The following is a 72,089-nucleotide window of genomic DNA, read 5'->3' on the forward strand; positions in this document are numbered from 1 at the left end:
TCCAAAATATCGCACACCTAAATTTTTTTAGAACTTAAGCCAGGCAAGCTATTTTGCGATGATTCAGGATAAAAGGACTGGCATTAAGAATGATGACATGGGAGATTGGTTCAATAGGGCGGAGTAGAAGGATGTGTGCTCACTCCCTCCTGCGAGAGCACACAGGATTCACAACTAACTCCTGAACAATCATCGACAGGAAGACACTGGAACTCACCAAAATAGATACCCACATTGAAAGACAAAGGAGAAGCCACAATGAGACAGTACGAGGGGCAAAATCACAATAAAATCATATTCCATAACTGCTGGGTGGGTGACTCACAAACCGGAGAACACTTATATCACAGAAGTCCACCCACTGGAGTGAAGGTTCTGAGCCCCACATCAAGCTTTCCAACCTGGGGGTCCGTCAACAGGAGGAGGAATTCCTAGAGAATCAGACTTTGAAGGCTAGTGGGATTTGATTGCAGGACTTTGACAGGACTGGGGGAAACAGAGACTCCACCCTTGGAAGGAACACACAAAGTAGTGTGTGCATCGGGACCCAGGGGAAGGAGCAGTGACCCCGTAGGAGACTGAACCAGACTTACTTGCTAGTGTTGGAGGGTCTCCTGCAGAGGCAGGGGTTGGCTGTGTCTCACCATGAGGACAAGGACACTGGCATCAGAAGTTCTGGGAAGTACTTCTTGGCGTGAGCCCTCCCAGAGTCTGCCATTAGGCCCACCAAAGAGCCGGGTAGGCTCCAGTATTGGGTCGCCTCAGGCCAAACAACCAACAGGGAGGGAACACAGCCCCATCCATCAGCAGACAAGCAGATTAAAGTTTTACTGAGCTCTCCCCACCAGAGCAACACCCAATTCTATCAACCACCAGTCCCTCCCATTAGGAAACTTGTACAAGCCTCTTAGATAGCCTCATCCACCAGAGGGCAGACCGCAGAAGCAAGAAGAACTACAGTCCTGCAGCCTGTGGAACAAAAACCACATTCACAGAAAGATAAACAAGATGAAAAGGCAGAGGGCTATGTACCAGATGAAGGAACAAGATAAAACCCCAGAAAAACAATTAAATGAATTGGAGATAGGCAACCTTCCAGAAGAAGAATTGGGAATAATGAAGATGATCCAGGACCTTGGGAAAAAACTGGAGGCAAAGATCAAGAATATGCAAGAAATGTTTAACAAAGACCTAGAAGAATTAAAGAACAAATAAAGATGAACAATACAATAACTGAAATGAAAAATACACTAGAAGGAATCAATAGCAGAATAACTGAGGCAGAAGAATGGGTAAGTGACCAGGAAGACAGAATGGTGGAATTCACTGCCACGGAACAGAATAAGGAAAAAAGAATGAAAAGAAATGAGGACAGCTTAAGAGACCTCTGGGACAACATTAAATGCAACAACATTCACATTATAGGAGTCCCAGAAGGAGAAGAGAGAGAGAAAGGACCTGAGAAAATATTTGAAGAGATTACAGTCAAAAACTTCCCTAACATGGGAAGGGAAATAGCCCCCCAAGTCCAGGAAGGACAGAGAGTCCCCAGCAGGATAAACCCAAGGAGAAACACACCAAGACACATAGTAATCAAACTGACAAAAATTAAAGACAAAGAAAAATTATTGAAAGCAACAAGGGAAAAAAGACAAATAACATACAAGGGAAATCCCATAAGGTTAACAGCTGATTTCTCAGCAGAAACTCTACAAGCCAGAAGGGAGTGGCATGATATATTTAAAGTGAGGAAAGGGAAGAACCTACAACCAAGATTACTCTACCTGGCAAGGATCACATTCAGATTTGATGGAGAAATCAAAAGCTTTACAGACAAGCAAAAGCTAAGAGAATTCAGCACCACCAAACAAGCTCTACAACAAATGCTAAAGGAACTTCTCTAAGTGGGAACCACAAGAGAAGAAAAGGAACTATAAAAATAAGCCCATAACAATTAAGAACATGGTAATAGGAACATACATATCGATAATTACCTTAAATGTGAATGGATTAAATGCTCCAACCAAAAGACACAGACTCGCTGAATGGATACAAAAACAAGACCCATATATATGCTGCCTACAAGAGACCCACTTCAGACCTAGGGACACATACAGACTGAAAGTGAGGGGATGGAAATGATATTCCATGCAAATGGAAATCAAAAGAAAGCTGGAGTAGCAATACTTATGTCAGATAAAATAGACTTCAAAATAAAGAATGTTACCAGAGACAAGGAAGAACACTACAAAATGATCACAGGATCAATCCAAGAAGAAGATATAACAATTGTAAATATATATGCACCCAACATAGGAGCACCTCAATACATATGGCAACTGCTAACAGCTATAAAAGGGGAAATCGACAGTAACACCATAATAGTGGGGGACTTTAACACCTCACTTACACCAATGGATAGATCATACAAACAGAAAATTAATAAGAAAACACAAGCTTTAAATGACACAATAGACCAGCTAGATTTAATTGATATTTATAGGACATTCCATCCAAAAACAGCAGATTGCACTTTCTTCTCAAGTGCGCATGGAACATTCTCCAGGATAGATCACATCTTGGGTCACAGATCAAACCTCAGTAAATTTAAGAAAATTGAAATCATATTAAGCATCTTTTCTGACCACAGTGCTATGAGATTAGAAATCAATTACAGGGGAAAAAAATGTAAAAAGGTAAACACATGGAGGTTAAACTATACATTATTAAATAACAAAGAGATCACTGGAAAAATCGAAGAGGAAATCAAAAAATACCTAGAGACAAATTACAACGAAAACACAACAATCCAAAACCTATGGGATGCAGCAAAAGCAGTTCTAAGAGGGAAATTTATAGCAATACAAGCCTACTTCAAGAAACAAGAAAAGTCTCAAATAAACAACCTAAACTTACACCTAAAGGAACTAGAGAAAGAAGAACAAATTGACAAGATTCGACACCCATTTATGATAAAAACTCTCCAGAAAGTGGGCATAGAGGGAAACTACCTCAACATAATAAAGGCCATATATTACAAACCCACAGCAAACATCATTCTCAATGGTGAAAAACTGAAAGCATTTCCTCTAAGAGCAGGAACAAGACAAGGATGTCCACTCTCACCACTATTAATCAACATAGTTTTGAAAGTCCTAGCCATGGCAATTAGAGAAGAAAAAGAAATAAAAGCAGTACAAATTGGAAAAGAAGAAGTAAAACTGTCACTATTTGCAGATGACATGACACTATACATAGAGAATCCTAAAGATGCTACCAGAAAACTACTAGAGCTAATCAATGAATCTGGTAAAGTTGCAGGATACAAAATTAATGCACAGAAATCTCTTGCATTCATATACGCTAATGATGAAAAATCTGGAAGAGAAATTAAGGAAACACTCCCATTTACCATTGCAACAAAAAGAATAAAATACCTAAGAATAAACCTACCTAGGGAGACAAAAGACCTGTATGCAGAAAACTATAAGACACTGATGAAAGAAATTAAAGATGATACCAACAGATGGAGAGATATACCATATTCTTGGATTGGAAGAATCAATATTGTGAAAATGACTATACTACCCAAAGCAATCTACAGTTTCAGTGCAATCCGTATCAAATTACCAATGGCATTTTTTACAGAACTAGAACAAAATAATCTTAAAATTTGTATGGAGACACAAAAGACCCCAAATAGCCAAAGCAGTCTTGAGGGAAAAAAACGGAGCTGGAGGAATCAGACTCCCTGACTTCAGATAATGCTATAAAGCTACAGTAATCTAATCAATATGGTACTGGCACAAAAACAGAAATATAGATCAATGGAACAAGATAGAAAGCCCAGAGATAAACCCATGCACCTATGGTCAACCAATCTATGACAAAGGAGGCAAGGATATACAATGGAGAAAAGACAGTCTCTTCAATAAGTGGTGCTGGGAAAATTGGACAGCTACATGTAAAAGAATGAAATTAGAACACTCCCTAACACCAAACACAAAAATAAACTCAAAATGGATTAGAGACCTAAATGTAAGACTGGACACTATAAAACTCTTAGAAGAAAACATAGGAAGAACACTCTTTGACATAAATCACAGCAAGGATCTTTTTTGATCCACCTCCTAGAGTAATGGAAATAAAAACAAAAATAAACAAATGGGACCTAATGATACTTAAAAGCTTTTGCACAGCAAAGGAAACCATAAACAAGATGAAAAGACAACCCTCAGAATGGGAGAAAATATTTGCAAATGAATCAATGGACAAAGGATTAATCTCTCAAATATATAAACAGCTCATGCAGCTCAATATTAAAAAAAGAAAGAACCCAATCCAAAAATGGGCAGAAGACCTAAATAGACATTTCTCCAAAGAAGACATACAGATGGCCAAGATGCACATGAAAATCTGCTCAAAATCACTAATTATTAGAGAAACGCAAATCAAAACTACAATGAGGTATCACCTCACACCAGTTAGAATGGGCAGTATCAGAATATCTACAAACAACAAATGCTGGAGAGGGTGTGGAGAAAAGGGAACCCTCTTGCACTGCTGGTGGGAATGTAAATTGATACAGCCACTATGGAGAACAGTATGGAGGTTCCTTAAAAAAATAAAAATAGAATTACCATATGACCCAGCAATCCCACTACTGGGCATATACCCAGAGAAAACCATAACTCAAAAAGACACATGAACCCCAATGTTCATTGCAGCACTATTTACAATAGCCAGGTCATGGAAGCAACCTAAATGCCCATCGACAGACGAATGGATAAAGAAGATGTGGTACATATATACAATGGAATATTGCTCAGCCATAAAAATGAACGCAATTGGGTCATTTGTAGAGACGTGGATGGATTTAGAGACTGTCATACAGAGTGAAGTAAGTCAGAAAGAGAATAAAAATATTGTGTATTAATGCATATATGTGGAAGCTAGAAAAATGGTACAGATGAACCGGTTTGCAGGGCAGAAAGAGAAACACGGATGTAGAGAACAAACCTATGGACACCAACGGGGGAAAGTGGCGGGGGGGTAGTGGTGGTGTGGTGTGATGAATTGGGAGATTGTGATTGACATGTATACACTAATATGTATAAAATGGATAACTAATAAGAGTCTGCTGTATAAAAAAAATAAAATTCAAAAAAAAAGAATGATGACATGAAAAACAAAATGATCACAAGATTATAATTTTAAAAATTCTCCAGGGAAAGTGCACAGCTGCCTTTAGATCCTGGAAAGATGACAAAGGTCTTATCTTTTAGAAGATTTGAGCTTTAGGAAGAAGATGTGAGATAAAATGAGAAAAAGGAGAGAACAAATTTCCTGAAATAGTGGTCAAATGGTAAAAGTTTAAGAGTTAATTAGTGAATATGCTTCTATGGTTGGAGAAGGTAGTTGGATAATATGCGAATAGGTAATGATTGCAGCCCTAGGCTATGGTCAGTATGCCTTGGCATTGTTTTGCCTTCAGGAGTTGAAGTTTCCTGGCAGTCACAGAGTCAAGTGAAATCTGACGCCATGGAAAGATATAATGATGTTATATAGCTATGTGACCCAATTTTACAAAAGATCCAGCTGATACTTTTATAAGAAAACATAAAATTGAAATTCAAACACCCTGGGGAAATGTGAAAGCTGTTCAGAATTAACATGAATGAGTATTTAGAAGAATCTGGGTTGGGGACAAAAAAGCATAGTGTAAACTTGTAGAACTATACATCAATGAACACAATTATGCAAAGAAGCCTTTAGTTTAGAGGAGCTTATGGTGACAAATCCACACAGCACACCCTGTCAGATCTAGGGATGCTGTCAGCAGGAAGCTGAAATTAAATATAACCAAGGTAGACTTGAAAATCTTGACTTTTCAGCAAAATATGTTGACAGGCATTGAAACTGTTCAACAGAAATATAAGAGCTTTATTTGGGCTTAAGTGTATGCAAGTCATATTGCTTCTGATCCAAAAGCAAAAACAAGAATGGTAAAGAAGAACATGAAATATGTTCATTGGGAAGATAGTCAAATAACAGGTTGAAAATAAGAAGGAAACCAAATATTCTCTTTCACCAGTTGAAGACATGTCAGAAATACCGTGAATCACTGTCTAAGTTTAAGTCAAGCTCTTGCATGTTAGACTTCACAACTGCTCAGTTGAATTTATTGGCTTGTAACTTACTAAATGCATAAAGCTATTTATAGTAAATCTGTGCAAATAAGGCAGTTGTATGTGGGTGGAGAGGGGGGAGGGGGAGGGAGAGGGAGAGAGAGAGAGATTGAACACCATTTTACCTGCATACCCCCAATCATGAATGCTGTCAAACTCCCTATGTTAGCAAGGAAGACATAACTTAATGGCTTAATTGGTACAAGTCTCAGGGTAATCAATGATTAAATTCTAATTAATTCGTTTTGTGTATATTTCTATAGACAACTGCACTCTTAGCCGTACTGAGATTTTTGGTTATAATATAGAATTATCCAGAGCCATTCAGTCTTTTCATACAGAGTGATTTTTGCTTTTCCCTTATGCAATGTCCCTCCTACAAACTACAGATTAGAAAGAAATTGAGGCTTCTGAAAGAAACATCAAAAGAGCCTCAGTAAAAGACTGTATCTAGTCTTAACTGTTAATAGTACAGGAAATAGACTCATGGGTACAGCTTCCAGTGTAAGCTAACATCATCACCTCAGACAGACATTTGTCAGACTGTGCAAGTAACTCCAACTTGTACAAGGATTCCTGCAAGGATTTCCAGGACTCTTTTACCCAGAAGCAGATGACTTTGTAAGGAAGTAGATTATTTACCCAAGATCAACAAAACATGAATTAATTACTGGGTCTAAATGTACCAAAAGAACTAATCAAATTGTGGTTAATATTCTCTTTAGTGTGCATATGAGAAAACTCCTTTTCTTTTTAATATACCTTGACTCCTCAATTTAACAGGGTCTATTTGTACAAACTGAAATGAAACATTGTTTAAAAGGTATTTCATGATACCTGAGTCTTTGGAATACTGAAAAGACATCCTGGGGAAGTCTTACTATAGACTGTAAGCCAATTAAACATCAAGAAAATCTAAGAATAATGACTCTATAGAAAATAATATGGTAAATTCCCTGGTGGTCCAGTGGTTGGGACTCCATGCTTCCACTGCAGCGGGGCACAGGTTCGATCCCTGGTCTGGGAACTAGGATCCCACATGTCATGTGGCACGGCCAAGAAAAAAAAAACATATGTGTTGATTGGCTTACAAAACTATTCAGCATAATGTAACAATGGTTAAACATAATGGAAAATGCTTTTATTAAATTCCTTTATTTTTCATGATCTTGTAGTTACTTACAAATATTCAGTAAGAATCCTTATTCTTCCTACCAGAACATAATAATATATTATATTGTAATTACATTGTAATATATGACCATGCAACAGATCTTGTTAAATTTGGTGTGCAAACTCACTTTAAGGCATAAGAGCCATACTTCACTTATAGAAATGATGCCTACAAAGTCCTTTCAGAAAAATGGTATCTTACCTGGTATACGGCTTATGGAATCCCAGGCTTACAGATACTAAAAGATGTCCCTTTCTATAGGCCACAACATTGACAAGTATGGGGATCTTAGGGAAAGAGGACCCATACAGTTTTAGGTGCAGCAGATAAATCCTGGTAGAGGTAGTCTGGATAATTATTAGTTCTTGATCTCAGTAAAACTGGTAAGAGAATAAAATAGTTCTTGCATTCCCTCCAAAATAAATTACAACCCCAGAGGCTTTACAAGGCTTCCAGAAAGAAGTTAACTCATAGCCTTAGTATCTAATTATATTAACTATATGTTAACAAGGATGTTTATGGGCATTAATCAACATTTCTTTTTACATCTATGCAAATAAAACTTGTCAAATAAAATAAAAATTCAAAATAATTGTATTGAACCAGAAAATTGCCAAGCACTTAGGTGAATGGAACCATGCCTTACAGGTAGAAATTTGACTACAGAGAGGAACTAGGGTAGTAAAACTGACATTTTGCCCTTTCACCATTATGAATAAACATGTACACCATCTGCAGTCAAGAAAATAAACACGTCTAAAACCTGAGATAAACAAAAAACCTGTGGTCACCCAGTTTAGCTTTGGTCCCCCCTGCAAAAATGAAAACTTAATCATTTCTTGTAAACATGGACTCTAACAAACAACCTTATTTTTCCTTCCACACTTATTAACTGCTATTCTTCTATAAAATACAGCTTTCCCTCCTCCATCTTTTCTTTAAGAATAGCACATGGATTATACTATGTGTATACTACATATATATTATATGGATTTCTCTCTCATTCAGTATGTAATAATATAATCATTATTCTTTTTGATGCGCCATTGGTCTCCAGTTTAAACAGGGGAACTTTTCAGGCTGGCTTCTGTGATCTTTTGACATGCCTCTACTAGTCTTTGGACACAACAAAATGTTGCAGGCTCACTTATACTTTTCTCTCCCAACACAAAATCAGGCATTTCTACAAGGGATCCCAGACAAATGGTATTTAGAAACTGACCACTAGATGAGCTCATTGCTGTGAGGTATCACTGCTTCTAGACCTTATCAGTGGGTATCATTTTGTAATAGGGAAGAACAAATTTGACTCCAGATTGGATCTGGTTCTTTTACTTTAAACTTTGTATTCTATTGCTTTTGCTACAAGTTAATAACTAAAATAATGTTGCCTATAGCCTGAAATATAAAGACAGCCCATTCTCAAGGCTCTGAACTTTAAAAGGCATAATGTCTTGTTGGAGGTTTATAGGAACACTGTGATCAGACCTACTCAGACAGCTGCAAGAACAAATGATTCTGGCACCAAGAAATTTTCAATAACCAATCACTTTCCCTCCCCTTTCAGTATAAAAGAAGCCTGAATTCTAACTCCATAGGATGGTTCTTTGGGACATTAGTCTGCTATCTTCTCTGTCTGCTGGCTATCTGAATCAAGTCACTTTTTCTTGTCCTAACAACTCATCTCTCAATTTACTGGCCTGTTGTGCAGCACACGGTAGGAGAGCTCGGACTCGGTAACAGTTAGTTGATATGGCTATCTCCAATTCCAATCCAACACTATAAGGCTCTTCCTCAGCTCCTCCCATTTCATAATTTTGTCCTCCATCTCCCAAGTTGATAACCTTGATTCCTGACAATATCAACATTTTTACTTATTTGCTCTATCCTACTATACACACAAGACAGCTTCAGAATTATTATACCAATTCTACGACCAACCTTAAACCTATTAAGTAAAGTTCAAGATGTCCTTAGGATATATCCCACTATGGGTGTACAGACAAGCACTGCTTTCAAAATTTACTTGAATTAATTATATTCTATGTGGTTATACTATCATTTGATATATAATTAAATTCTTTTGTTTTGCTTTTATTTTTAAATTTTAAGATTAGCTTTTTCATCCTCTTTTGGAATATGTAAAACAGTGACATCGTTTAAAAAATGAAAACTGTAAGATACACTTAGAAAAAATCCCCTCTCATCTCCATATCTTAGACTCCATTCCTGTGCAACCCTAGATAAAAACATTTTCATTAGCTTCTGGCCTATCCTTCCTGCAAGATAAGCATATCTATTTCCCCTTTTCCTTACATAAAAGATAGCATCCTGTTGAGATAGGCTGGGACCTAGGACCCTTTACTGGACGGCTTGCACCTGGACAAACATCTCCTAGAGCAACAGAATACAAAGAAGCTATAATTGACTAAAAATAACTGCACACCTTCACTGTTGGGACAATTATGAACAATACGCTACAAAAAGGCCACAAACCAACTGCCATTTCTGAGGTGCCTGGAGCAAAAGCAGGGTACTGCACCTGATCCCTGCACACAACACCACCAAGGGGGTGGGCAGACCACCTAAACTAGGTCCCCTGACCAATCCATGGACTGCCCCTGTTGTTACTCCTTTTAACGACCCAAGCAGCTTCTCTCTGGGAGCAAGCAAGGGCACCTGTTTCTAGGTTTCACTCCCCTGTGCTGCAGCACAAGCCCCAGTAAAGCCATGCCTGAAATTCTCATCTGGCCTCATCAATTTCTATTGACTGAAAAGTCCAAAGACCGGGATTGGTAACACTGTGTACCTGCTCTTTTGTACCTTGCCTTTTGTTTTCCACATAAAAACACATTCTGGAAATAAATCCATATTGATTCATAGAGATATTCCTCACATTTATGGCTGCAAAGTACTCTAGGTATGTTATGTATTAACTGGTCATTCTTAAATATGGGAAATGGGGTCCAATCATTATGAAATCATCAACCTTTGTGATCACACTCATTTCACAAGCACAGACAGCGTTAGGAGGGGGAGCGTGGTTTTGAGAGCCATCTGATTTAGAGGAGAGTATGAGGGCAGGGATAGATCCCAGAAGAACCCAGCTGTAGGCGAATGCTGCTCAGCCCAGCAGCCAAACCTCCTTCCTCTGCCCCAGTTGGTCCTAGTGCAGCTCCAGCTTTATCCCCAGGGATCTTCTCAGAATTCTGGCACCCTCTCCAAGTTCTCTCCCCCAAGAGGCTCTCCTTCCCCCTCCCCAATTAAATTGCCTCTGCGCTGGCATCTGAAGCATCTTTCTTTCATTTTTTCTTTTCCTTTCTTTCTTAGACCCAAGCTACACCTGTATATATTCTTTGTAAGTTACATGATAAAAGAATGTACAAGGAAAAATTTCAATTCTTCTCCTCCACACTAACTTCCCTAAGAGTAACCGCTGTTAACAGGACATAAACCACAGCTCTGGCTCATTTATAATTCCCCACTGAATCTGACTAATATACTTCAGTCTAAGGGGCAAGACCTTTTCTCTTCTTCTCTCCCTTTCCACACAATGAGTGTAAGATCCCACTCTCTACTCAAGAGTTATGAGTGTCCAGACGCTCAGATGTTGGGTTGTGCACAGATGGTGGTGGGAGACCTGCAGCAGAGTCTCTGGGCCACTGGAAATTTTAAAATGAGAAGGCTGGCTGCAGAAGGTGGGACATTCTATGACCCATTCATCTTTCTTCTGCCTGAATCCTAAAACATTAGAAAGTTGCTTTTTCAAGCCTTTTTTTGGCTTGTAGCCAAAAGGGAGGAGCATGCTTTTTTCCCTCCATGAATGTATTTTAGTCGGTAGTTTGTCGGACTTTTAATTTCAAGGTCCTGAGTATCGCCCAGCGTTCTTTGAATTTTCCGGTATCTACTGCACCCCATCATTGTGCGCGGTACTGGATGTAGCCACGAGGGGGCGATATGAGCCACTGATTATTCCCAATTGAAGGTCTAAAGGAGCAGAGTGCTGACGGTTCACTTTCGTGGCATTTGACCAATCTCCCAGGAGCTGCGCCGAACCCAAAGTTCTTCATCTTGGAGTCACCCCCGGCTCCAGGGTGGTCCCGGGCGGGCAAAAGGCCCGCGCTGCCCAGGCCTCGAGCACTGGCTATAGACGCTCAGCCACTCCCTCGAGCAAAGTCCCCTAAAGGGTCCTGACCCGAGAAGCAGTCGGGCTTCTCTCGTTGATGGAAAATGTTCCTCACCTTCCTGTCACACTGTGGCCGCTCTTCCCCATGTTCTTATAGCCTAAGCTGTGTACTGGGGCGGGCGCAGGGAAAGTGAGGACGAGTGATAGCAAAGCAGATGCAGAAAGCGGGAAAGATGAGGAGGAAGACAGCAACGAGCGCAGGAAGGAGAGAGGGCTCTCGAGAGTAGAATCGGAGGCGGAGGAGGAGGCAATCCCACGAAGTCCCAAGGGCTGTCCTGAGGGTCTTCAGAGCTCCCAGGGCAGCGGGAAGAGGACACTTGGAAAGAAGAGGAAAGGAACATTTTTTTTTTCCTCGCGGGAATTTTACCTCAGGGCAGAAAGCTCTAGAAATGGCGGCAGAGCAGGTGGATTTAGGGGAGTCCTAAAAGTTATTCCCTGTCGCTCACCCCGAATGGATTTCATCTCATTCTATGACCAGCATACCTGAAGAGACGGCCGAGGGCAGGCGAGTCAGGCGCCTCCTGGCGTCGCGGAGGAAGTGGGCTCGGGGCGGAGTGACGAGAGCGCCCGGCGGGAGGCCGCTCCTGGGCCCGCGGGGCTGTGCGCGGCCTGGCTCAGTGGAGGGAGCAGCGGAGCGGCCGTTAGAGGGTTCCATGGTGTAATGGTGAGCACTCTGGACTCTGAATCCAGCGATCCGAGTTCAAATCTCGGTGGGACCTTTCTGTTTAGTTAGAAGAAGGATTTTTTACTCCTCAGATGGGACGCGCTTTCCCGCTCCCGCGTCCCGGAGAGGCGCGGTCCGCGCGGTCCACGCGGACGTGGAGGGCAGGTGAGGGGACGAGCCCGCGGCGTCCCCGCTGGACCCTGGCGACTCTGCCTGTCGCTGGCCATCGGAGGCCCCGGCCCCTCCGCCCAGGGGCGCAGCGACCGAGCCGGTGGCACCCCCTCGTCGGGTCACCCTGGGTCTCGGGGGCAAAAGGCAGAGGCTGCGCCCACTGACTCCTGCCCCGCGAGGGGGCTTCGCACCGCACGTCTTGTAACTAACTGCGCGCTTGTCCCTGTGAGTAAAGGGTCGCGGTGCGGGGCTGTGACGTCGCTGAGCAGCCAGGGTGACAGCGTCTTAGCTTTCGGGTCGAGGGCTCCATACCTGGATGGGAAGTACTGTATTGTATTCAGGTGCCCTATTTATTATTCCGAATATTAATGGATCCTATCCCAGTTTATACCCATTTTATTCAGAACTGCTCGCTCCTAAGTCTCCGTTGGACACGAAAAACCGCTGTTAGGCTAAGATTTGAACCTTCACTCCAGGAAACCTCGTCCTTTCATCCCAAGCTCAGCCAGAAAGGGGAGCCCGGGCTGCGGATTCCGGCGTCTGAGGAGAGCAGGGATCCCTGACCCACCTCCCTCCAGGCCTTTGAGACACGTGCAGATCTTATAGTCAAGGCTAGACTGTAGTGAATATGCCGTGTTTGGTTTGATTTGAGTTGGGAACCACATTCATTTTTTTAAATCATTATAAGATTAATTTTTTAAATGTCGCCTCTAGACATCGAAAACACAATGTAACAAATGAACCCAGCCAAATGCCCCCAGTTAGACAGAGGAGAAGTTTGTTCTTGGAGCCGCAGGCGCTCTCCTCAGAGTGGGCGGCACCGGGAGCATCAGCGAGGGCGCAGCTGAAGGGAATGCTGACTCCGGGCCGTGGGGGTCTCGGGCGGAGTCTGGGCGTCCTCAGAACGTGGAGTCCTCCGATGAGGTATGCGCCTCGCCACCTCTCCCGCCTGCTCTGTGGCCAGTAGGGGGCAAGGCACCAAGTCCAAAAGGTAGAACCATACGGTGTTGCCGGGGGTGATCAGGCACGGGAAACCCGTTTTCTGTTAGGATTCGAGTTCAGACCCAAGCAGGCAGGCTCCCATCACCGCACCAATCACACCACGACCACTGTGCTCCACCAGGGACCTACGGAACTGTGGTCGGATCCACGTTAGCCCAGCCGTCTTTCTGGTTTGCAGCTTTCCTCCTTCACGGCTCTCAGACCCGACACCTGCGCCCGCAGGCTGAGGCCGCAGCACCGCCTTGGGTGGGGAGTTCAGAGCAGGTCGGGGTGGTGCCCTCCTGGCCTTTCTAGGACTTATATCTGGTTCTAAATCAGCTGCTAGAAGAAAGGTTTTGAAGAACAGCTGATCTGAAAAATCTAGGTTCATCGAGGACTAAAACCTTACAGGTGGCATAAGAATTCTTGGTCTACCCACCACGCCGGGCCCCGGCGGCGGAATGCATCCTCCGCGAGGTATTTATTGGGCGACTGCTGAATGCCAGGCCCTGCTCCGGGCGAGGGGCTGCCTGGTGAACAAACTCCCGGTTGTGCCTCGTGGAGCCCTTCTCTGGAGGCGCCCAGAGGGGGCAGAACGGTGGGGGCACAGCCGGTTGCTGTCCTTCCCCCGTACGACCACCCGGGCCTGGAGGGGAACTTGCGGTGAGCGCGACGGGTGAGGCCGATCACGAGTGGAAAATGGAGGACTTGAGCCTGAGAGAGGCGGCAGTCGTCTCGTGTAGAGGTGCCGCTTTCGAGGCAGCCAGGAGCAGGCGAGGATGGTCGTGGGCCCGGTGTGGCTTCGTCGGAGACCCCAGCTCACTCGGGCTCGGTGTCCACGGCCGGACGTGCCCGACGACGAGACTCAGTGTCTATGGCGCCAGCGAGGTTGGACAAGATACATTTGAATCTCTTTTCCGCTGGGGTTGGAAGGGACGAGGAATACATTCTGATTCCAGGATATTACAAGAAAACCTCGTAGCCGCTCGTCTCTGTGGCGCAATCGGTTAGCGCGTTCGGCTGTTAACCGAAAGGTTGGTGGTTCGAGCCCACCCAGGGACGAAGATTGGTCTTAGATATGCGATGAGCGAGGTCTCAGCTGTCGCTTTTATGCGTCTGCCCTTTCAGTTCCTCCCCAGAGACCCTTTCCCGGAATCTCCACTCAGCTGATCTCCGCCTGCTCCCGGTTTTTACCTGGTACCCCCTGGTCTCTTTGCACCACCTGAGGGCTGCCCTCACTAAGTCATCTGCCTTGTACGTTCCAGGACAACTGCCAGAGGATGAAGGCACACGCACACGGGTGGCGGCCATCCCTTACTCAAGCTGCGACGTCATAAATCAAGCTCCATGGCACCACCTGCGCGGAGTATTCACCGCCCCATCTCAGGACGCCTCCGCCCTTTCGTTTGGGACTCGCTTTCTACGCCAAGTGTTCTGCAAAGTCAAGACAATTCCTATTCAAAATTTTTTCTTCTGTGTTTTCGAATTGCTCATTGTTAATCCCTTGTAGTACGTACGTTTTCCTTTCAGACAGTGTAGTTTTCATCTCTTTACGTTAGAGCAGGTCTTTTGTTTTTAATGTTTTTCCGTGTGTACATTTAACTGTTTTAAGTTACGGAATACAGGTGGAATAAATGTTTTAATGTCCTCCTCTGGTGATTCTAACATCTGTATCAGCTCTGGGTCATTTGCAAATGACCGATGTGTCTCTGCATTATGGGTCATTCCTCCTGCCTCTTTGGCTACCTCAAAATCTCTGATAGACCAGGCATTGTGAATGGTGCCTTGTTGGAAGCTGGACAGTTGTGTTCCTGTAAACGCTGAACTTTGCTGAGGGATGCAGTTAAGTTACTTGCAAACAGCTTGATTTGCGAAGTGGTTCCGAGCAGCGCTCCGTCTGGGGCTAACCAGCTTCCGCTACTCAGGCAAGATGGTACCGCGTACGAATTACGATTTTTTGTTGTTGTTTTTCCCTTTAGTCTACCTGCTTGTAAAAAGCACGACCTGTGTGAGTCTGATCTTGTCAAAGATTTCTCCCGACCTTAGGGAGTTTCCTCCTACGGCCGCACTGCTCAGTACTGTGCTGCACAATGAACAGATCTCCTTTGCAGTTCTGATTTACTTTTAGTATCTTTCTCATCTCTGTGAGTCTGTCTGCTGAAAGATAACTCCTGCGGTTTTCCTGCTGTCTGCTCCGTGCTCTCAACTCAACAAGGTCCACTGGGCTCCATTTCAGTTTGCCCTCGTGCGTATTGCTTGCAAACTCTCCAAGCAATAAATTGGACCCATAGTTTCCCATCCCTCAGGATAACTCACTACCATTTTTCATCAGACTCTTAGTCTCTTACTTTTTAAAAAATTAATTTCACTGATTTCCGGCTGCGTTGGGTCGCCGTTGCTACGCGCGGGCTTTTTTCCTATTGCGGCAAGCGGTAGCGGTGGCTACTACTCATCGCCGTACTTTCTGACGGAGTGACTTGTGTTGCTGCGGAGCAAAGCCTTCAAGTGCGCAGAGTACAATAATTCCAGCACGGGGACTCCTGGTAGGCTCGCACCCGTACTCCGCGCCGCGCGGGAAACCCTTAACCACTGCACTGCCAGGACAACCCGCATACTACTCGCCTTTTAAAAAACCTGTGTTTCACATCTTCTGGGAGATTTTTATTGCGAAAGCCTAACTTCTAAAAAAAAAAAAAGCTGCGGAAACGCTAATTACTGCAGAATAAGGAGCAGCCAGAGTAAGAAACTAAAGCACTAAAATAATTTTTCAAAAACGGTTTCTGTAAAACACCTCACCACTTGAATGGAAAGTTCATACGCGATTCCCCACAAAGAATAAATAGAACCAGTGCCTACTCTTCCCATACAATACCTACTTTTTTTTTTTTTTAGAGTATGAAGGCCTCTTACCGCCGTGGCTCCTTTTGCTGCACAGCACAGGCTCCACAGGCGCGGGCCTAGCGGCCACGGCCCACACCGCTCCGCGGCACAAACCTGCGTCCCCCACATCGGCAGGTGGACCCCCAAACACTACGCCATCAGGAACACCCATTATCTACTTCTTAAAGCGCTTAAAAAGCCCGAAATGAAAACAGAAAAACCCAAGCCGCGTGTTACACGGGCTGCAGAAATTATTTCTATTATTGGACACCAACTGCAGGGGGAAAGCGCGCACGCAGTCCCCCACTACCACAAATTATGCAGTCGAGTTTCCCGCATTTGGGGAAATCGCAAGCGTCAGCACACCCGAAGTGCAATGAGTGAGCCTCATCTTGGGAAAACCACCTTAATGATCATGGTATCTCCCCTGCCAGGTAAGTATGAAGTAGTTTCCCCGCCTCCCCGTACAGCCTTAGACGCCTACACTGTACACACACGCTCCCCACCCACCCTCCGCACCCCCTCCCCTTCCACGCCTCTCAGCCCCTCCAAACGACTCTGCTAATAAAATCCAAGCAACTTCTCCCGAAAACTTCCACAGCCCGGGAAGTGGCTCGCGGGGAATTGTACCCATAAGCTGCAAGATTTACATAAGCCAAGCCCCATTCCTGACCTCTAAGGCGGCTCCTCTCCTCCAACCCCCGCCCTGTCCCCGCCCTGCCGAGATGACCAATGGGCGGGCCGGCTGCTGAAGGGGAAGTGACGTCACAATGTCCGCCCACTTCGGGAGCCCACCAAGCCGAGGTAACACGCCTCTTATCCTTTATCTGAGATACAGCCGGATTTTGCCAGTCTCCTCGAATTCTTACCTTTTGTCCTGCGTTACACGCCGGGGAAAGGAATTCTGGGATCGTGTGTTATGCTGATCCAAAAATTTTTTAAGAAATAAAGAAGTTGTAAAACAATGGATACAAGTATATATGTATGTATCTTGTGTATAGACATACAGATTCAGGGTTTCATCTCAGAGTGCTACTCGGTGCATTTTCTGTGCACGTCCTTCTATACTTCAATCTCGTGGTATCCCAGGTACCATGTTTTTCCTTTCCCCCCCCATACAGAATACAAGGAATGAAGATTCTGAAAAAGAAGCTGATGACCAAGATAAGGGATAGAAAGATGACTTGTTTGCTTGAAGAGAGGTTGGTTGGTTGGTTGGTTGGTTGGTTGGTTTTCTCTTACTGGGTAAGACTGGGTTAGACCTGAGGGCGGGGAGGGGGGAGACTGCAGAAAGCAGCCAACTTGTGTTTTCAGACCAGAGAGCAAGGAGTGGTGTAACTTGATCCTTGAGGGTGCCTTTGGCTTAAGGGGGAAGTTGACTCTTCTGGAGAATCTTGGAGTCAACAACAAAGGAACTCAGCACCCAGCTAACTTCCAGGAAGAAGCTTCCTTTCCTCCCCTGCTTTCCCCCTTTCCCCCCCTTTCTCTGTCTGCAACCATCAGAAATAAATTCTGGCTCATTTCATCTGAAATATGCTTTATTCCAGGGATAGTAATAGCTCAGAGAATCTCCAGCAAACTGGAGAACGAGACTGTACAAACAGGGAAGAATAAGAAAGGCCAATGGAAGGGAGCACACAGACCAAATGGGAAGGACACTAGTGCCCCCTGCTGAGTGACAGACCCTGTAGCTTTGCACAGGTGACACTACTGGCCCTGGACACTAGACACCTCCAATGGTTCCATGACTTCTGCTGCACCTGGTCGGTGTTAAACTAAGGATCTTGAGGTAGGGAGATTCTTCTGTTGCAGGGGACAGAAAAAATTTCCCCAGGGCCTACTCCTTGTGTCTCTCAACTCCTGTCAAATGCTGGAGTAGTTGTTGCTGATGGGGATTGGCCAGCTCTTGGTAATAGACCCACATCTTAGCCCCTAGGAAAACTAAGAAAGCAAGTATGTGATCCTTAAAAGTTGCAGAATGTGGGAAGTTCCTCATACAAAGGGGGCTCAGATACTAGATGGCTTAGATATGGCAAAAGACCCCCCCTGTACCCAGCACCCTGCAGCCAGCCCTGTGGATAACATTATAAATCCAGTGCCCAAGCCACTGCAACCCTGCCTCAAATATACACGTGTGCACGACCCAACCTCGGAGCATACTAGATGTTTATCCCTGAGCACAGGATGAGGGTTTCAACCTCTTCTACAGGGATGGTGGGTACATCATCCAGTATTATTTACATTATCTCCACTGAGAATTGAAAAGTTTGAAAGTTCATATTTCTGGGGGTAGAGTAATTGATCTAAAGCCATGGTAAGAAATAGCCACCAGAACTGGTTCTAAATCCTCTCTATCCACCAATGTCCAATGTAGGAGTTTCCTGTTGCTACTGTAACACATTACCACACAGCTAGTGGCTTATAAAAACACGCATTTATTATCTTATGGTTCTGGAGGTCAGAAGTCCAAGATGCACCTCACTGGGCTAAAATTAATGTGACAGTGGAGTTGAGGTTCTTTCTGGAGGCTCTAAGGGAGGACCTCTTTCTTTGCCTTTTCCAGCCTCTAGAAGATGCTCACATTCTACTCACACAGCCCCCTTCCATCTTCATAGCCAGTCACGGCTGATCAAGTTGTTCTCAAAACACATTATTCTGACACCAACTCTCCTTCCTCCCTCTTTCACTTATATGGACCCTTGTCATTGGACCCACCAGGATAACCCACCCCCCTGCCGATGTCAAGGTTCTTAATTTAATCACACCTGCAAAGTCTCTTTTGCCATGTCAAGTAACATGTTCACAAATTCCAGGGACCAGGATGTGGACATCTTTGGGGAAGCATTATTCTGCCACCACAGCCAGTCTCCTCAGTGAACACATTTCTGCAAACATATCAGTCAGTGGTGGCCCCTCTCTTCTGAAAGTCAGCCAGGTGAAAGCAACTGAGTCCACTGCCTTTGAGTGTCAGCCAGTCAACAGCTGTGCCCCGTGTTGAGGCATTTGAGTCAGAGAGAGAGAAGAAGAAAGTCTGTGGGGAGAGGAATCTGAGGCCCCAGTGCCTGGGAAGTTCCCAGGGACCAGAGCTGAGAGCTGCAAACGCCTTCATGGGAGGAGGAGGCTGGAGAAGGTGTTAGGAACTGAATGTATGTGTTCCACCACCCGCCCCCCAAATTCATATCTTGAACCCTAATCCCTGTAGGGCTGTATTTGGAGAAGGGGCCTTTAAGGAAGTAATTAAGATTAAATGAGGTCATAGCCTTGGGACCCTGATCTGATAGGATTAGTGTCCTTACAAGAGGCGATACCAGAGAGCTCGGGCTCCTGCCCTACCCCAGCTCAAGCAAGGAGAAAAGGCTATGTGAAGACGCAGTGAGGCATCTGCTATCTGCATGCCATGAAGACAGCTCGCATTGGAAACTGAATTGGCAAGAACATCAATCTTGATTTTGGACTTCCAGCCTCCAGAATATGTGAAAACAGATTTCTGGTTAAGCCACCCAGTCTATGGTAATTTTTTATGGCAGCCCAAGCTGACTAATACAGGAGGTTACTTAGCCATTGGCCCAAGAAGCTTCTCCTACCTGGCCTTTGTGGGATCTGCCCCAGTTTTGTTCATTCCCTGTAATTAGTACTCACAACCTGTTTTGCCCTTGTTAGGCCTGATCGGTGACTTTAGAATGAAGTTTGATCACCTGGTTTAGGATTTCATAGTGCAATTTACTCCATGTAACAATGACCTGCACCAAGGATCTTCTTAGAATTTCTTTTGAACGAGTTTGACATCTTCCCAAATATCAACCTAGTGTGACTTGGACAGCTGGATTGAGATTCTGCAGAGTGACCCCATGACTCCATGTGGCCTTCATTTCCTTTTCTCATGAGAGATTTCCATGCTTTGGACTCTCCAGAACCACAGACCAGGGTTTAGCTGCTGGTGAGGAATCTGTGCCTAGCTCTGGGGAAACCTAGGGAGAAAGGAAAGAATCCCCAGAATCAAGGCATGGGAGGCTGCTCTTGTGGGGATAAAGGAGTCTGGAGGATGAGAGAGGAGGCTGGGGTGTGAGTGTGTCCAGCATGAGGTCAGGGGAAGTTCAAGAGAGGGCAGCTGCCATTCTGGGACCAGAGGCTAGAACCTCCATGGCATTCACACTCTGGTCATCGTCCTCCTTATTCTTCTTCAGCTTCCGCCTTCCCCTTCCTCGCCATCCTCCCCTACCTTCTCCCCAAGCGTTTTTGTTCCCACTCCTCCTCCTTGTCCCTGCCCCTCTTGCTCCCATCCTCCCATCCCTTCCCCCCCAGAGCAGGCCAACATGGGGAGGGGCTGCCCCAGTCTGAGAGGACGATGAGGGAGTATCTTCCACCAGCCTGAGAAACACGAACACATTGCTCTCTGGTCAGAACCTGGTTTGGAGGAGACAGAGCAAGATGGCTCTGCCTGAAGAGCTCATCCTCCACAGCCAACCCAGGCAGCACGGGCCTTAGGCCGACCCTGGGGATGTGTGACCAAAAGTGAGGAAGCTCTCTACTGGGACCTGGAACATCTGGTTCAGGAGGCCCCAGACAGGTTAACCTTTTGATGCCTGCTTCTTTACAAGGCCAAGTTCCAAGGAAAGGGGCATGGAGTCCCCCCCTGTCCACCTGGTGTTTATGCAAGGGTGGGTCTGAGAAAACCCATCTGTTCCACGGAGACCAGCTGAAAGTTCATATTCAGAAGTTAGTGGGGTCCCAGGTGCACCGACTCCACCACCACCTTCACTTCCTCTACCACAGGCTCTTAGTCTTGGATGAGATTTCCACCGTCAAAGTCAACCTGGGGGTGGGGGGAGGGTGGGGAAGCAACATCTGGGAAAAGAAAAACCTAACTAACCTAAACTGACTAGTTCTTTTTTGTTTGTTTGTTCTTGCGGTACGCGGGTCTCTCACTGTTGTGGTCTCTCCCGTTGCAAAGCACAGGCTCCGGAGGCACAGGCTCAGCAGCCATGGCTCATGGGCCTAGCCGCTCCGCGGCAAGTGGGATCTTGCCGGACCGGGGCACGAACCCGTGTCCCCTGCCTCGACAGGTGGACTCTCAACCACTGCGCCACCAAGGAAGCCCTAAGCTGACTCCTTCTTGTGCAATAGTATGGTCATCAATGGAGCGTTTCTAGGGTCCCGATTTGACTTTGTCTTGCTTTGCTGTTCTACATTGCACTTTCACATACTGTCTTAATTTTCCTAATCTTTGTTGAAAGTAGACAAGTTTTTTTTCTTTATTCCAATATCAGTTGGCACCTTGGTTAGTAGTGTCCTCAGCAGCAGAATAATGCCCCCTCTAGGTTGTCCCTGTTGTAATTCCCCAAACATGTGAGTACATTACATCACATAGAAAAGGAAACTTTGCAGCTGTGATTAGGATAAAGACCTTGAGATGAGGCGATTATCCTGGACTATTCAGATGGGCCCCCTGTAATTACACGGCACCTTAAAATTGGGAAGCAGAAAAGAAGGTCAGGATGATGCAAAGTGAGAAGGACTCTACCTGCTGTTGCTGGTTGTGAAGATGGATAAAGAGGGCACAAGCCAAGGAATGTGGGTGACCTCTAAAACCTTTTCAGAAAAGACAAGGAAACAAATTATCCCCTAGAGTCTCCAGAAGGTAAGGCAGCCCTATTGACCCCTTGATTTTAGTCCAGTGAGACCTTTGTTGGACTCCTAACCTACAGAACTGTAATATAGTAAATGTGTGTTCATTTAAGCCGCTAAACTCATGGTCACTTATTACAGCAGACATAGAACACCAATTTAATAAGTGTCTAGCACATTCACCTTAGCAATAATAAGATGGGGGACATATGAACACTGTATAAATTTGCAGGTTGTCTGTCTGTCTTTGGCTGACAAGTCAAGACATATTGGTACATGTTTGAAACATTACATTAGGTATGTTTTTTCCTTTCCATTTTTTTTCCGTAAAGAACTCTCACCCTGTTTCCTGCTCAGGTGTACCCAAGATGGTTCTCATTGCAATTACAGCAAATTGAAGACATTGGTGGCGACACATTTGCTTTTAAGAACAGGTTCTAACATGTAGAGGGAAACAATATAATTTATGGAAAGTTAAATACTGTAGAATCCTCCATTCCAAAGATACATTTTTTGCAACTTTTTTTTTTTTTTAGGGTGAAGAACTACTTTTCAAAGGTGAAACACAAGAATGCCTTTTAGGAATTTTTACTAAAAGTAATTGATCCTGACCAGGTCTGAGATTTACTGCATTCATATGCTGTTGTTTTCATAAATGTTACATCCATAAAATGAAGTTCTTAGAAGTAATATTGAGTTCTCCACTGACTACTGATTATACCATCAATACCTTCCAGCCCTGGCAGACAGGGATGAAGGAAGAATTGGCGGGATGCTTGAATAATCACAGGGCAAGAGGTCCTCAAATTTTAATACTTTATCTTTAAGTAATACTTCATAGATTGGCTGACTTTTCATCCATTCTGCTAACTCTGCCAGTGAGTTCCTCTGCAGTGACAGCTAAAGGCGCTCATGGAAAATACTTAAATAACCAAGTGTAAAAGCAGAAGTCGAGGTCACTTCATCTACTACGAAAGGAGAGCATGTGTCTACCTCAGGTCTGAGTCTTTTGATGGATCTTTTTGTGATTGATGGTGGTGGTGGTGACAATGGTTGAGTTTTTTGTTCATGTTGTTGCTTAATTTTTCAACCATTACTAGGAAATAATTGTGCAGTGAGTGCTTGATTTTAATTCTGGAAAGCAAAAGAACATAACTAAGGACTTTTCCCAAGGAATGCTTTGAGATCTTTATGTCAATTTGTGGTATGACTTATACACCTTTCAATTAAAGATTCTTAAAGGAAAACAAGCTTATTTATAGGTTTGAATCAGTCTTATAGAACAATAGGTTTTCAACTGGGATCTGCAGCCCACCCGCATCAGAAACATGTGGTTTGTGTTTACGTGAAAAACACAGACTCTAGGGCCTCACACCAATGAAACCTCTGGGGATTGGAGCCCAGGAAGGAGTTTCTGTAATCTCCGCAGCTGATTCTGAGGCACTCTAAATGTAAGAACTGCCCTTTAGTACTTTTAGATAGGGGATTGTTACAAAATGACAAGAGGGTAAATCATTCTTTTAAACTTAGACTTCAAGCATTAGACAGTAAGGTGAGCTCTTCGTGACAGTTTGTCTTTCCTATTCTTCCCCACTCAGCCTAGGGACTCGTGCAGAAATTAGAAACAAAGTAGGGGGGAAAAGTCTTATTTCTTTGTACACATATTTTTTAATTTTATTTTATTTCTTTTTTATACAGCAGGTTCTTATTAGTCATCAATTTTACACACATCAGTGTATACATGTCAATCCGAATCTCCCAATTCATCACACCTCCACCCCCACCCCCACCCCCCGCCACTATCCCCGCTTGGTGTCCATAAGTTTGTTCTCTACACCTGTGTCTCAATTTCTGCTCTGCAAACCAGTTCATCTGTACCATTTTTCTAGGTTCCACATATATGCGTTAATATACAATATTTGTTTTTCTCTTTCTGACTTACTTCACTCTGTATGACAGTCTCTAGATCCATCCACGTCTCTACAAATGACCCAATTTCATTCCTTTTTATGGCTGAGCAATATTCCATTGTATATATGTACCACATCTTCTTTATCCTTTCGTCTGTCAATGGGCATTTAGGTTGCTTCCATGACCTGGCTATTGTAAATAGTGCAGCAATGAACATTGGGGTTCATGTGTTTTTTTGAGTTATGCTTTTCTCAGGGTATATGCCCAGTAGTGGGATTGCTGGGTCATATGGTAATTCTATTTTTAGTTTTCTAAGGAAACTCCATACTGTTCTCCATAGTGGCTGTATCAATTTACATTCCCACAAACAGTGCAAGAGGGTTCCCTTTTCTCCACACCCTCTCCAGCATTTGTTGTTTGTAGATATTCTGATGCTGCCCATTCTAACTGGTGTGAGGTGATACCTCACTGTAGTTTTGATTTGTATTTCTGTAATAATTAGTGATGTTGAGCAGATTTTCATGTGCATCTTGGCCATCTGTATGACTTCTTTGGAGAAATGTCTGTTTAGGTCTTCTGCCTATTTTTGGATTGGGTTGTTTGTTATTTTAATATTGAGCTGCATGAGCTGTTTATATATTTTGGAGATTAATCTTTTGTCAGTTGATTTGTTTGCAAATACTTTCTCCCATTCTGAGGGCTGTCTTTTCGTCTTGTTTATGGTTTCCTGTGCTGTGCAAAAGCTTTGAAGTTTCATTATGTCCCATTTGTTTATTTTTGTTTTTATTTCCATTGCTCTAGGAGGTGGATCTAAAAAGATCTTGCTGTGATTTATGTCAAAGAGTGTTCTTCCTATGTTTTCTTCTAAGAGTTTTATAGTGTCCAGTCTTACATTTAGGTCTCTAATCCATTTTGAGTTTATTTTTGTGTTTGGTGTTAGGGAGTGTTCTAATTTCATTCTTTTACATGTAGCTGTCCAATTTTCCCAGCACCACTTATTGAAGAGACTGTCTTTTCTCCATTGTATATCCTTGCCTCCTTTGTCATAGATTAGTTGACCATAGGTGCATGGGTTTATCTCTGGGCTTTCTATCTTGTTCCATTGATCTATATTTCTGTTTTTGTGCCAGTACCATATTGATTAGATTACTGTAGCTTTATAGCATTATCTGAAGTCAGGGAGTCTGATTCCTCCAGCTCCGTTTTTTTCCCTCAAGACTGCTTTGGCTATTTGGGGTCTTTTGTGTCTCCATACAAATTTTAAGATTATTTTGTTCTAGTTCTGTAAAAAATGCCATTGGTAATTTGATACGGATTGCACTGAAACTGTAGATTGCTTTGGGTAGTATAGTCATTTTCACAATATTGATTCTTCCAATCCAAGAATATGGTATATCTCTCCATCTGTTGGTATCAACTTTAATTTCTTTCATCAGTGTCTTATAGTTTTCTGCATACAGGTCTTTTGTCTCCCTAGGTAGGTTTATTCTTAGGCATTTTATTCTTTTTGTTGCAATGGTAAATGGGAGTGTTTCCTTAATTTCTCTTTCAGATTTTTCATCATTAGTGTATAGGAATGCAACAGATTTCTGTGCATTAATTTTGTATCCTGAAACGTTACCAAATTCATTGATGAGCTCTAGTAGTTTTCTGGTGGCATCTTTAGGATTCTTTATGTATAGTATCATGTCATCTGCAAATAGGGACAGTTCTATTCTTCTTTTCCAAATTATATTCCTTTTATTTCTTTTTCTTCTCTGATTGCCATGGCTAGGACTTCCAAAACTATGTTGAATAATAGAGGTGAGAGCAGACATCCTTGTCTTTTTCCTGATCTCAGAGGAAATGCTTTCAGTTTTTCACCATTGAGAATGATGTTTGCTGTGTGTTTGTCATATATGGCCTTTATTATGTTGAGGTGGGTTCCATCTATGCCCACTTTCTGGAGAGTTTTTATCATAAATTGGTGTTGAATTTTCTCAAACGCTTTTTCTGCATCTATTGAGATGATCATATGCTTTTTCTTCTTCAATTGTTAATATGGTGTATCACATTGTTTGATTTGCATATATTGAAGAATCCTTTCATCCCTGGGGTAAATCCCATTTGATCCTGGTGTATGATCCTTTTAATGTGTTGCAGGATTCTGCTTGCTAGTATTTTGTTGAGGATTTTTGCATCTATGTTCATCAGTGATATTGGTCTGTAATTTTCTATTTTGTAGTATCTTTGTTTGGTTTTGGTATCAGGGTGATGGTGGCCTCATACAATGAGTTTGGGAGTGTTCCTTCCTCTGCTATGTTTTGGAAGAGTTTGAGAAGGATAGGTGTTAGCTCTTCTCTAAATCTTTGATAGAATTCACCTGTGAAGCCATCTGGTCTTGGGCTTTTGTTTGTTGGAAGATTTTTAATCACAGTTTCAATATCAGTGCTTCTGATTGGTCTCTTCATATTTTCTATTTCTTCCTGATTCAGTCTTGGCAGGTTGTGCATTTCTAAAAATTTGTCCATTTCTTCCAGGTTGTCCATTTTATTGGCATAGTGTTGCTTATAGTAATCTCTCATGATCCTTTGTATTTCTGCAGAGTCAGTTGTTACTTCTCCTTTTTCATTTCTAATTATATTGATTTGAGTCTTCTCCCTTTTTTTCTTGATGAGTCTGGCTAATGGTTTATGATTTTGTTTATCTTCTCAAAGAACCAGCTTTTAGTTTTATTGATCTTTGCTATCGTTTCCTTCATTTCTTTTTCATTTATTTCTGATCTGATTTTTATGATTTCTTTCCTTCTGCTAACTTTGCGGTGTTTTTGTTCTTCTTTCTCTAATTGCTTTAGGTGCAAGGTTAGGTTGTTTATTCGAGATGTTTCCTGTTTCTTAAGGTAGGATTGTATCGCTATAAACTTCTCTCTTAGAACTGCTTTTGGTGCATCTCATAGGTTTTTTTTTTTTTTTTTTTTTTGCGGTACGCGGGCCTCTCACTGCTGTGGCCCCTCCCACTGTGGAGCAAGGGCTCTGGACGCGCAGGCCCAGCAGCCATGGCTCACGGGCCCAGCCACCCCGCGGCACGTGGGATCCTCCCGGACCGGGGCACGAACCCGCACCCCCTGCATCGGCAGGTGGACTCCCAACCACCGCGCCACCAAGGAAGCCCATCCCATAGGTTTTGGGTCATCGTGTCTCCATTGTCATTTGTTTCTAGGTATTTTTTGATTTCCTCTTTGATTTCTTCAGTGATCACTTCGTTATTAAGTAGTGTATTGTTTAGCCTCCATGTGTTTGCATTTTTTACAGATCTTTTCCTGTAATTGATATCTAGTCTCATAGCGTTGTGGTCGGAAAAGATACTTGATATAATTTCAATTTTCTTAAATTTACCAAGGCTTGATTTGTGACCCAAGATATGATCTATCCTGGAGAATGTTCCATGAGCAGTTGAGGAAAATGTGTATTCTGTTGTTTTTGGATGGAATGTCCTATAAATATCAATTAAGTCCATCTTGTTTAACGTATCATTTAAAGCTTGTGTTTCCTTATTTATTTTCATTTTGGATGATCCGTCCATTGGTGAAAGTGGGGTGTTAAAGTCCCCTACTATGAATGTGTTACTGTCGATTTCCCCTTTTATGGCTGTTAGTATTTGCCTTATGTATTGAGGTGCTCCTATGTTGGGTGCAAAAATATGTAAACTGTTATATCTTCTTCTTGGATCAATCCCTTGATCATTATGTAGTGTCCTTCTTTGTCTCTTGTAATAGTCTTTATTTTAAAGTCTATTTTGTCTGATATGAGAATTGCTACTCCAGCTTTCTTTTGGTTTCCATTTGCATGGAATGTCTTTTTCCATCCCCTCACTTTCAGTCTGTGTGTGTCTCTAGGTCTGAAGTGGGTCTCTTGTAGACAGCATATATATGGGTCTTGTTTTTGTATCCATTCAGCCAATCTGTGTCTTTTGGTGGGAGCATTTAGTCCATTTACATTTAAGGTAATTATCAATATGTATGTTCCTATTCCCATTTTCTTAATTGTTTTGTGTTTGTTATTGTAGGTCTTTTCCTTCTCTTGTGTTTCTTGCCTAGAGAAGTTCATTTAGCATTTGTTGTAAAGCTGGTTTGGTAGTGCTGAACTCTCTCAGCTTTTGCTTGTCTGTAAAGGTTTTAATTTCTCCATCAAATCTGAATGAGATCATTGCTGGGTAGAGTAATCTTGGTTGTAGGTTTTTCTCCTTCATCACTTTAAATATGTCCTGCCAGTCCCTTCTGGCTTGCAGAGTTTCTACTGAAAGATCAGCTGTTAACCTTATGGGGATTCCCTTGTGTGTTATTTGTTGTTTTTCCCTTGCTGCTTTTAATATATTTTCTTATTTAATTTTTGACAATTTGATTAATATGTGTCTTGGTGTGTTTCTCCTTGGATTTATCCTGTAAGGGACTCTCTGTGCTTCCTGGACTTGATTAACTATTTCCTTTCCCATATTAGGGAAGTTTTCAACTATAATCTCTTCAAATATTTTCTCAGTACCTTTCTTTTTCTGTTCTTCTTCTGGGACCCCTATAATTCGAATGTTGGTGCATTTAATGTTGTCCCAGAGGTCTCTGAGACTGTCCTCAGCTCTTTTCATTCTTTTTTCTTTATTCTGCTCTGCAGTAGTTATTTCCACTATTTTATCTTCCAGGTCACTTATCCGTTCTTCTGCATCAGTTATTCTGCTATTGATCCCATCTAGAGTATTTTTAATTTCATTTATTGTGTTGTTCATAGTTGCTTGTTTCCTCTTTAGTTCTTTTAGGTCCTTGTTAAATGTTTCTTGCACTTTGTCTATTCTATTTCCAAGATTTGGATCATCTTTACTCTCATTATTCTGAATTCTTTTTCAGGTAGACTGCCGATTTCCTCTTCATTTGTTAGGTCTGGTGGGTTTTTATCTTGCTCCTTCATCTGCTGTGTGTTCTTCTGTTTTCTCATTTTGCTTACCTTACTGTGTTTGGGGTCTCCTTTTTGCAGGCTGCAGGTTTGTAGTTCCCGTTGTTTTTGGTGTCTGTCCTCAGTGGCTAAAGTTGGTTCAGTGGGTTGTGTAGGCTTCCTGGTGGAGGGGACTAGTGCCTGTGTTCTGGTGGATGAGGCTGGATCTTGTGTTTCTGGTGGGCAGGTCCACGTCTGGTGGTGTGTTTTGGGGTGTCTGTGGCCTTATTATGATTTTAGGCAGCCTGTGTGCTAATGGGTGGGGTTGTGTTCCTGTCTTGCTAGTTGTTTGGCCTAGGGTGTCCAGCACTGTACCTTGCTGGTCGTTGAGTGAAGCTGGGCGTTGGTGTTGAGATGGAGATCTCTGGGAGATTTTCACCATTTGATGTTACGTGGAGCTGGGAGGTCTCTTGTGGACCAATGTCCTGAAGTTGGCTCTCCCACCTCAGAGGCACAGCACTGACTCCTGGCTGCAGCACCAAGGCCTTTCGTCCACACGGCTCAGAATAAGAGGGAGAAAAGGTAGAAAGAAAGAAAGAGGAGAAAATAAAATGAAGTAAGATAAAATAAAATAGTTATTAAAATAAAAATAATTATTAAGAAAAAAAAATTTTAAAGTAAAAAATAAATGAATAAAAAATAAACAGATGGACAGAACCCTAGGACAAATGGTGAAAGCAAAGCTATACAGACGAAGTCTCACACAGAAGCATACACAGTCACAAAAAGAGGAAAAGTGGAAAAAATAATAAATCTTGCTCTCAAAGTCCGCCTCCTCAATTTGGGATGATTCGTTGTCTCTTCAGGTATTCCACAGATGCAGAGTACATCAAGTTGATTGTGGAGATTTAATCCGCTGCTCCTGAGGCTGCTGGGAGAAATTTCCCTTTCTTTTGTTTGTTCGCACAGCTCCCGGTGCTCAGCTTTGGATTTGGCCCCGCCTCTGCGTGTAGGTCGCCGGAGGGCGTCTGTTCTTCGCTCAGACGGGACGGGGTTAAAGGAGCAGCTGATTCGGGGCCTCTGGCTCACTCAGGCCGGGGGGAGGGAGGGGGAGGGATGCGGGGAAAGCCTGCGGCGGCAGAGGCTGGTTGGACGTTCCACCAGCCTAAGGCGCACTGTGCGTTCTCCCGGGGAAGTTGTCACTGGATCCCGGGACCCTGGCAGTGGCTGGCTGCACAGGCTCCCAGGTGGGGCGGTGTGGATAGTGACCTGTACTCACACACAGGCTTCTTGGTGGTGGCAGCAGCGGCCTCAGTGTCTCATGCCCGTCTCTGGGGTCCGCGCTGTTAGCCGCGGCTCGCGCCTGTCTCTAGAGCTCCTTTAAGCAGTGCTCTTAATCCCTCTCCTCGCACACCAGGAAACAAAGAGGGAAGAAAAAGTCTCCTGCCTCTTCGGCAGGTCCAGAGATTTCCCAGGACTCCCTCCCGGCTATCCGTGGTGCACTAACCCCTTCAGGCTGTGTTCATGCTGCCAGTCCTCTCCCTGGGATCCTACCTCCGAAGCCGGAGCCTCAGTTCCCAGCCCCACCCGCCCCGGCGGGTGAGCAGACAAGCCTCTCGGCCTGGTGAGTGCCGGTCGGCACCCATCCTCTCTGCGGGAATCTCTCCGCCTTGCCCTCCACACCGCTGTTGCTGCGCTCTCCTCCGCGGCTCCGAAGCTTCCCCCCTCCGCCACCCACAGTCTCCGCCCGCGAAGGGGCTTCCTAGCGTGTGGAAACCTTTCCTCCTTCACAGCTCCCTCCCACTGGCGCAGATCCCGTCCCTATTCTTCTGTCTCTGTTTATTCTTTTTTCTTTTGCCCTACCCAGGTACGTGGGAAGTTTCTTGCCTTTTGGGAGGTCTGAGGTCTTCTGCCAGCGTTGAGTAGGTGTTCTGTAGGAGTTGTTCCACGTGTAGATGTATTTCTTATGTATCTGTGGGGAGGAAGGTGATCTCCACGTCTTACTCTTTCACCATCTTCCCTGAGACCTGTAAAGCTTTTGATTTCTCCATCGAATCTGAATGTGATCCTAGCCGGGTACAGTAATCTTGGTTGTAGGTTTTTCCCTTTCATCACTTTAAATATATCATGCCACTCCCTTCTGCTTTGTAGAGTTTCTGCTGAGAAATCAGCTGTTAACCTTATGGGAGTTCCCTTGTATGTTATTTGTTGTTTTTCCCTTGTTGCTTTCAATAATTTTTCTTTGTCTTTAATTTTTGCCAATTTGATTACTATGTGTCTCAGTGTGTTTCTCCTTGGGTTTATACTGTATGGGACTCTCCGCACTTCCTGGACTTGGGTGGCTATTTCCCTTCCCATGTTAGGGCTAAGTTTTCAACTATAATCTCTTCAAATATTTTCTCGGGTCCTTCTTCTCTCTCATCCTTCTGGGACCCCTATAATGCAAATGTTGTTGCATTTAATGTTGTCCCAGAGGTCTCCTAGGCTGGTTCATTTCTTTTCCTTCTTTTTTCTTTATTCTGTTTCGCAGCAGTGGATTCCACCATTCTGTCTTCCAGGTTACTTATGCGTTCTTCTGCCTCAGTTATTCTGCTATTGATTCCTTCTAGTGTAATTTTCATTTCAGTTATTGTATTGTTTACCTCTGTTTGTTTGTTCTTTAATTCTTCTAGATCTTTGTTAAGCATTTCTTGCATCTTCTTGATCTTTTACTCCATTCTTTTTCTGAGGTCCTGGATCATTTTCACTATCATTATTCTGAATTCTTTTTCTGGAAGCGTACCTCATTCCACTTCATTTAGTTGTTTTTCTGGGGTTTTATCTTGTTCCTTCATCTGGTACATAGCCCTCTGCCTTTTCATCTTGTCTATCTCTTTCTGTGAATGTGGTTTTTGTTCCACAGGCAGCAGGATTGTAGTTCTTCTTGCTTCTTCTGTCTGCCCTCTGGTGGATTAGGCTATCTCCACATTTTGTTTTAATAGCCACCAAAAAGGTTGTTTCAGTTCCTCTCACTGACCCTGTCCATGATTTATGTAACGCTTCAACATATCATTATAGCAACATATATAAATATATATCACACATTTATTCAAACATATGCATATTCTAAAGCACTGTGAAGACACAGACTAGGCTTTAGCACAACTGGGGTCTGCTCAAATATCACTTAAAAATGATCACTGGTTCGTTTACAGAAGACTTTCAATGGGCTTGGATTTTTGGATTTGTTTTTTCCCTGGTGTCCCTGCTGTCACCCCAGTGTCTGTCTCCTCTAAGTTGGCTGTCTTAGTGAAGCAGTCATCTGAGCACCAGGAAACGAAGACCTCTACCATCACCTTGTTTGTATGTTTCCATGAACCAAGGCAGAGCCCTGGCATTTCCCTACCCCACGAATGGCCAAAGATTCAGTGTAGCAACAAACGTTCATTTTGATTCAAGGTTTTGTAGATTCCATCCATCATTCTGCTAAACCAGCCAGCATATTATGAGAAAAGCCTGAATATTACAGTATTCTGTTAGAATGCAGGTGAGCTATTCCCCAGAATCTGTGTGGGAAAGATGTGTTTAACTTTTTATTCAGACTTGGAAGAGGATACTGTGGTGAGGATCTACCAGGTCAGGGAGACCTTGGCTGATGGCTCCGGAAAGCAAACAAAGGCAGGTACACAAGACACAACCTGAGGCCTCCTGGAATATTCTTCTTAAAATATCCTATCGTTCCACTAGTGATGTTTTTGTCCCCATGGTAGTATTGGATACTGGATTATTATCATACACAGGATGATCTGCTTAATGTTTCCGGCCCTGTCTGAATTTATCCATAGGAAATTGTACTGTTCTTGAGGAAGAGGAAGACCAAGACCTTATCTGTTCTAGGTAACTATGAAGAAACATGGGTCTTAATTCAGTGGTGACATCTGGTCATATCAGATGCAGGGAAATCTGAAAGTGCTGAATATGCCTATTTCTTCCATTCTGACAACCACAAAGTGTCCCTTTTAATAATGTTGTCTGTTTTCACTGTGGTACTTGTATAGGCCCCTTTATGAATCCCTCTCAATGATAGTAACCTACAGTCAGTTGATGCAGGGGTACTAATCAGCCACCCGATTTCTTGCAGTCTCCTGTTCTCTCCTTTTTATTAAAACCAGCATGAGATGCATATCTGCCTCTGCCTGTTTGGCCTTACCACACTGGCAGGTATTTGATGGCAAGGAAAGGAACGAGAAAAAAATTGGTGTCACATTTCAGTATTAGAGAAATTGGCCTTGAAGACACAGGACTTCTAGGAGCCCATTATGCTGCTAGAGCCTGTTCACTTGGCTGCTACATGTAAATTTCACCAAAAACTTACGCTATAGTTGAAGCTGCCTTTACGGTTTCTGAAGGCGTGTGTGATGTGACTGCTGTGTACTGGGGTAGTTCAGTCTCCTTCCTCCTGGGCTCGTTTCTGATCAGTGCTCAGAGCATGTCATGCTCACTTTCTCCCCCTCCCTCTCTCTCCCTTTCCCTTTGCAAGCACCCGCCAGCCCCAGATAGGAGAGGATTGTTATACCTCCCTTTATGGGGACTTCCCATTTCTTTTCTGTGACTGTTAGGCAGCTAGCTACAGATGAGCAGCAGGGGAAGGCGGAGGTGGAGACTCAGGATATGTGAGCCAAACAAGGAGGGTCTGAGGGACAGGTTGCGGTCAGCACGTCCTGAAGCAGCAGGAAGCACCTGGCCGAAGGGGAATTCCCCGAGGCACACAGGCACAGTTTGAGCCAAGCGATAACCGCAACCTCATTATGTCATCATTATAATAGAATTTACATGTGGTTTCAATCCCCCTCTCCCCGCTATGGGCTTTTCTTAGCGGACTTGGGTAAAAACATGGAATTATGGGTAAAAGCATGCTCACTCAGTATAACCCGTCACTCACAGGACGGGACCTTGTCACTGGATCTTAACCCAACTCCTACCCTTAGGTTCAAAGCGCTTATAAACACCCCACGCCCCTATAGCTGGGCTGGTTTCACTTCGCAGAAGCCAGTCTGCGCTCTCTCCGAGAGTGTGTCTATGCTTTAAGTAAATTTTGCTTTGAACTTGTACCCGAAGTGTTCGTCTGCAATTCTTGGCTTAATATTTCAAGGACCGAGATGGCTGGTCCAGATTCGTCTATTGACCTCCTCGGTTAAAATTCTCCAACACAACGCACACCAAACCCATAACATAACCGGTCCCTTAACCCTCCCATCAAAATCCTCCAGGACTCCGTGTTCATGAATATTTGCTGTTTAATCATCAGTCCTCCCGACCCCACAAAGCTCAAGTCTGGAGCTGCTGGCGGTAGAAGAGAATGAAGTCCAGCAGGACTCACTGGATGAATGTGATTTGGCTGGTTCTATTGGCCATCCTCTGTCAGACTCCTGTACGCCTTACACAAGTGCCTCATTCCAATCGGATAAAAGGGAGGTCTCCACAGTTCTAGACGTAAATGGTGAGTACTCCCATTATAAAGAACATTAAGATCCTAGTAGGTCATGAGGTAGCATCTGTATTCTTTGTATCCAACAACCAGTACAGGCTATGAGTGGCATTCCTGTAAACAGGTCCTCAGACTCATGTTGATTTGAATTACGTTCTTGGATTTAATGTGTTTTTTTTGTTTTTGTTTTTTTGTTTTTGCAGTACGTGGGCCTCTCACTGCCGTGGCCTCTCCCGTCCCGGAGCACAGGCTCTGGACACGCTGGCCCAGTGGCCATGGTTCACGCGCCCAGCGGCTCTGCGGCACGTGGGATCCTCCCGGACCGGGGCACGAACCCGCGCCCCCTGCATCAGCAGGTGGACCCCAACCACTGCGCCACCAGGGAAGCCTTCTTGGATTTAATTTTTAAAAGGCATCCATCATGTGCCTTTTCATTCTTCTTGTCCCAGGCTTACCTCTGTCACCTGGACCCCCCTCACCAGTGCAGGCATTCGGTATCAAGTCAGGCTAGAGAGGGGAAGCAGAGGGGTAAGGGCAGGATCTTGGCTGCCACCGTCTCACCTGCAGGAATTTGTGTAACAGACCTCTTTTTTTCAAGATAAGGATCCTCATACTCATGAAATTATGTTGATAATTTTATTTCTTGAAGTTTCTTACAAAGTCTCTGGCTTTCCACACGTTTTCAGTCTGCTCCATATTTGCAGTGTCTGTTATATTATTCACCAGCTCCAGGTTTTTTCCCTGGGCTGCCTAACTCCCTCTGAAGCATTTGCATACCAGATCCTGAATATAAAATCCTGTCCATGCCCTGTGATTTCCAGGAAGCCAAAGATCTGTCTCTGGTGTCCCATCCTTCAGAAATAGCCATGGTTCTCCTCCTTTGTGTAGCAACAATGAGCCTTCCATGTGTGGGTTATAGTTTCAATCATGTGTGTAGTCTCAGTGGTATAATCTCATGGAAACTATCCACAACCTGTACACCTGATGGGGTTATTGGCCTAATTTATGAGCAAGTTCCCCTTGGGCAGCAGTTCATAGGGTGTGTAGATTAAAACCTGGTTTGCATTACTTCTCGGGTTATGTTTTTGACTTTTCTTCTATGAGAAGCATTTGGATTGTTAGAAGCATTACTCATAAAATCATCTTGAAAAAGTAGAAGAAACCCCATTGTGTATCGGACTATATCTGTCTTCTTTTATAATTAAATTGGCCATGAAAAATCATTTTTGTTCAGTGTGTGCCTTTTCACATTGGGACCATCTTCTTTCCTGTTTCCCGTTCCTCCCTGAGGTACAGAGAAGCAAAGGCTTTCTCAGGATTATAGTAGTTCACAAACCAGAAATGGAACACGTGGTTATTGTGCACCTGTTGTGTACCATGCACCTTACTAAGCAAGCTCCATGTGAGCCATAACCCATTCAGTCCTCGGGGGACACTCTCAGGTAGGTGTGTTATCTCATGGTAGAGCCGAGGGCACTGAGGCTCAGCAAGGTCCCTTCACTTGCCCAAGACTCCCCGCCACTGGGCTGTGGGACACTGGCCTCTCCTTGGCCTGACTCCCTGGCTCAGGCTCTGTTCGCTCCTCTCAGCAGTTGGACCCGTCAGCGACTAAGAGAGGATGTTGCTCACGTTTTCCTTTTTGCCCTGAACCAAATGATTTGAAACTATCTGAATCTTAAACACAAAGTTGCCAGACTGGCGCAGAGCACTCCTGTGGTCCCTCGCTCAGATCTGCCAGCTCCTAATCCATCAGTGCACTTTGTCCCGTGAGCAGAGCCGGCTGCTCATCCAGCCCCTCCAGGCGAAGCCACAGCTCCACGAGGCTCTCCGTGGAAAATCAGCAAGGGGTGAGAGGTCCATGTCTCTCAGCGCCTCCTGCCCCCAGAATTATCTGCTCTCACTCAGGGTCCAGGGAGGCCTTGAGTTTGGCTGTGCTGGTGCCCTTAAAAAGGTGCAGAGCTCTATCTCAGAAACACCAACAGCCGGGTCTGAGTTTCCATGAGGAGGAGAAGAAATTCTCAGACACACGTCTCAGAAGTGAGATGTGTGTGATATGGCACAGCCCTGCCAGGCCATCATTCACAATGGGCCAGGAAAGGCCAAATTCCCCCACACAGATGGGCTGAGAGGAATGAATGGAACATGTAACTGATACACAGATCCACCTGTGTCTGGGTTCTGATGATAACATGAGGACAGTGTGGCTAGCTGTGATGCAGCAGCATGGGCACAGGTTGTTGGGTCTGCCCCCATCCTCTCTGCACAAGGAGAAACCCTATAGAAACCATACAAATACTTGATTTTTAAATTACAACTTGACCTTCTATTGGAGGCTTCCCCACACAGTAATAATATTGGTCAGTACTGTCGATGTTTGATAAAATGTTTTGTCCTTTTCCCATGCAAATGCAAAGAATATTCCAAGCATAGGTAGACAAATAAAGTTACATGATGAAATTACGCAGTGAGAATTAAAAATAATCCTAGACATTGATTCAAAATCACATTGGAGAATGGGGACACCAGGTTTTGACAGTTCTTTCACCCACCAGATTTGTTAAGAGGTCTTACCCTTCAGCCCAATGTGAATTATCATAAAATCTGATTAAGTGTCCTAAAATTGATGATTAATGATTAATGAACTCTGCCTGGAAGAAATAGGAAGGGCACGCTGGGCTTGGAGAAGTGCTTGTGGAAAAAGCCCTGGAAGCTCAGAGAGGCTCCTGGTGCAGGGCTGGGGTCAGGGAGGGGCCAGCCGAGTCCAGGAGGATTTGTAGAAGGGAGTTGTGGGAAGTGATATTGCAGAAGAAAGAGGAGCAGAAGACAGGAGGACTACAAAGGCAGGTGAGGAGTTTAGAGTCTGTGTAGTAGAGGAGGGAGGATGAATTTCCACAAGCCGAGGAGCATGTGATGAAACAGGATTTGGGGGTAATAAGACAGGTGACCTTTGGTAGTGTGGAGAGGACAGAATCAGAGAGAGCAGTTAGAAGGAGACTGGATGAATCGTTGATGAGAGTCAGACATGGATGCTCTCTGGAAGACTAAGTGGTAACAGATATATGAGAGACACTTTAAAGAAACAGTTAAACAAACCTCGCTGAGGATGAGGCTATATGGGGGGAAGTGGGGGGGGCACAGCAATGTGGAGCAGGTCCTGTGGGCCATGACCCCACCTGAGACTGACCTGGACTGGATGAGGGTACTTCATACCTTTGGTTAGCCCACATTCTGAGAATATGTGTTCATTTCACAGGAGAAACATCAAAATATTTGATTAGGAGCACTTTCCAGACCCCACTGGAGGGGTGTGTAACATAAGGAGTGTGCGTTGTATCATCAATCTAAAGAAACACAAATTCTGATTCTGCAGCACTTCTGTACCTAAGCTTCCAATGAGGGATTCAGGCCTCTACTACACTACTTCTATCTGCTAATAGCATCCGTCCCCACTCTGCCTCATGTGACAATAGAATATACACATGTATGGGTGAGTGGAAAGGTAGACAAAAATTAAATGTAAGGAAGTTCGAAAGGTTCCAGAACTGTGAAACATTCTATTAACTTGGTCCATATACTGTAGATTCTCAATTTCTTTTTCTATTGGTACCTGAAGGCTTTAGGCCATACTTCTTCCCCTTTTCTTTTATTCTTGTGGGTAGATATCAACAACTCTTTCTCCCCCATGCCTTGAGGCCTGTTTAGAGCCTTCTCTCTAGGCTACAGGACTAAGGCTAATAGCTGAATAATAGGCGTGACCTCATATGCCATCCAAAACCCTCTAGATTCAAGTGGGTGATTTTTCATTTCAAGGATGTTGCAGCCTAGCACCTGCCATCTCAGCATCCCCAGGCACAGCCATAAAAATGACATCTCCTTCATGTACGTGATGTCTGCCTTTATTGTCTGGGTTATTGGGTGGTTTCATTCATAGGCAGGGACATCAGAAATGGGTGTTCTGGGAGGGATTAGCTCATGAAAACTTGGATTGGTCCTACTGAACCCTCTTTTCCTTTCAGGTGACACCTGGGAGGACTGTCACCAAAGGCCTTTGAGTTTCCAAGGCCCAGGGGTACAAACTTCACAAGCACAGCTGCAGAAAAGCACCCACATGACCAATTATCTACAACTGTAGCTGGACCAGCATTTCAATTGTGGGCACAGCAAAGCCACACTCGGTCTTTCCTCCACCATCTGGGGCTTTACTGCCAACCCTGATTCTGGAAGCCAAGGACCACTCTTCCTAGGTAAAAAATAAAAGGGGATTAGGAAGCTCAAGTTGTCTCAGGGTTGAGGGTGGAGGGGGCAATGGGGCCTTTCCCACACCCCCTGTAGGTCTGGTTGAAATCTGTGATGCTCTACCAGAGTGAGGTGAGCAAGAGCCTGGGATTTAGGACCAGCTCTGCCTCAGGCCCTGGGTTTGCAAACTCCTGATTGTTTCACTGGGCCAAGTTATTTATCTCCTTAGGTATTCACATCTCACATCCCTCATCTGAACTCTTGAAAAATTATATCCCCATTCCATGGTTGTTGGGAATATTAAGCAACATGATGTCCAGAAAGCCTGATCAGTAAAAATGGTTTGATAACAACTATGTATATATAACATCTAACCATTGTGTCTTTCTGGTGCTTTAACACTTACAAAATGATCGCACATGTGTTGTTTCCTCTGAGGTAGAGCACTTTTTTGATCCCCACTTTCTCTGGGACCCGTCTTCCCTTGCTTCCTCAGAAAGATAGGTTGGCCAGTATTTTCCTCTCTTTTCAACATCCACCCTCAAGTCAATTTTCCCCTCCTAGGTGCTCTCAGTAACAGTGTATTAGTAACATTCTGTAGCAATGTAAACCCTGGCCACACAACTCAGCCTCCACTTTAGTTTTCATATCCATGTTATTTTCCTTTTTTCCCCTCTTTTTAAAATAAAGGGCCACCCTCACCCATGAGGTGTACTGATCTGTCTATTTTATGAAACTCCATTTAATTCATCATCTTCACTCATCTCCATGGCCATGTCCTCAGTTTTCTTCTCCTTGGGATCCACCTCTGCTCAGATTTTCTTAAAAGAGCTTCCAAACCCTCACACCCATTTCTCCTGGGACGTGTTCATCTTACCCTCCACCTCTCTCCACATCTGCACTGGAGCCTGGGGCTGCCTGGTGCTCATCCCTCAGGCGATGACCTCATCTGAGAAATGAGGAGAGACCCATGTCTTCAGGTGGAGGTGAGGTAAGACGGAGCACCCCTGTGGCACCATGGAGAGTCTCATAGAAAGTGCTCAGGGAATGTAGGGGATGCGTAGCCCTGAGAAGAGCCATTAGGTCTTGTGGTATTTAGTTGTCTTCTCTTCCCTCTAGTCTCTCCTCTTCTTGTCCTTGGCTTCCCACATTACCAGGCAAGACCTAACCCCACTGGCTCAGCCACTGTGTCTCCCGCTCACTTTCCACGGAGGCCTGAGATGAATCCAGGCTTCACAGGAGATTTTGCAGCAAAGGATAATTTTAATGCGCTTTATTTTCACACTCCTCCACCCAGTGATTCCTGCCCCCCATATCTAATAGCTCCTGTCACCCACCAGAGCTTCTCTCTCATTCTTTTTGTTTTTCTTTTCCAAATTCAGCTCATCAGGAGGATAACAGAGCAGTCCATTCAGTACCTCAACACCCTCATGAATGAGTTCCATTATACACACAAACACTTGTGTGGTTGCATTTTTATCATATTTTCCATGCTGTATTTAGATTGAGTATATATATGTATTACACATAGTATGGATACACATATATGTGAAATATATATTGATGCACATTTGAAATTTTTTCTAGTTTCAGACTTCCCCAGTTCTTTTCTATCATGAGGTTTTCCTTCAGTTTTGACTTTTCTTGATCTGTACAATCTCTTCCCTCCCATCAGTACAGCCTATGTCCAGCATGATTTTCTTGCCTTAGTCTTTTCTACCTAGGAACTTTTTTTTTTTTAATCAGTTTTATTTTTCTTGACTTTTTCTTTTGGCCTTTGGGAACATGTTTGCCCCACGGCAATCTTACCAGTACTGGGTAGTGTTAGGAAGATCAAAAAGAGGAAATACAAAAATGTCTCCATTGGTTTCCACTCACCATAGACTTTCAGATGGCCTTTCTTGTTCCTGGACACTTTCCTTACTTGATGACCCTCCTGCGTGCGGGAGTAAGTCATAGTAAGATCATGCAAAACAATGGATCCTGTTGGCTGTGGTTTTATCTTCAGAGCTGGGTTTGGATGCTTCCATTGGAATGAAGAACCCTCCCAAGCTGGAGGGTGAGGTCTTAGCTGCCAGCAAGCATGAGTGTCTGGTCTGTAGCAAGATTAATGCCTTAAGTGTCCTGAAACAGATTATCACAAGAAAACTGCTGTTCAGCAAGTGGAGACTAGCATGCCAATTCCCTGGCCTTCAAGCTTAGGGTACAGAGGTAATCACATCTGAGGCTCTTATGTGTACTTCTTCCTTATACTCTTTACCTAAGATTATAGCTCAGTCTCCCACTATTTTTTCTCTTCCTCGTTTGTTCACTCAACAGCTGATGCTACCTCGTCTGGTCTTTCCTCTCTTTTCCATGGGGGCTGCCACCCTGCCATGGCCCTTCCATCTCCATCTCCTGTTTGCACTCTGAACTCTGTTGAGTTCCTATAGCTTCTGTCCTAATATTCCCTCTGACCTTCCCTTTTAGCCACAGGGAAGCCCAGATCCATGGTCCTCCTCATCAGAAGAGCATCATTTAGGCCACTGAACACATAGTCCTTCGCCTGATCTCACACACTTTCTTGGTTTCTTTGCCTTATTCTCCCTTCCCCGCTCCCAAACTCCACTGCCTATTTCTTCCAGGATCATGTGTTAATGAATCACTTGCATGTTGGGTTGGCTTTTGGAGAACCTTATCTTGGAAAACCCTTAATCCTCAACTTCTGCACATGAATAAGAAGAAATGAAACAGGAAAAAGAGCACTGATTACAAAATCTAAGTAAGAACCTGGGTCATAGGTGGGAGTGCTGGACTGGCCTGCAGTCAGGTTCCCCTCAGCCCCAGGTGGGCAGTTCTGTGCTAATGTGCATGGGGCTTCCAGAGACTGACGAGCTGGCAGTAGGTGGGGGACAGTAGATGGCACCCTAAAGGGACATTGGCCAAAAGGAGATCCAGAGGCCAGGTTTTCAATATGCATAATAGCATAAAGTGCATAGGCATTCAGACCTCTCCCCTTTCTTAAAATTACTCCTTCTACATGTTCAGTAAAAATCCAGAAGAAATGAATTGAGTTGGAATCTGAGGCCAGGGAATGTAGGAGAGCATGGTAGTGAATTAACTTTGGGCCAGATTTATGAAGACCCAGGGAGATACACAAGAATACAAGATGATCATTGCTTCAGACAAATCTAATTGAGAAGGCAAGTTATTTATATGAGAGTGTCAGAGAAAGATCAAAAAATCTTTAGGGCCAGTGGGAAAGAAGTCCATGCTGGAGTAGATGGAGAGAAGAAAAATAATTGTGTGAAATAGTGTAGGTCTAATGAGTAGTTCTAAATCATGCTATTATAAATTAAAAACTGGGTGAGTTTTTATCTAACATGAATGCCTTAACCCAGTCCATTGAAATTCTGATTCTAAAGTTCTGCAGTGAGGTTTGGGTATCAGTATTTTTAAAAACTCTGCTAATTTGCATCTAGGGATTAGAAGGACTGTGGATCTGGTAGAATATCAGTAACCACTATGGCAACGTCCATTGTGTGGCTACTTCATAGAAAACCTGAATATCAGCCATTAGGGGAATTTGCATTCTTCTCTCAACAGAACTATTTGTACAGCTCAGAGAAGAGAAAACAGAAAAAAGGTAGATAAGTTAGATATATAATATCTCTGTTTGGATCCAAGTTTCTCACAATTTTTATCATACAAGATAGAGTTAAAAAAAAATTACATAAAAACCCAGAGTATAAAATAGTACCTCCCCTTCCCACAATAATGAAATTTAGTGTTTCCTTTTTACTGTTAAAATGCAATTTGCAGTTCGCTATTCACTAAATGGATTTCCCTAACGGGTTCAGAACTGCAGATTCAACAAATTGATTTTTTTTTCACTTAATTTTTTCCTTATGCAAAAACCCCATAATGAATCTTAGGCCTCATTCTCCTATGTTTATCCTTTTTCATGTGCTTCTATGCACTAGCATAAAAGAGTAGGAGAGACTCTTTCTTTGGGAAAAGTTTGAGAAGAAAGTGATGAGAATCTAGTATAACTAAAACTAATGCTTTTTCACTTTTACTTCAGAGTTTTGTTTTTCTATATGTTGAGAATATTCCTAGAAATGCCCTAAGGTGGATCCATCATGAAATTACCTTTCTAGAATGTTGGTGTCCATGGGATGCAAATGGGTTGGGCCACAGTTACACTCCCTGCTCTCTTCTTGCTAATTTCATTTTGAGTTTCCTGTTTTTCCATTTGTTCCTCAGCCCCTTTGGAGAAGGATTTCTCTGCAAAGCCTTATTCCTGTCCAGGAGGGTGACCAAACAACCTCCATTAACTGTTGACACCTCCAGATTGGAGCCTTTCCTCTCCCTTCCCCCAAATGTATGGAAAGGGCCTGTGGCCTGGGTTCTAGGGCCAGGGTTGTCAATAACAGGCCACGTGGTTTTAGTTAGTCCCTAGCCCTGGAAACATAGCTCCTCATCTGTAAAAGGTGGAACTGGACTTGGAAACATTCTGAGGTTCCTGTTGGCTCTCACATTCCAGGGCTTTCCCTGTAGCCTGCCCCTCCTCCTCAGAAGGCAGGGACGTAGAGATAGAAGAGGGTGTGTTTCTCTACCAAGGATCCTCTGCTCCCATAGCAGTCTGTTTCTGAAAGTGTACAAGGGATGCTAAGCACATCCATCCTGGTACATGTGAGAAAGTCAACATTCGGTCCAGATGAAGGGGATTCAAGAGGGACGTACGTGGCTGCTGAGGATTGGGTGGTGGGGATTCGGTTAAGGCTTTGCAGCAGCTTTGAGCTGGGATATCACCAAGCACTGGTGGGGTGAGGACAGGGGTCCCTAGATTCTGCACCACAGGCTGGATGAAAGTTTAGGGAGGTATTTCTTCTAACTCATGTACCTCACTCTCCACTTCAGCCAGCCTGTGGCTCCCCCTTCAGCTCCTCCTGTCGACAGGAGCTCAGCCTGCCCCTGGCCTCTGTCACCATGTAGCCATCCCTCCAGGCTCAGCTATCAGCAGGACCTAACAAAACTCACATTTCATCTCTCTCTCTCCCTCTCTCTCCTCTCCCTCTCTCTCTCTCTCTCTGTCTTTCACAGATACCAATTACTTTAGGAATTAAGAAAAGATATCGCCAATTTGGAAGAAACCACATTATAAAATGTACCTTTTCCGTTTGATGAAAATAAATCTACCGCAGCAAGTCAAGTTAAAGCCCAAATAGAACACTGGAGGGATCCTTTCCTGAGAATCAACCTTACAACCAACAACTACTCTCCACACTCCAAGACACAGATCTGACGGAAGAAATCCCAGTTATCAGCCTCCAAGGGTGATTAATTGATAAGGAAACCAATGCTTTGATGGACACACAGTTTGGAGAGACCTTAACTCTTGCTCGTCTCAATGTTCATCCTCCACACACCGGCATCAGGAGCAACTGGAAGAAGGCAACATGTCAACCTGGTCATTCTTTGCCACTAGATGGACTGTACTAGGATCTGAGGGCATTAACTATGCAGTGTTCTTGCTGAAACTGTTTAGCCTGAGTTTCATCATGAGGTAGTTATCAGATGACTGCAGAATTTAGGCCATTGAACAAGACAAGTGGCCTGTCTTTCTTCAAACAGTCAACGTCTCCACAAATAAGACAACAAAAAGGAGAATAGGTGTTTTGGATTCCCAAGGACTAAAAAGATTGTGTCAGTGTATTTCTTTAGTCTTTTGGAACCCAAAACCTCTCCTCAGCTTTCTGTGGTTGTCTTCAATGGTGGTGACATTGACTTGCTTGCAGAGGACAGGTCAGTTGTCTGGCTCAAGGGTCTACATTTTGCAGTTGTCTGATCATTTCCTCAAGGGTTCAGTTGAACCCTTTTTGCCAAGAACACCACTTACTGCATGCTGTGTGCTTCCAAGCACAGCCCCTTTGGAGACTAAGAGTGTCCACTTTGCCTGTCACCACTATTGTCATTTTAGCATTGGACACTTTGTTATGCAGGGGCCACGAGATCCGTTCACTGGAAAGACATGTTTTCTGTCTATAATCAGTAACTTGATTAGTGGTACTTTGAGAGTTTATGAATATCTTGTTCCGTGATGCTCTTTCTCTAAATATTTTACCATCCCTTATTGTTCCCTCATGTATGTCAATTATCATACTTGTGTTTGTACCCTGGACATTTTTTAATTCAATCGTTCTGTAAACTTGTATTCCTGGCCTTGTGCTGTGGGAAAGACAATCCATACCCCTTCCATATCATTAAAAGTTTTTTTGAGTTTCACTGTGGACTCATGCGTTTTTAAAATTCAGTGTTATAATCCATTATTATCATGATTGATTTTAGTGGGTATAGATATAAATTAATATAAATATTCTTGTTTCTCCTATTCATCTTTATATCTTAAACTCTCCCACATTTTTTAAGTTATATTTACCATTTGTAGTCGATTGTATTTACTATGTTTGTTTTCTGTGTTATTTTATTTTATTTGTGTGTGTGTGTGTGTGTGTGCTTGGTATTTACAAAGGACTGGCTAAATGCACTAATTTTAGCTAGTGCACTAAAATTTTTGACCCCTTAGTCCCTTAGTATGTTGGCACATTTCTAATATTTGGAATATAAGTTTTAAATGACATCTCTCAACTTCAACTTTTACCACTGTGATGATCAAGGACATTATTCTACTTTTCTCTTTTCTTCTGTCTTTACCTACCACTTCTTACAGTATTATTTTAACCCAATCAAATGTATACCCTTTACATTCGATTTTTCCCACCTTGTCCCCACCTCTTTTTTTTTTTTAATGCGGGAACCGGCAAGGTAGGGGTAGGAGCTGGAGGGGCCCACCAGGCCCTTTAGACCCCCTAGTGGCACAGGATGGCTGCCCCACCCTGGGAGTGCCAGCAGCCTCCCTGCAGAGGCCCGAGGGTATGCCCAGGCTGCCCCCAGAGCAGGGTCCATGACACACTGGCTTAAATCTACAATTACATATATTCAATGATGACCAGCTGTACAAAACTCAAAAGTTTCCTCAGTCAGCTCTTGATGAGTAGAGTTCATCCTTAAAGATTCCTCATGATGGAGTAAGGACTCCCTAAGTTTGGCATATTTAATACTTGTTTTCTATTGCTTTGATACATGGACAGCTTGACTGAATATAAATGACTTGACCATAATGAATTTATTGATTTTTTAAAAAACATCTTCTTGCTTTGTATGTTCTATGGAGATGTAGAATGTAACTTTCTCTCCATTGAGGGCAAAGGGAGGCCTGGAGCTTCACAGAAAGAAAATTTTTTTTTAAATCTTAAAAATAAATAAATTAATTAATTAAATAAAATAAAATCTTTTAGCTCTAATAGGATAGGTCTTAGAGTTGACCATTCCAGTTCTATTTCTCCCAGGTCTCTATGACTTTCTCTCTGATCCTTTCTCATTATCTTTTATTCATTACTATTCTGTTTGATGCTTTCATTTTTTCGTTCAATGTCCCTTCTAATTTCAGACAAATATGATCCCTTATGTACTTTGTCATTTAGCCTCTTTTCCAGAGAATTTTCTTTTCCTTCAATTTTTTCTAATCTCTGCCAATTCTAATTTCTCATTTCTTCTTTCTTGTCTACTTCTATTTTGTGTTGTATATTTGTTATGTGAAGTTTTGGGGCTTTTCCCCGTGTGTGTGTGTGTGTGTGTGTGTGTCTACAAATGCTTTGTTCACAAACAATTCAGATACAGATGCCGTTTTACACTTTTCCTATGTTTTGTGATGGATTTTGAAGGGAATTTTTTCATGACCTGAAATTTTTGACTATTTATGTTTTTTATCCTGTCATCTTAGAATAAATGTCTGTTGTATGATTTTCATTTTAACATGACTGGGTTTACTTGAACGAGAAACAGCAGTTTCTAGGTAGGAACAGTTCTAGGTAGGAACAGATTAGGGCTTTGAGTGGCTTAGTCGATTTCTTAGTTCTAGATCTGTCTTGTGCAATTATTTTAGCAGATGTAAGGTTCTGGGGAAAGGCATGGTGTATCTCCTGATTCTGGGATTCTGTTTCTTCCAGTAGGAGCTTTAATTTCTACCAGTTACTTCATTCTTTCTCTTCACCACAAGCTTCCAAAGGATGCTACCTTCATCTAGGTCTCACACTTGATCCCAGTAATTATGCCTCCTCAAAATTGTCACCCTCTGGTTCTCTGCACTGTCAAACCCCTTCCTGTCAATTCCCCAGACACCAGAGCTATATACGACCAGGTCTTAGGCATTCTCTGAGTTTATCCACATGCTCTTTCTGTGAGTAATTTTACCTGGGTTCCCTCCTGAGTATGTCCTCCTTGCTCTCCTCTCCTTTATATGCAGAGTCTTTGCTGATCCCTCTACTGCTGTGTGGCTCCAAGACCTGGGTGAAAACAAACCAGTTGGAATCCACAGTGTTCTCTGGCCTCTGGTTGTTTAGGGCAGGTTTATGAGTGGTGTCTTTGACTCTCTCTGTTAAGTCTCTAGCCCTCTGAAATATGTGTTGATAGATTCAGCTGCTGTTATCCTAGGTGGATCTGTGGTCTCCTATCATTCTTTTTCAAATGAAGAATTTCAATAGTACACAAAATTGACAGAATTATATAATAGAACATCCCCATCTTTGTCAGCCACGTTCAACATTTATCAACTTATGGCTGAAATTGTTTTACTACAATTCCACCCACTTATCTTTTCCTATATTATTTAAAGCAAATCTCAGACATCATATTTCATCTGTAATTATGCCAGTATGTTTCCCTAAATGAAGACTCTTTCTGAAAGTATTATCACAGCACTACAATTATTCATAAATCAATTTAAAATCTTTAATATCATAAAATAGTGTTCAAATTCCCAGTTGTTGTTTTTAAGTTAGTATCCTTTCTTGGGAGCCAAATAAAATCCACAAATTGTAATCAGTAGGATATGTGTTTAAGTATTTACATATATGTTTACCCTCAGTTCCTTCCTTCCTTTCTTCCCTCCTTCCTTCCTTCCTTCCTCTCTCTCTCTTGCTCCAGCTCTCTCTTGGTCTCTTGCTGTCATTTTTTTTTTTTAATCATTCATTTGTTGAAGAAACTGAGCTGTTTGTTCTGTAGCATTCCTGCAGTCTAAATTGAATACCTGGGTGTACTTTCATAAATTCTCTTGTCCTCCATATTTCCTTTTTGGTGGTAGAATCTAGAGCAGTGCTGTAATAAAAAGAAAATACAAGGCACATATGTAATTTAAATTTTACTAGTAGCTACACTGCAAGCTAAAAAAGTATAATCACACAATAATATAAATATGACCTATTCAATACACAGCTAGTTAATGCTACACAGTAAAGGAAATATAATTCTACCAGTTTTAAAGCTGTGTTTAATAGAAAAATATTGTGCATGTCTTCAGTTTTTAAGTTTACATTCACATGAATTATTAATTAAATATAATTAAAATCCAGTTCCTCAGTCCTACTAGCTACATTCTAAGTGTTCAACAGCCATATGTGTCTAGTGGCCCCTATTTTGGACCTGGCAGATACAGAGACTGATGAGATTCACGTCTGATATCTTGGCAAGAGTACCTCAGAAGTGGTGTGTGCTCTCTGATCAGGAGGCACATCAAGTTCTGTGTGTTTCTTCAAATAATATTAGCAGCTCTTGGAGTTCAAGGCCTAGATCCATTAACTGATTATGTGGAGCAAAAGGGTGATGTTCCATCATCATGTATTATTTAACTGGAACACTTGTATAAAAAGCAACTTCCCCTAAATACTAAATACTGTTTAGTTATTTAGTGGTACCCTCTGTAAAGAAAACTGTAGCTTAATGAGCAATTCCCCAAGCATCCTCTGTGGTCACCAGTTAGTTTATTTCTTTTTTTTTTCCCCTGTGCTAATATGAATTCAAAGTTTCAAACACATTGAAGTATTTCAATTCATGGCAATATAGTCTTTACAGACACTCCAATTATCCTCTCTTTCAGTAGTGAAAGTGACTTTAAGCTGGCTCCTTCATCCTTTTGATAAGATCCTAATAGTCTTTGAGAACTTTCCTGATATCAGTACGACAAGGTGCTTCTGTCTCATCTTGAATATTTTCTGCCCCTGAGTTGGACTCAGTCATTTCTCTAAGAATCTCTGGCTTCTTTTTGTGCAAAACATTATTCTCAAGTCAAATTGTGTAACCTAAAGATACTCATTGGAATTGGTTTATTTCTAGGTCTTTCCAGTGGACAGAGCTAGGAAATACTCATATTTGTATGTATTCATGTATTCACATATATCCACATTCACAATTCAAATTCAGAACTACAGGCTTTTTATTGAATGTCTATCGTACATCTGCATCTCTTTTCTCTAATACCAGTATTTTTGTTTTTAAGGACACTGGGACTAATAGAAATACGATATTTCATACAGTCTCCTTTGCTTTTTCCTACATTACATGGACAAAAGAATAAAGAAATACTAACAATGCCAATAACAACACAATTGAGGAAAGCAGTTTTTTAATTCTGTCACTGTCCTGGGGTTCATATAAATTATTGTGTTTTATAGCCTCTTGGGAGAGTTCTTATCCATACGCTTGTTCCACAAAAGGCATACACAGGTTCATTTGTTACATCGTGCTTTCAATGTCTAGAAGTGACATTTAAAAAATTAATTTAATTTTATAATGATAAAAAAATGAATGTGGTTTCCAACTCAAATCAAACCAAACAAGGCATATTCACTATAGTCTAGCCTGGACTTAAGATCTGCAAGTGTCTCAAAGGCCTGGGTGGAGATGGGTCAGGGATCCCTGGTCTCCTCAGACGCCGGAATCCTTGGCCTTCCTCCTCCTTCTGGCTGAGCTTGGGACGAAAGGACGAGGTTTCCTGGAGTGAAGGTTCAAATCTTAGCCTAACAGCGGCTTTCCGTGTCCAATGGAGACTTAGAAGCGAGAAATTCTGAATAAAATGGGAATAAACTGGGATAGGATCCATTAATATTCGGAATAATAGGGCACCTGAATACAATACAGTACTTCCCATCCAGGTCTGGAACCCTCGACCCGAAAGCTAAGACGCTGTCACCCTGCCTGCTCAGCGACGTCACAGCCCCGCACCGCGACCCTTTACTCACAGGGACCAGCGCACAGTTACAAGATGTGCGGTGTGAAGCCCCCTCGCGGGGCAGGACTCAGTGGGCGCAGCCTCTGCCTTTTGCCCCCGAGACCCAGGGTGACCCGACGAGGGGGTGCCACCGGCTCGGTCCCTGCGCCCCTGGGCGGCGGGGCCGGGGCCTCCGGTGGCCAGCGACGGGCAGAGTCGCCAGGGTGCAGCGGGGACGCCGCGGACTCGTCGCCCCACCTGCCCGCCATGGCGTCCGCGTGGAGCGCGTCGCTTGGAGCAGCCGCTTGGAGCAGCTTGGAGCTCCTCTTCAGGAGGACGCGGCAGAGCGCGGGGGACGCGGCTGCGAGGCGTGGGCGGCGGCAGGAGGGTCGCGGGTCCGGGGAGCCTCCTTCTCGTGACCCAGACGGTCGGGTCCGAGAGCAGGACTGAGGAGGACGCGGGGGCGGGAAAGCGCGTCCACGCAGCACGCCTCTGAGGCGCGAGTTCGCTTTCGGGAGGAGACCGAGTAAAAGACGGCTGGGCGCTGCCTAAAGAGAAAGGTCCCACCGAGATTTGAACTCGGATCGCTGGATTCAGAGTCCAGAGTGCTCACCATTACACCATGGAACCCTCTGCCAGGCATTCTGCTGCTCCCGCTACTGAGCCTGGCTGCGCAAAGCCCCGCGAGCCCAGGAGCGGCCTTCCGCCGGGCGCTCTCGTCACTCCGCCCCGAGCCCGCTTCCTCCGCGACGCCAGGAGGCGCCTGACTCGCCTGCCCTCGGCCGTCTCTTCAGGTTAGTTTTTCGTGGAATGAGATGAAATCCATTCGGGGTGAGCTACAGGGAAGGGCTTTTAGGGCTCCCCCAAATCCACCTGCTCTGCCGGCATTTCTAGAGTTTAATGCCCTGAGGTAAAATTCCCGCGAGGAAAAAAAAAAAAAAGGTTCCTTTCCTCTTCTTTCCAAGTGTCCTCTTCCCGCTGCCCTGGGAGCTCTAAAGACCCTCAGAACAGCCCCTGGGACTTCGTGGGATGTCCCCTCCCTGGGACCCCAGGTCCAAGGGTAGAATCGCTGGGTGCTGGGGGCTTTGCCGGGGGATCCGGCCGCACACGTCGCACTGCAAGTACCCAGGGCGGCTCATGGCCTGCCAGGTTATGTGACACAAGGTCCTGTGCTGAAGGCGCGGTGAGGCCAAACAAAAGGAAATGCTGGAGGAAGGTATATTGCAGGGCCACGCACGGAGAAAGGGGACTCCTGCTCAAAAGACCCAAACTCCCTGATAGGTTGTGAGGCAGGAGATAGATGGGCTCCAGGCTACACGTTTAATAGTGCCCTCCTGTTCACACTTCCTGGGGTGAGAAGAAGATGGGCTCCAGGCCCGACATTCATTACCAGTCCCCTGTTTACATTTACTGAAGCGAGAGACAAACGGGCTCCAGGACTACATATTTATGGCCTGACTCCTGTCTATATTTCGAGATCTGTACCTCAATATAAAAATCAGCAACAGGGCTTCCCTGGTGGCGCAGTGGTTGAGAGTCTGCCTGCCGACGCAGGGGACACGGGTTCGTGCCCCAGTCTGGGAAGATCCCACATGCCGCGGAGCGGCTGGGCCCGTGAGCCATGGCTTCTGAGCCTGCACGTCCGGAGCCTGTGCTTTGCAACGGGAAAGGCCACAACAGTGAGAGGCCCACGTACCACAAAACAAAACAAAACAAAAAATTCTAGCAATAGAAATAGGGTAAATAACCAGACACTGGATATTTTTATGGCAGGGACAGAGTGGGACTAAACCCTATTAAAAGATCAAGTGGTCATCCATTTCCCATCCTTGGGGCAAGGGAAACATTGCACCTTGGGGGGTCAAAAAGGAGGGGGCACCACCCCATAATATGCGATGCTAAAGCCATGTAATGCTAAGGCCTCTGGGCTGTAATCCATCTTGGAAAAAAAGTTGCTCACGTGTGTTGGGGAGCGTCCTAGGGCAGGTCAGGTGTGGAAAAAGAAACCAGATAATTGGCCAAAGGTAAACAAAGACCTGGAAGAACTGCAGTATATAAATGACTTAACGGCCTCTTTATTGCGCTCCTCATTAGGGAGGACGCCCATGCCCACACCCTTCCTCTCTGGGTGGGCATCTCTGCCTTGCTTCTATCTTCACTAAACAGTTTCTCTGTGTGCTCTCCCACTTGTTGTTGTGCTATGTCTCTAATAATAAACTTTGTACCTGTTTCTACAGTTTTACCTCCATGAGAAATTCATTTTTCACTGGGGGCAAGAGCCAGGGGGCGTGGTGACTAAGATTCCTAGTTTTCATCCAGGCTACCCAGGTGCAATTCCTGGGCAGGGAATTAAGATCTTGTTTCACGCCCCCCACTCAGTGCTGCTTCTCAGAGATCAGTTTCAGGGAAGAGTTTTTATAGGCAAAATTTGGGGTGCGGGGGTGGCTGCAGAGTGTGTGACCTTCCTCTGACTGGTTGGTGGTGAGGTGACAGGGTGGTGTTCTAGGAATCTCAATCAGCCTCTGGTTCCAACCAATCGGGGGTCCAGGTTCTTGCACCCACTGTGAATTTACCATCCTCCCGACCCGGGTGGGTCCCTAGTTCCTGTAGAAGACCTCAAGAGACCTGTATCAGATAGTTATGTATATTCCTTGAGGAGGAAACTGCACCCTGCCCCGTGGCTACATTATTGTTTCTTGACAGCCTTTCCTTTGTTTCCGCATTTCCTCAGTCCTCTCATTAGTAACTATTTGAATCTGCGCTTGGGAACTCCGTGAGGAGGCTGAAACCTTTTTCCTACAAACAAGAAATGGGGGACATGGAAAGGCTTTTGTACATGGGAGAGACCCACAGGGTCCTGCTCAATTTCAGTGCCCCGTTTTCTTTGATACTCCTCAGTCTTGAGAGGAACAAAGGTGTCAGACAAGAAAAGGAATAATATTTTTGATAGGTTAAAAATAAACTCCCCAGAGGAACTTGTTGTTAAGGGGGATGTGGTTTCAAGGTGTGGTCAGGTGTAATCCTATTATAGGATTTGGGCTTTAGTTGGGTGATTTTGTGGGAAGATGGGAGGAAGCAGGGTTTGCTCCATATTGAATACTGTTAGCATGGGCAATTCTATGATTGGAATAAGAAAGTAACAGTCATTTCCTTATGAAAAGAGGAAGATGTTTAAAATTTTGTAGGTTGCACAGTGACCTTGTTTTTCTCTGACTGGACAAAATTCTGAGGTAGCCTGTCTGAAGTTGATATTCTGTATCTGACATTGTTTTTTTCCAACATGAGAACAAATCAGTCAGGCTGTGAAATCCCTATAACAGAGAACAAGAAAAGAGAGCACTCTGGTCTTTTAAGCTGTAGGTGCACACCTGACTGGGTATCAGAGTGACTTTAACAAAGTTTCTGGAATTTTCTGTAGCTCAATTTCTCACTTAAAAATGGGACAAATAGGAGTTCTTCCTACGTGGGTTGTCCTAGGTTTTAAATGAGAAGTGCAGGTAAAGCATTAAGCCCAGTGCCTAGCACATGGTAAATACTCAATACAAGTTAGCTCTTATCAGTCCATCACTCTTAGCATTTTTATCATCTGCCTTATTCTTTTAAATAACTGCAGACCCTTTCAGGGTATGAATGGATTATTATAAATAAATGTTCTCCAGCTGATGGACATGAAATTGACTCCAGTGTTTATTTATACACAAAATACTGCAGGGGACATCTACGTGTCTATATCTAATCCAGTAATATCTTGGTATACTCCAGGGGTTGGTTCCAGGACCCCCATTCATACTGCAGATGCTCAAGTTCGTTATATAAAATGGTGTAGTGTTTGCCTGTAACCTATGCACATCTTCCTGTATACTTTAAATCATCTCTAAATTACTTAAGTTAAACACCTAATACTATGTAAATTCTAGGCAAATGTAACAGGGAAGAGCCAATTTTGACTCCATGTTGGATCTGTTTCTTTGACTTTAGCCTTTGCTTTTCGTTGCTTTTGTTATTGTAATCATACATAATGGCCTGACTCAGGGAACTCTACCCAGCTGTGAATGGCTGCAAGAAAGAAGAAATTAACACATCCCCTCCCTGAGGCTGGCCATTCCAGATGTTTTGCAAGACTGATGGTCTTTTTACTTCCTCACAGCTTCTCCCTCTCTGATTCTATAAAACAAATGGGCATCCAAACCCCGATAAGATAGTTATTTTGAGACACTAGTCTGCCATTTTCTCATTTGGCGGGCTTTCCAAATAAAGTCATATTCCTTGCCTCAACACCTTGTCTCTGATTTATTGGCCTGTCATGAGGCGAGCAGAGCGAGCTTGGACTTGGTAAAGCAAATACGCCCGACAAATGTAAGTTTTGCTTTTGGAACTTTCTGGAAAATTTTTTCTGAATATTTTAATCCATGGTTTGTTGAATTTTTGGATGACCAACCCATGGATACTGAGGGCCAACTATTTTCCATCACTGCTTGTGTATTTCTCTAATAGCTATTTCTGTAAAGGCAATTGCTCAGTTTAGAAATATACTTGTACATACATATCTAATTTTGCTAATGCCTGCCCTATTTCCTTGAAAAGATGCTTTACCAATTCATATTTCCAATCATTTATGAGAATACTCTTTTTCTTCATACTCTTGCCACACGGAATAGCTTCTGTACCTACCATTTATTTATTTTTTTGTGGTACGCGGGCCTCTCACTGCTGTGGCCTCTGCCGCTGCGGAGCACAGGCTCCAGACGCGCAGACCTAGCGGTCATGGCCCACGGGCCCAGCCGCTCCGCGGCACGCGGTATCCTCCCGGACCGGGGCACGAACCCGTGCCCCCTGCATCGGCAGGTGGATTCCCAACCACTGCGCCACCAGGGAAGCCCCCTACCATTTATTTTTGCCAACAATCAACCCCTTATTGAGAGATTTCTTCAAGTGAGTTCACACTCATTGACTTAAGTGACATCCTGGAGAAGCTTAAATCCTATGATTTTTCTCTGTTCTCTTCTATTTTACGACTACTCTATTTTCTCAGGTAATCTGAGCCAAGTGCAGTGCAAATATATCACTGTTGCTTGGTGGCTGCTGTTGCCAGCTGGGTTTGATACTGAGCAGGGCCCTGTGGGGCTCCTGGGCACAAAGCCTTTCTGTGTCCCCCATTTCTTTGATTACAGGAAATAGCCTTCATTCAGGCTCCATGACCTTCCAACGGGCAGATTCAAGCAGTTGCTAATTAGGGAAGGGAGGGTATGTGAGACCAGGGAGAAACAGTCAAGAGAAACAATAGTGAAGCCTTGGGGCAAGGTCCTGGTTTTCCATCCAACAGATACACACAAAGATATAGTTGAGCTGTTTTGCAGATACTTGAAACCCCCTCCACGTGGAAGAAGTTAAGGATTAACGATGGTATGCTGCCCACAAGCACATAGACCCCACACCAGTTGGAACCTGAAGGTTGATGATGCTGACTCCTACTTATCTCACCACCAACCCATCAGAAGAATGTCCCCAAGCTGATCACGCCCTCTCTGAACAATTACTATAAAACTTCTCACCATCCTCTCCAGAGGTGGGTTTGGGGTGGGTGGGGCACAGTTTTTGAGGCGCTAGCCTGCTGTATTCCCTCTGCCTGGCAAAGAAATAAAGCTACTGTTTCTCTTTCCTCCGAAATTCTCTCTCCATATTTCTATTCAGCACCGGGGTACCGAAGCCGAGATTTCACACATTCTCCTTGGAAGGAAGCCACTCTATGCAGCTTACACTTAAGGAATGGAGAGTTATGCTCCAACTCCTGGAGGGCAGAGTATTTATGTAAGTTGTTTGAAATTCTTCCGTATGGGAGTTTTCTCTATTCTACCCCTCTTATTATTCTATCACTTATTTATATCAGTATTGACTCATGGGTATTTTTTATACTTTATATTATAGTCCAATACTAGGTTATTTATATTGTTGTTCAAATTGTTCCAGCTTTGGCCTTTGGAACCACTTTCAGTTGGTTCCTGTGTCCCTGTGACATACCCTCATCAGTTTGCTTTTTGAGCACTTCCTTACTTTCTGGCACTACAAGAAAGCATTTTTTTTTTCTTCTATAATATAATTGGGAAAATGATATAACCTCTCAATATAATTACAGAAGCAAGATGTTGTAAATTGATGAATATTAATACACATTCATCCGTAACTAGGGCTTTGTATCTTGAGTTGTTGAGAGTTCACTTTCCTATTCACATCCTACTATTACCTTGGTTTAGAATTTAACCAATGATTTTTTTTTTTGGTAACCTTTCATAAGTAAAATGAGAGCATCAGTGAACTTAGAATTACATGCCTTTTATTTAAAGAGGAAACTGGGGTACTTATTAGTGATAACTAGGAATTATATTATCAAAGACTGTTAATTCAAAAAACTTCCATGCTGAAAGAGGCAAATTTATATGTTAAAAGAAGGAAATGAAAAAGAAGCGGCTTTCAATTTACTTTTGAACCAGAATAGTCTGCAGAGTAAAAGATAGTAGGTCCATTTTAATAGAGGATAAATCCCCAGTATCACAAGGATTATGGAAGAAAAAAGACCTTCTAATACTCAAAAAGCATTTCCACAGGTGTAATTAGGCAAAATAGCAGGGAATTGTACAAATAGTTATATGATTAAGAGGAAGTTGTCATTCTCACATTTCTGGTTCTCGTACTTATTGTACCTTGGGAGAGATAAAAATTTCTAATGTTGTTCTTTCAGATGTTCAAATTTATTCTTTGGTTAAGCAATAGGCAGCAATCCCAAACTGTATTACACCGTAGCTTATTTATGAACACACTTGGCCGGTACATCCAGTAGCTTTTTTCATGAAATTCAGTGTGCCCAACAACTAACACTTAGTTTACTTCTTGGAAAGACAAGAACAGAGCAAAAGTTCTCTGAGTGAGAAAACAGAATCAACAGCAGCACTTGGACGTCAACTGGAGTCCCTGGTTTTCATTTTATTTGCTTTGTTTTTCGTAACTACAATGTCTGACATAAGAAGAACTGTTATAAGCAGAATACCCTCTATATTTTGTTATCATCAATCCTAATTTATTACATAACTGACATCTTCGAATTAGCCTCCCTGAATGTTATGTGGTTCACTGTCCACATACCTGAAGCAGAGAAGAGGGAAACCCTGGCCTATTAAGAATTCAGTCAATCAATCAATCAATCAATGCTTTCTTAGTATCTGCTTTTGGCTCAATATTGGGCTAGGAGCTGCAGAAAATAGAGAAGAAAGACACTGTCTTTATCCTTAAGGGCCTTATAATCCACTGGACTAGATAAGATAGATGCATATGAAACAGAGAAAAATGTAAGACTTTTGGTAAATCATGTGGTTTTAGACTGCTAAATAAAAATGTAGAAGACGGTAGTTAAAATAGAGCTATGATAAGTCCTTGAAGGATGTGGAAGAAATAGATAAGCTGAGAACAAAGAGGAAAGTATTACAAGTCAATATATATAATGTAGAATATTTATTGTAGGAGTTTGGCAGTGAAAGGAAGGAGGAAAATAGGAGAGCACCTAGAAAGGGTATCAGGGTTAAATAAAAAATGTCTTTCTCCTCTTTGCAGAAGGGAGAGTTATGCTGGTATAATCAATTGAAGAAAACCACATCTTTGGGCATGGGATGATTGTGCCTCTGACTTTTCCACAAAAATTTAGGAACTTCATCAATATCAACATTGTTCAATAAAGATCACCAAGTGAATAAGCACAAGTTCTGAAATTCAGATTGCTAAATGTGTCCACCCAAGCACTAAAATACTGGCTGATGGTACCACCTTCCCAGATTCTATAGATTACTCATACCAAGAGCCAATGTGACCTGAGTATGTTGTCACATGACAGCCAGCAAAGTGGCCTCTGCAGATTTGTAAATCTACCTACAGATTTGTAATTTAACCATATCTACCTCTCATTAATTCATCACTGCCTTTCCTTTCTCTGGCAGCTCTAATAGCCCTTCAAGTAATCCTTGCCAAAATAATATGCCTGGTTTTCTCTCCATGTGCTTTTTCCTACTTGACTTTTCTCTTAGACCCTAAACATAGAATTTTCTTAAGCTTTTCTCTCCTTTCCCATCCATATTCAAACCACTTGGTGGTATTTCTCTATTCTATTGTCACAAACTATTATTTCCTTTTCCTTCAAAATATACTCTAAATCCTTAAACAGACACGAGGACAATAAATACAGTACAACATTGCTATTATTAAGAAAGAAGTGGGAAAAAATAACCACCTATCTTCCTAGGAGAATTCTTACCTTTTGGCCATATCCTCTCTAGCCTTAGCTATTTCTTTTATCATTTCATTTTGTGAAGGCAATGTCTTTATCCCTAAAGAGAAAAATCAAAATTTTAAGTGTAAAATTAAAATTACCTCATTATGAACACTAACCCTATTAACAATTACCATGCTATGGAAAATTCAAAGGAATACAGGCTAGTTGTCTGTACCAAGGAGGTTACACCTTCACTTGATCACCTTACCCTACCACCACCAGAATATAATCATATTAACCTCAGTAGTTTACTCTTTTCTACTTTGTCTTTGGAAGATATTTCTCCTAATCTGCTTTCCAACCAATACCTGCCTCCTCCCTAACATAGTCTTTCAATTGGGAAATGAAATATGGACATGAGGAAATGATAAATGGCCTTAAAAGTATACGGAAAATGAGGTACAAAGTAAAAGGGCGGGGGGAATATGGGAAACACACCTGTACTTGTACTCTTAATAACAAAGAGGCTTTATACCACAGGGAGAAGGAAGTAAAAGTAAACTCTCAGTCCTCTTGTATGCCTACAGTTCCATGGAAGATACGCCTTACCTTCTAAATTTTTATTTACTGAGAGTGAGGGGTAAGGTCAAGGGCAACTCATAATACCCAATCTTAACAGATAAATTTAAGCACCAATGAACAGTTCCAGTAGCAGGAATTTAACACCAAGGACATGGCTAGACAAAGGTAGAATAGTATTTAAGTTGACCTAGACAACTCTCAATTTAAATGATTAGCTTTATGCCTGGATTTACAGGCACTATGCTATGTAGAAAACTTTAGCCACACCCAACTCTAAAGTGTTACTCCACAAAATTCTGGAATGTGTAATTTTAGAATGGGAATATATCTTACCTAATACAATCCTCTCTACAAGTACTCTCAAGTGGTTATCTCATTCCTCCTTAAATATCTCTGGTGATGGGGATCTCATCACCTGAGGAGATGATTTAATTGTTTGGCTGCTCTACTTGCTGGAACATTATTCTTTTCATTGACCCCAGAACCTGGCTCCATGCAACTGGCACCAGTGGACTTAGCTCTGCCTTCTGGGGCCAAGGAGTCTAGCATTAACAAATGACAGCGTTTGAACCATTTGAGAACAACTGTCATAACTTCTTTAAGTCTTTTCATTATCAGCCTTAAAGCCTTAACAGTTCCCCATATAACAGGTTTCACATTTTCTGCCACATTGGTTACCCTTCTCTGGGCACACTCTAGTAACTATCCTGGTGTGTCCCTCTTAAAACATGAGACAAATTCAACACTCAAGAAATAGCCTTCTGTGTTTTGCCATGTGTTCTTTTCATTTTAGCCTTGGGAATTACTATGTATGTTCATAAGTCAATGAGAAATCACTGAAATGCTTCATTCGAGGTTAATCACAGGTCTTAAGAGGCTCATGAAACGCATTTTGAGAGTTGATTTGCAAATTATTTCTCATAGTACAACCATAACTTTTACTTCTCTTAACTAAAAACATTATGGAGGAAGAGGTCCATTTCCTGCCTGTGAGAGGCAGCCAATTCATAAAAAAAACCCCAACCAACCAAACAAAAAATCACTATAAATTATATAGGTAGATAGATAGGAATGTATAAGAATGTGTACGTTATCCAGTGGTGCAATTCTTTATTAATTCATTGGTACTGTTCATTGAACTGTTTCCTCGTTCAGAGAACATGTCTTTTTTTTTTTTAGAAGATACTTTCATTTATTTATTTATTTTTAATAGATCTTTATTGGAGTATAATTGCTTCACAATACTGTGTTAGTTTCTGTTGTACACAAAAGTGAATCAGCCATATGCATAAGTATGTCCCCATATCCCCTCCGTCTTGAGCCTCCCTCCCATCCTCCCTATCCCATCCCTCTAGGTGGTCACAAAGCACGGAGCTGGTCTCCCTGTGATATGCTGCTGCTTCCCACTAGCTATCTGTTTTACATTCGGTAGTGTATATATGTCAATGTTACTCTCACTTCGCCCCAGCTTCCCCCTCCCACCCGGTGTACTCAAGTCCATTCTCTATGTCTACATCTTTATTCCTGCCCTGCAACTAGGTTCATTAGTACCATTTTTTATTTTTTAGATTCCATATATATGAGTTAGCATATGGTATTTGTTTTTCTTTCTGACTTACTTCACTCTGTATGACAGACCCTAGGTCCATCCATCTCACTACAAATGACTCAATTTCATTTCTCTTTATGGTGAGTAATATTCCATTGTATATATGTGACACATTTCTTTATCCATTCATCTGTCGATAGACACCTAGGTTGCTTCCATGTCCTGGCTATTGTAAATAGTGCTGCAATGAACATTGTGGTACATGACTCTTTTTGAACTATGGTTTTTTCACGGTATATGCCTTGTAGTGGAATTGTTGTCTTTAGGAGGATTAGATTGCTTCTTTTTTCCATTTGGGGAGTAAAGAAGACAATTCCCCCACCATCCTAGGAGTGAAAAGCTTTCAATGACTGAGTACATTTTCCTTCAGATAAGAGCATAGCACTTCTGCTGGCCAACAGGTGATCCACACTCTGAATGCTGCATTCTAACAAGCTCTTCCGGCAATCACCTGGTCTTAAAAGCCAGAGGCACACTCTGAAGAGACAGCTGAGTGAGATTATGAGCACAGTTTGTGATCATGACCAAATTCCTTAGTGTGAGGCCAAGTGAATGATGGGAATCTAACTTGTAACCTTGGCTCCATCACATCATCAATCAAAATGTTGCCAACTGAGGCAGTGAAACCAAGCCCTGCATTTGCCATTGGCACTGATGGGCTGTGTGCAGGTATCCATACACTCTGCTGGGTCCACCTGCAGCTTCCTTGGTGAAGCAAAGTAAATAATTTACTGATTCAAACCTGCTTGGCTGTGTGGATAACTTCCACAGCCAGATCGCTTCCAGAATTCCCAATGCCAATTATAATGACTCTCTTTCCAGTGAAACTCTCTGGATTCTTATAATCTCGACTATGGAAGTACTGTCCTTTGAACTTCTCAATTCCTGCAAGAGAAGGGAAAATAATTCCTGGGTGATGGTTTATCTGATATAATTTGTTAAATCATTCATTTTTTTTTGCAGTGTGTAGAGTTTATGCATATATTCTCTGTATGTTCTCCTTTTACTCAGGTGCACTGTTGCCTTTCTGAATATTTTTGCCTGTTTTCTTTTCCCATCACCTCACAGTGGAACCTTGTGATTTCCTTTTCATAAGTAGTCTGCTTAATTCAGGATCTGGTAGTATTTTGGACCTGTGGACTCACAAATCCAAACTGCTTCAGAAAATCTCCATTCTCTTTTGCCTTTTCATCCTCTGTTTTTTTAAATTGAAGTGTAGTTGACTTATTATAGCAGTTTCAGATGTACAACATAGGAACTTGATATTTTTATAGATTATGCAACATACAAAGTTATTACAATGTTACAGGCTTTTGACTATATTCCTTGTGCTGTATATTACAACCCTGTGACTGATTTATTTTATAACTGGTAGTTTGTATCTATTTTGCCCATCCCCCACCCCCTCTTTTCATCTTCTCTAAATACCTACTTCCATTCCAATGAGATTATATATGTTTTTACATACTCTAGAGTATGCATAGAGTAGTTTTTTCCCCTCAAAATGAAAATCCAGGCCAAAGACTGTAATTAAACTCTTTCTTTAAGCTTTCTTTATTTTCTTACTTAGAAACTCAATATTTCTGTTTGTTACTTCAATTGCTAAAAAAGCCTTCATTCAACCTAATGCAGATCAACTCTTATTATCCCTAGGAAAACTAAAATCATTGTGAAACTAAATATAGAGCCTTCTAATTTTCCTCTAGTCCCCCAAATTACTGGTATCTCTGCGCCCTAAATAGCATTAATACAAGTTACCCCAACATCTTTCAGGAGAATATGCAGAATTAGGATAAGCCTTATTTCATCCCAAGGTAGGAATCACTCAGACAACAATCCTTCCATTCTTTAGGGATCAGGTCACAAGCATTGTTCCAGTGTCTTCCTTCCTTGTAGGCTACTTACCAGGGAAGCTTTCCAAGGGTAAGTGAGCATTGGTGTGATGGCCAGTGCAAACCATAACTCCATCGACGATATTCACCTCCTTTTTCCCTTCAGATTCCGTGACCACCTCCCATTGGCCTGAAGTGGAGAAATCAGGCTGCTTCTTCACACTGCACACGGTGGTCTGTAAAGAAAAGGGGTAGCCACAGGGCACTATAACCACAGCCTAAATAGTGGACACCTTCCCTGACAGGACTCTCCTTGCAGAGGGTAAACAAAGGGCTGCTACCACATAACAGGCCTCATGCAGTGGTATTTGATTTTCATACTCCACAAATCAGAACTTTTTTGTTTGGGGCTGTGGTCAGAGTGAGAAAACTTCCATGAGGCAAGCTAAATAAAACAGAGTTGGCAGGCTAATGTTGCACTTTCCTCTGCTTCTAGAAAAGTGCAAATTACTAGTTCTCGTGGACCATACCTAGGGCAATGTGATACTTGAATAAAGTTTGGGCTTCTCTTGTGCTTCTGAGACACTCCATGCACGAAATGCCTATTCCTCCCCATACCCCGAGACATCCTGAGACCCTCTGATGCCTTCTTACCTCAAGTCCCGTTCTCACTGTCTGGCCTTAAACTTGTGACTGAGCTAGAGGGCTCCCTTTCCTAACAGAGTAGAGAAACATCTCAGTGGCTCATATTTTATGTAAATGAACCTCTCTGACGCCCATAAATGCCCATTTTACAAGTAACTATAAAGAAAGAAGGTGTGAGGTGGGATAGTCAGTGGCACAATTTTTAGCTTTAAAAAATAATAATAAATATGGGTTACTCTACCCAGGTTAAGGAAACATTAAGAATGTGTTCATGTGTGCTTCTAGGGTTTATGACCCTAATGTCTTGGTTGACTAATAGAGATACCCCTCTTATATACCCGAGCCATCCTATACTATTTATTGTTCTTCTCTATCACGTTCTTACTTTTGCACAGGCTGGTGCTTCTGCCTGGATCATCCTTTTATTCTTTCTTCATTTGGAGATACTCACCCTTCAACATTTAGCTTGGTATTATCTCCTCTAAGAAAATTTCCCTGGTGCCTGGTGCCTCATGCCCTGATAGGTTAAGTGTCCCCCCTCTGACCTGCAATGAATAGATTTCAGTGGCCTTTATCACTCTGTAACTCTTTATTTTTAATAATTATGTTTACAATTAAATTTCATTTTTCTATCTCCTTAACTAGACTGTGAAATCACTAATTTTTTGTTTTTGTGTCTTCACTGCTTAGTATAGTAACAAACCTGTTCAATAAGCGCTTAAAGAAGTGAAGAGAAGCACCACTAGGCTGTAAATGACTGACTTTGGAAGTCGTCACTGGATATTGCCATTTTAATTTTGTTGTTAAAGAGAAAGAGTCATGATTTAGTAGAATGCTCAGAAGGTAGAAGATTTGGGCTTTTTGCCAGCTGTCAGAGTATTGATTCTTTTATAGTCATGGTTTAGAATGATAGGAATATCACAGAAGACTTTACAGCAGGAAGGAACCAGTGAAGTGATCTAGTACAGTCATCTTGTTTTACAAATAAAGTGAAGACACATCGGCGTTGAGGAACTTACTTGTCTGAAGTCACAAGTTGGTTAGTGGTAGAGCAAAGACTAGAACTCAAGTTTTTGCTTCCCAATTCAGTGTTCCTCGCTCTACGCCAGACTTAACTTATTTGTTCCCTCATAAGTTTTCAAAACCTACTTCACTGGGTTGTTGTGGTCACATAAATAATGCACTGGAAAGTACTTCAGAAAGTATAAAAGGGCTAAGCAGCAAGTTGTGGAAACAGAAGGTTTTAAAGTTCCCATACCTGTCAGTTCCCCTCATTGTTTTATTGTAATCAAATGATATAGAATGAAGGCAATGAAATGAAGGGGGCTTCCTGGATCTGCAGTCAAAATACATAGAAGAGGGACCTTTCCATGAATATTTTCAGACATAGAGAAGACATAGAGTAGAATCTGTCTGGATAGGATAGATACATGAGCATATCAAACCAATGTATACATAAGCACTGGTAAATAAGACCAGTTATTCACTTACTTGAAACTCAGAACACAGAGATACCCACGAAATTCCCTACCTTAAATCGAATGTACTTTAGAAGGTCAAATTCTTTGGCATACATCCTGAAATACTCCAGGACCTGGGAGTTGTGCATGAAGTTAGGATAGTGATCTGGGACGGGATAGTCACTGAAGCACATCATCTCCTTAGAAGTGTTGATGACCACTGACTTGTAAATACTGGCCCTTCCTTCTTCAGGTTCTTCCTGCAGTAAATAAAAAGCATTCATAGCACCTTGAGAATTAACGTCATGGTTTATAAGCAGCCAACAAACATTTGAAAATGTTTTCTGAAAAAAATGTCAGTTAAAAAAGTCCCCTCCCCACAGCCCTTCACATCTCCCAGTATTTGTGCCCTCGTGCAGTCTCTTCCCCTTGAATCTAAGTTGTCTTCATGGCTTGCTTTTGACCAACAGCATGCAGTTGGAATGATACTGAATGGCTTCCAAGACTAAGTGATAGGTAGTCTTGCAGCTTCTGTCTGGGTCTCTTAGAAAGCTTGCTCTGGTGGAAGTCAGCAGCCACGTAAGAAGTCCAGCTACCCTGAGACCACCATCCTGTGAGGAAGCCTGAACTGGCCACGTGAAGAGCATGTTTGGGATAGAGAGATGTGCAGCCAGCCCCCAGAAGGTCTAGTTATCCCAGCTGATGTTCTAAATATGTGAGCAGGGAGGTCATAGCACACGTCCAGTCCCAGCTGTCACCTGGTTGCCATGACATAAGACTCCAAGTGAGAACTGCCCATCTGAGTAATAGTCTTTTAAATAGTATATGTATTTCAAAGCCTTGGGAAGTTTCAAGGGTTTCATACACTTGCCACATTGTTCTCCAGGAAACACTGTACTAGCTTACATCCTGTCCACTATGTGTTCCCATTTTACCTCGTTTTTACTAATTTAAAAGACAGTTACTCAGTGTTAGCAAAAATGAGGTGAAATGAGATCTTAGTACAGTGTTTTCTGGACAGCAATGTGGCAAGAATATGAAACCCTTGCAACTTAGCCTTTTAAAGAAAGATTCAGCATTGTAGACAAAGATTTATGTTAAAGGATGTTAATGACAGCATTATTTATAACATAAAAAAGAAATAAGTTAAATGCCTGCAATATTGTGATTTATAGGAAATATATATTTGGTTATCCAGATGGTCAAAATATATTTCTCATATATATTTGGTCTTTCTCCACAGTTCCTGGCTCAGAGCTCCCAATACTCTCCTAATTTCCTAACTGTTGAGAGTGATAAAAAGTGCCCTTTGTTATGTTAATATGCTGACTTTTAGAAAGCAACTAAGGATGGGGTCTGGTTACCAATGGAGCAAACCCTGTAATAAGAGGGTTGTAACTTTCAGTTACCTATCCCCTGACCTCTGGGGAGGTGACAGGGGCTGGAAGTTGAATCAATAGCAATGCCCAGTGATTTAATCAATCATTCATGCCTATTTCATAAAGTCTCCATAAAAATCCAAAAGTGTGGGGTACAGTGAGCTCCCGGGATGGTGAACTGAAGAGATTAGGGGAGAGCGGTGTGCCTGAGAGGGCATGGAAGCTCAGTGTGCTTTCCCCTGTGCATCTCTTCCATTTTGTTGTTCCTGAGTTATATTCTTTTATAAGAAACCAGTAATCTAGTGAGTAAATGGGTTTCCTGTGTTTTGTGAGCTGCTTTAGCAAATTAATCAAACCCAAGGAAGGGGTTGTGGGAATTTCTGCTTTATAGTCAGTTGGTTAGAAGCATAGGTAACAACCTGGCCTTGAGAATGGCATCTGAAGTCCAAATCCAAGGAGGGGGTTGTTGGAACCTCCAATCTGTAGCTGGTTGGTCAGAAGCCCAGGTAATAACCAGGGCTTATGACTGGTGTCTGAAGTGGGTTCGAGGAGGCAGTCCTGTAGGACTGATCCCTCAATTTGTGGAATCTGATGTTATATCTGGGTAGGTAAGCATCAGAACTGAGTTGAATTCTTGAACATCCTGCTAGTGTTTGAGAACTGTTTGCTGGTATCTGCACACCACCCCCTGCCCACGCACATACACACACATTGGCATTGGTCTCAGAACCATTTAATGCCCGACAAAATACACTGTAATTTGAGAACCACTGCTCCAGATCCTTGCTACCTAAAGTATGATCTGTGGACTAGCTGTAGGGACATCACTTGGGAGACTGGTAGAAATGCAGACTCTCAGGCCCCATCCCAGACCTACTGCATCAGAATCTGCCTTTTAGCAAAACCCTCAAGTGATTCAGATGCATCTGAAAGCTGAGAAGCATTGCTCTAGCTGACATTAAACCCCAGTTCACTGTTCCTTCCCAATCAAGGTTATCTTCTTTGCTTCCTCAAAAACTTCTAATAACTACCTCATGGGGGTGTTGTAGTGATCACATAAAATAGCGCCATATCTACCCAGATTGTTATATTAGTCTGTCACTGAAATATCATAAACAATGACTTTTCAACTCTATTAGAAGTTTTAAAAATTGTTTTGATTATGGAAAATTACCTTAACCAACTTGGACCCCCTCTTCTCTTTTTATTCCAGAAAAAGATATTTGGATGTTACTGAACATTAAATGGCCCCAAAGGAAAGTGTCTATTGGTTTTGCCCACATTAGAGATGATTTTCCTTCCATTTTTAGAGAAGAAATTTTCAATTTCAGAATCCTGAATAGATCATTCCAATTCCTCTGCCCCATACTTCATGATCTCATTCCCTTTGGCTACTAATAATGTTTTCACAAGTCTTTTCTAATCTACCTATCTATTTCAACCAAAGTATTCTTTCTAGGGTATGGTTGTATCTCTGCCCTAATTAAAATTTTGGATGCTGCCCCATTTTCTCTAGTTTATATTTTTCAGCTTAGGATTCAAAGACCTCCATAATGTCTTAGAGTCTATTCTTTATCTCCCCAGCTAGATTGTAAGCCCCTTGACTTGTATGCATGATCTTCCCCACAGCATATAAAATTATAAATAGCCCTTAGTAGATACTTAATAGATGTATGTTGAATTATATTGAGAAAGATATATATAGAAAAAGGAAGTAAATTTCACAAAATGCATAACAAACTAATGAAATACATAAAAATTCATTTCAAAAACAGCTAAATGAGATGTTTTTATCTTATTCACAAGAATTTGTTGTAAGGAAAACTGAAAAATAATATAAAAACAAATGCATAAAGATATTCATTTTGTATTATTTAAAATAGCAATGAATTAGAAACCACTTATTGTAAAATGCCCCCCCAATAGGCAAGTTATGTTATCTCAATATGATGCAGAATTTGTCTCCATGCCACTCCTTAAGTATCCTGCTAAATTCACAGCTCATCCTTTCACCCCACTACTTAATGGCTTCGAGTGATTCCATTTGGAAAACCAAATTTCTTATTTTGAAATTCACCATATTTCACAATCTATCCCAATCCACCTTTGTATCTTCACTTAGTGCTCTCCTCAATTAATTTCAAGCTTCTGAGTCATTAAATTGTTGTTGAAACTTTCCAGACTCTTTCAAAGCTTTAAACTTTTGTAACACTACAGTACTGCATCTTCATTTGGAAAATTCGTATCTATCATTCAAGAGTCACATCAAATTTCACTTCTTTGGTGAAATATTTCTTGTTCTCTCCACAGAGTTAAATGCCCCATTCAACCTCCAAGCTGCCAAAACTTTCTGCTCATATTTCCATCAAGGCAACTTAGAACACACGATATTCTGAATTTGTTTCTATGACTGTGAGGTACCCGAAAGTAGTAATGGGTTTTATTTTTTGTATCTCTGTCATCAACATAGTACCTGATGTATAGTGAATGGTTAATAAATACTTTGAAATGAATTAATGAGTGAATTAAAGAGATTGAATTTGGAGACACTTAAAACTATGATTTTGAAATCTGTGTAGGAATGAATATTGAAAATGGCCTATGATATAAATTTAAGTGGAAAAAGTAATATTACAAAAGTAAGGTCACATTCTAATCACCAAATATATAATATTATGTGTGCCTGGGGCAATTGTATACCTATGTCTACCCATGTTTATATAATTACACACTGTATAATCTCTCCCCTGTTATACAAGTATATTTTATTTATTTTTAATTTTTATTTATTTATTTATTTTTGCGGTACGCAGGCCTCTCACCGCTGTGGCCTCTCCCGTTGAGGAGCACAGGCTTCAGATGCACAGGCTCAGTGGCTGTGGCTCATGGGCCCAGCGGCTCAGTGGCATGTGGGATCTTCTCAGACCGGGGCACGAACCTGTGTCCCCTGCATTGGCAGGCGGACTTTCAACCACTGCGCCACCAGGGAAGCCCTATTTTATTTATTTAAAATCAATAAAACTAGAAAATAGGAAAAACAAATTGATTTATTAAGGAGGTATGATTTTTTTCTTTATTTTTGTAGAAATGTTGTTTATATAACACCTTCATGATAAAAAACTTTAGCAAACTAGGAATAGAGGGAAATATCTTCAATTTGATAAAGAACATCTACAAAATACCTGCAGCTAACAGCATACTTAATAGCGAGAAAATGGACAATGTCCCTATAACACTGAGAACAAGTTAAGGACATCCTGTCTTACCACTTCTATTCAGCACTGTACTAGAAATCCTAGCTAATGTAATAAGATAAGAAATGGAAATAAAAGTATACAGCCTGGTAAGGAATAAATAAATGATTTTTATTCACAGATGATATGACTGTCTAGGTAGAAAATCCCAAAGCATTAAAAAAAAAAATTCCTGAAACTAATAAGCAATTATAGCAGTGTTGCAGGATACAAGGTTAATATACAAAAGTCACTTACTTTCCTATATACCAGAAATGAAAACTTGGACTTTGAAATACAGTACTATTTATAATAACACCCCCCAAATTAAGTGCTTAGGAAAAATCTAACAAAATATGTATGAGACTTATATGCAGATACCATAAAACAGAGAAGAAGAAAAACAAAGACATAAATAAATGGAAAGATATGCTGTGCTCATAGATTGGAAGACTCAGTATTGTTAAGATGTTAGTTTTCCCAGCTTGATCTGTAGATTCAACGCAATCCCAACCAACATCCCAGCTAGCTATTTTGTAGATATTGACAAACTGATTCTAAAATTTATGTGGAAAGAAAAAAGGCCTAGAATAGCCAACTTTGTCCTTAAGTGTGGACTGTGCATAGTAACTTTCTTCCAAAGAGTATAGTATGGGATTCCCTGGTGGTGCAATGGTTGAGAGTCCACCTGCCGATGCAGGGGACACAGGTTCGTGCCCTGGTCTGGGAGGATCCCACATGCCACAGAGTGGCTAGGCCCCTGAGCCATGGCCGCTGAGCCTGCGCGTCCGGAGCCTGTGCTCTGCAATGGGGGAGGCCCGTGTACCACAAAAAACAAAAAACAAAACAAAGAGTATAGTATGACAAGGGAGAAAAAGAGAGCAACTTTACAGTAAACCCTGTTTGCAAGGTCGTTAAGGTTAACATAAATCAATGTGATCAGTTTGATAGCATGTACCATTGATATGATGTGATGAGAATAGCACTTTGCCTCTAGGGTCTTCCTCCCCAAAATTCATAACCCCAGTCTAACCATGATGAAAACGTCAGAAAAATCCCAGTTGAGGGGCATTCTATAAAATACCTAACCAGTAATCCTCAAAACTGTCAATGTCATCAAAAACAAGGAAAGTCTGAGAAATTGTCACATCCAAGAGGAGCCTAAGGAGACATGACAACTACGTGTAATGTGTTGTCCTGGATGGGAACACCTGGAACAGGAAAAGCCCATTAGGAAAAAGCCTAAGTAAATCTGAATAAAGCATGGACTTCAATTAACAATAATATATCAATATTGGTTCATTAATTAGGATAAATGTATCATACTAATGTAAGCTGTTAATAATATCTGGGAGATGGTTCAAGATGGTGGAGTAGAAGGACTTGCGCTCACTCCCTCTTACGAGAGCACCGGAATCACAACTAACTGCTGAAAAATCATCGACAGGAAGACACTGGAACTCACCAAAAAAGATACCCACATCCAAAGACAAAGGAGAAGCTGCAGTGAGATGGTAGGAGGGGCGCAATCACAATAAAATCAAATCCCATAACTGCTGGGTGGGTGACTCACAAACTGGAGAACACTTATATCACAGAAGTCCACCCACTGGAGTGAAGGTTCTGAGCCCCACATCAGGCTTCCCAACCTGGGGATCTGGCAATGGGAGGAGGAATTCCTAGAGAATCAAACTTTGAAGGCTAGCAGGATTTGATTGCAGGACTTCGACAGGACTGGGGGAAACAGAGACTCCATTCGTGGAGGACACACACAAAGTAGTGTGTGCAGTGGGATCCAGGGGAAGGAGCAGTGACCCCAGGGGAGACTGAACCAGACCTACCTGCTAGTGTGGGAGGGTCTCCTGTAGAGGCAGAGGGTAGCTGTGGCTCACCATGGGGACAAGGACACTGGCAGCAGAAGTTCTGGGAAGTACTCCTTAGCGTGAGCCCTCCCAGAGTCTGTCATTAGCCCCACCAAAGAGCCGGGTAGGCTCCAGTGTTGGGTCGCCACAGGCCAAACAACAAACAGGGAGGGAACACAGCCCCATCCATCAGCAGACAAGCAGATTAAAGTTGTACTGAGCTCTGCCCACTAGAGCAATTGTCAGCTCTATCCACCACCAGTCCCTCCCATCAGGAAACTTGCACAAGCCTCTTAGATAGCCTCATCCACCAGAGGGCAGACAGCAGAAGCAAGAAGAACTACAGTCCTGCAGCGTGTGGAACAAAAACCACATTCACAGAAAGATAGACAAGATGAAAAGGCAGAGGGCTATGTACCAGATGAAGGAACAAGATAAAACCCCAGAAAAACAACTAAATGAAGTGAAGGTAGGCAACCTTCCAGAAAAAGAATTGGGAATAGTGATAGTGAAGATGATCCAGGACCTCGGAAAATGAATGGAGGTAAAGATGAACAAGATGCAAGAAATGTTTAACAAGCACCGAGAAGAATTAAAGAACAAACAAACAGAGATGAACAATACAATAACTGAAATGAAAAATACACTAGAAGGAATCAATAGGAGAAAAACTGAAGCAGAGGAACGGATAAGTGACCGGGAAGACGGAATGGTGGAATTCACTGCCATGGAACAGAATAAAAAATAAGAATGAAGAGAAATGAAGACAGCCTAAGAGACCTCTGGGAACACATTAAACACAACAACATTCGCATTATAGGGATTCCACAAGGAGAAGAGAGAGAGAAAGGACCCAAGAAAAGGTTTGAAGAGATTATAGTCAAAAACTTCCCTAACATGGGAAAGGAAATAGCCACCCAAGTCCAGGAAGGACAGAGAGTCCCAGGCAGGAAAACCCAAGGAGAAACACGCCAAGACACATAGTAATTAAATTGACAAAATTAAAGACAAAGAAAAATTATTGAAAGCAACAAGGGAAAAACAACAGATAATATACAAGGGAACTCCCATAAGGTTAACAGCTGATTTCTCAGCAGAAACTCTACAAGCCAGAAGGGAGTGGCATGATATATTTAAAATGATGAAAGGGAAGAACCTACAACCAAGATTACTCTACCTGGCAAGGATCACATTCAAATTCGATGGAAAATCAAAAGCTTTACAGACAAGCAAAATCTAAGAGAATTCAGCACCACCAAACCAACTCTACAACAAATGCTAAAGGAACTTCTCTCAGTGGGAACCACAAGACAAGAAAAGGACCTATAAAAATAAGCCCATAACAATTAAGAACATGGTAATAGGAACATACATATCGATAATTACCTTAAACATGAATGGATTAAATGCTCCACCCAAAAGACACAGGCTCACTGAATGGATACAAAAACAAGACCCGTATATATGCTGCCTACAAAAGACCCACTTCTGACCTAAGGACACATACATACTGAAAGTGAAGGGATGGAAAGAGATACTCCATGTAAATGGAAATCAAAAAAAAAACTGGAGTAGCAATAGTTATATCAGATAAAGTAGATTTTAAAATAAAGAATGTTACAAGAGACAAGGAAAGGCACTACATAATGATCAAGTGATCAATCCAAGAAGAAATTTTAACAATTATAAATATATATTTACCCAAAATAGGAGCACCTAAATACATAAGGCAACTGCTAACAGTTATAAAAGAGGAAATCGACAGT

The 72,089-nt window shown here is 42.6% G+C and overlaps 4 non-coding genes and 2 pseudogenes across 4 annotated transcripts; 4 read left to right on the forward strand and 2 right to left on the reverse strand.

Annotated features, from left to right (window-relative positions):
* The first annotated feature begins 3,857 nt into the window (after positions 1-3,857).
* LOC149750665 (ER membrane protein complex subunit 2 pseudogene) lies at positions 3,858-6,742 on the forward strand (annotated as a pseudogene).
* A 5,453-nt stretch (positions 6,743-12,195) lies between these two features.
* TRNAQ-CUG (transfer RNA glutamine (anticodon CUG)) lies at positions 12,196-12,267 on the forward strand. Its single transcript has one exon. It is a non-coding gene; the product is annotated as a tRNA-Gln (tRNA).
* Positions 12,268-14,352: 2,085 nt separating this feature from the next.
* Positions 14,353-14,426, forward strand: TRNAN-GUU (transfer RNA asparagine (anticodon GUU)). Its single transcript has one exon. It is a non-coding gene; the product is annotated as a tRNA-Asn (tRNA).
* Positions 14,427-16,522: 2,096 nt separating this feature from the next.
* Positions 16,523-16,686, reverse strand: LOC115801905 (U1 spliceosomal RNA). The gene has a single exon (XR_004022262.1). It is a non-coding gene; the product is annotated as a U1 spliceosomal RNA (small nuclear RNA).
* A 15,393-nt stretch (positions 16,687-32,079) lies between these two features.
* LOC149750666 (NBPF family member NBPF4-like) lies at positions 32,080-40,844 on the forward strand (annotated as a pseudogene).
* Positions 40,845-50,025: 9,181 nt separating this feature from the next.
* TRNAQ-CUG (transfer RNA glutamine (anticodon CUG)) lies at positions 50,026-50,097 on the reverse strand. The gene has a single exon. It is a non-coding gene; the product is annotated as a tRNA-Gln (tRNA).
* Positions 50,098-72,089: the final 21,992 nt, after the last annotated feature.

The sequence above is a fragment of the Delphinapterus leucas genome, chromosome 1 (assembly GCF_059928025.1).
Source record: "Delphinapterus leucas isolate spDelLeu-1000000601 "Yukka" chromosome 1, BTC_Dleu_Yukka2, whole genome shotgun sequence".
Taxonomy (NCBI): Eukaryota; Metazoa; Chordata; class Mammalia; order Artiodactyla; family Monodontidae; genus Delphinapterus; species Delphinapterus leucas.